At 44.6% G+C, this 72089-nt stretch overlaps 1 protein-coding gene across 1 annotated transcript; it reads left to right on the top strand.

Annotated features, from left to right (window-relative positions):
- Window positions 1-50607: 50607 nt before the first annotated feature.
- On the top strand, window positions 50608-51577 carry LOC123141659 (FCS-Like Zinc finger 2). Its single transcript, XM_044560747.1, has 2 exons — window positions 50608-50821; window positions 50953-51577. The coding sequence occupies exons 1-2, from the start codon at window positions 50679-50681 to the stop codon at window positions 51131-51133; spliced, it is 324 nt and encodes a 107-aa protein (XP_044416682.1). The 5' UTR covers window positions 50608-50678; the 3' UTR covers window positions 51134-51577.
- The last annotated feature ends 20512 nt before the right edge of the window (window positions 51578-72089 follow it).

Here is a 72089-nt window from a genome sequence, read left to right as displayed (position 1 = left end):
AGATAACCCTTGACGTGGTTTTCGGTGATTCAAAGAATTACCGTAAGGAAAAGTTGACATTTGAAGTAGTGGATTTCCACAGTGCTTATCATGCTATTTTGGGGAGGCCAGCATATGCACGATTTATGGCTCGACCATGTTACGTGTATCTCAAGTTGAAAATGCCTGGCCCCAGAGGAGTGATCACGGTCACTGTCAATCGGCAGAAGGCAGAGGAATGTTTCCAGAAGGGTTCTAAAATTGCCGATGCACAAATGGCAGCAGTTGAAATGCAAGAGTATCAGAAGAATGCAGATCCGAGTGATTTGCTGTGAGCCAAGAAGCCTGCCACAAATTCTGCATTTCAGTCGTCCGGTGAAACAAAGCCGATTCATATTCACCCGACCGATCCTAATGCTGCTCCTACTCATATCTCGACATCACTCGACAACAAATAGGAAGAAGCGCTCATCCAGTTCCTCCGTGAGAACTTGGACATCTTTGCATGGAAACCTTCTGACATGCCAGGTGTACCCAGGGGACTGGCTGAGCACCGTTTGCGAGTCAACCCGAAAGTAAAACCAGACAAGGAACATCTTCGACAGTCCGCCGTACAGAAGAGAAAGGAAATTGGTGAAGAAGTGGCTCGGCTCCTGGCAGCTGAGTTCATCCGAGAGATTTACCACTCCGAGTGGCTCGCCAATGTTGTCATGGTCCCCAAGAAGGACGACTCACTTCGCATGTGCATTGACTTCAAGCATATCAATCGGGCCTGCCCGAAAGATCATTTTCCTCTCCCCTGCATCGACCAAATCGTCGACTCGACTGCGGGGTGTGAGCGTTTGTCTTTTCTGGACGCCTATTCCGGGTATCATCAGATCCGACTATATGGACCCGATGAGATAAAAACAGCTTTCATCACTCCATTCGGGTGCTTTTGTTATATCACCATGCAATTTGGTCTCAAGAACGCTGGTGCCACATGTATGAGGATGATTCAGAAGTGTCCTCTCACTCAAATCAGTCGGAATGTGGAAGCATATATGGATGACATTGTGGTCAAGTCGCGTAAAGGTTCTGATCTGTTGACTGACCTTGCAGAAACCTTTGCCAACCTGAGAAGGTATGATATCAAGCTTAATCCGTCGAAATGCACATTCGGAGTTCCTGGTGGAAAGTTACTCGGTTTCCTCGTTTCCGAACGAGGGATCGACGCGAACCCAGAGAAAGTTGGTGCCATACTCCGGATGAAGCGCCCTGTGCGTGTGCATGATGTCCAGAAGCTTACTGGTTGCTTGGCTGCCTTGAGTCAATTCATCTCTCGCCTCGGTGAAAAGGCATTGCCTCTTTACCGACTGATGAAGAAATCTAATAAGTTCGAGTGGACTCCTGAAGCTGACGCAGCGTTTGCAAAACTCAAAACTCTGCTTTCCACCCAGTCGGTGCTTGCTGCCCCAATCAGCAAAGAGCCTTTACTGCTTTATATTGCAGCCACTGGACAAGTTGTCAGTATAGTGCTCAGGGTCGAGCGGGAAGAAGAAGGAAAATCCTATAAAGTTCAGCGCCCATTGTACTATATTTCTGAAGTCTTGACTCCATCCAAGCAAACATATCTGCATTATCAGAAGCTTGTTTATGGAATTTACATGACCACGAAGAAGGTTGCACATTATTTCTCTGATCACTCCATTACAGTCGAGTGGCAAAGTGGGCGATTGAACTCCTTCCCTTAGAGATCAAGTTTGAGGCAAAGAAAGCTATCAAGTCCCAAGCAATAGCAGATTTCCTCGCCGAGTGGGTTGAGCAGCAACAACCGACTCAGATTCACCCGGAGCATTGGACCATGTTCTTTGATGGATCCAAGATGCTGAATGGTTCCAGTGTTGGAGTGGTATTGGTATCCCCCCGAGGCGACAAGCTCAGTTATGTTCTCCAGATTCATTTTGATTCCTCCAACAATGAAGCTGAATATGAAGCACTTCTGTACGGGTTGCGTATGGCCATTTCACTCGGCGTACGTCGCCTCATGGTCTACGGTGACTCAGGTTTGGTGGTTAATCAAGTAATGAAAGAGTGGGACGTCAGAATCCCGGCTATGACTGGTTGTTGCAACGCAATAAGAAAATTGGAGAAGAAGTTTGAGGGGTTAGAGCTTCACAATATACCCCGACTGAAAAACCAAGCTGCTGATGACTTGGCAAAGATAGGTTCCAAGAGAGAGGCCATTCCCAGCAATGTATTTTTAGAACATATTCACACACCTTCAGTTCAGGAAGTTCCTTTCACTGAAGAGCCCCCACAGCCTAAGAGTGCCACAGATCCGACTGAAGTCGAAGTCCCAGCCGTGGTCGACTTGATCATGGAGGTTTTGGTCGTTACTCCCGACTGGACAGTGCCATACATTGCATACATTCTTAGGAAAGAACTCCCAGAGGATGAAGAAGAGGCTCGACAGATCGTCCGTCGATCAAAAGCCTTTACTGTGATAAGAGGACAGCTGTTAAGAGAAAGTGTAACTGGGGTCAGCCAGAAATGCATCACGCCAGAAGAAGGCCGAATGATCCTCAATGATATTCACTCGGGGACGTGTGGTCACCATGCGCCCTCTCAGACCATCATGGCCAAAGCATACCGAGCCGGATTTTACTGGCCACATGCCAATGAGATGGCGAAAGAAATAGTAGACAAATGTGAAGGCTGTCAGTTCTACTCCAACATGTCCCACAAACCCGCATCAGCCTTGAAAACCATTCCACTCGTCTGGCCATTCGCTGTCTGGGGATTAGATATGGTTGGGCCCCTGAGGACTGGCAGAAGTGGTTTCACCCATGTGCTTGTGGCAGTTGACAAGTTCACCAAATGGATTAAGGCTAAGCCCATCAAGAATCTTGAAGCCAGTACTGCTGTCAGCTTCATCAGAGAATTAACATTCAGATATGGTGTTCCGCACATACTCATCACTGACATTGGGTCGAACTTTGATTCTGATGAGTTCAGAGCCTTCGGCGCTTCCCAAGGCACTCGAGTCGATTATGCTTCAGTCGCCCATCCCCAGTCGAATGGACAAGCTGAAAGAGCAAATGGATTGATTCTCAAAGGACTGAAACCCCGGTTGATGCGTGACCTCAAGCATACAGCTAGCGCCTGGGTCGATGAACTTCCATCAGTGCTTTGGCGATTGAGGACAACTCCCAATCGGTCGACTGGCCAAACTCCATTCTTCTTAGTCTATGGGGCTGAAGCTGTACTTCCGAGTGACTTGCTTCACAATGCACCCCGAGTCGAAATTTTCTCAGAAGATGAAGCAGAACAGGCTCGGCAAGATGCAGTTGATCTCCTGGAGGAGGAAAGAGAGATGGCCCTGATCCAGTCGACCATTTCTCAGCAAGACCTGCGTCGATTCCACGCTAGAAATGCGAGGGGTCGAGCATTTCAAGAGGGAGACTTGGTTCTTCGAGTGGATCAGCAGAAACCACACAAGCTCGCTCCTGCTTGGGAAGGCCCCTTCATTCTCACCAAAGTGCTCCACAACGGAGCATACCACCTCTACAATGTCGAGCACAATAAAGACGAGCCACACGCTTGGAATGCGGAGCTGCTCCGCCCCTTTTACACTTAAGCATTCAGACCGTTGAGATGTAATAAGAAATACCTTCTAGTTTGATTATCAAAGACACAGTTTTACAGTCTCCTAAATGATTGTTGTTCCTTTCTTATATGTTCTAAATCCCCCAGTGGGTGTCTTAGATGCAAATCCGCTTCGCCTAAGTTTCAAAAAAGAAAATCCTGCCGAGTGAAGAGCAAGCCTCTCACTCGGAGGCTTAGCTGCGAATCTGTTTCGCCTAAGTTTGAAAAATCCTACCGAGTGGTGAGCAAGCCTCTCACTCGGGGGCTTAGCTGCAGTCCAGTACTCGCCTAAGTTTGAAAAATCCTACCGAGTGGTGAGCAACCCTCTCACTCGGGGGCTTAGCTGCAGTCCAGTACTCGCATAAGTTTGAAAAATCCTACCGAGTGGTGAGCAACCCTCTCACTCGGGGGCTTAGTTGCAGTCCAGTACTCGCCTAAGTTTGAAAAATCCTACCGAGTGGTGAGCAACCCTCTCACTCGGGGGCTTAGCTGCAGTCCAGTACTCGCCTAAGTTTGAAAAATCCTACCGAGTGGTGAGCAACCCTCTCACTCGGGGGCTTAGCTGCAGTCCAGTACTCTCCTAAGTTTGAAAAATCCTACCGAGTGGCGAGCAACCCTCTCACTCGGGGGCTTAGCTGCAGTCCAGTACTCGCCTAAGTTTGAAAAATCCCACCGAGTGGTGAGCAACCCTCTCACTCGGGGGCTTAGCTACAGTCCAGTACTCGCCCAAGTGTAAAACACGTTCCGAGTGAGAACCGATCTTCTCGCTCGGGGACTTGGCCACACGCTCCATCCCGATCTGCAAGGACGACGAGGTGCAGGTCGACTGCGACCTTCTCCTTAGAGCTGCGCCATAAGTACAATGTGCGCTCCACCCTGATCCGCAAGGACGATGAGGTGCAGGTCGACTGCGACCTTCTCCTCAGAGCAGCATGCTACCTCTTGAGCACTGCGTTGGTTTTCCCTTGAAGAGGAAAGGGTGATGCAGCAAAGTAGCGTAAGTATTTTCCTCAGTTTTTGAGAACCAAGGTATCAATCCAGTAGGAGGCTACGCGCGAGTCCCTCGCACCTACACAAAACAAATAAATCCTCGCAACCAACGCGATAAGGGGTTGTCAATCCCTACACGGTCACTTACGAGAGTGAGATCTGATAGATATGATAGGATAATATTTTTGGTATTTTTATGATAAAGATGCAAAGTAAAATGAAAGCAAAGTAAAAATCAAAGGAAACAACTAAGTGTTGGAAGATTAATGTGATGAAGATTAACCCGGGGGCCATAGGTTTCACTAGTGGCTTCTCTCAAGAGCATAAGTTTTTACGGTGGGTGAACAAATTACTGTTGAGCAATTGACAGAATTGAGCATAGTTATGAGAATATCTAGGTATGATCATGTATATAGGCATCACGTCCGAGACAAGTAGACCGACTCCTGCCTGCATCTACTACTATTACTCCACACACCGACCGCTATCTAGCATGCATCTAGAGTATTAAGTTCATAAGAACAGAGTAACGCCTTAAGCAAGATGACATGATGTAGAGGGATAAATTCATGCAATATGATAAAAACCCCATCTTGTTATCCTCGATGGCAACAATACAATACGTGCCTTGCTGCCCCTACTGTCACTGGGAAAGGACACCGCAAGATTGAACCCAAAGCTAAGCACTTCTCCCATTACAAGAAAGATCAATCTAGTAGGCCAAACCAAACTGATAATTCGAAGAGACTTGCAAAGATAACCAATCATACATAAAAGAATTCAGAGAAGATTCAAATATTGTTCATAGATAAACTTGATCATAAACCCACAATTCATCGGTCTCAACAAACACACCGCAAAAGAAGATTACATCGAATAGATCTCCACGAGAGAGGGGGAGAACATTGTATTGAGATCCAAAAAGAGAGAGGAAGCCATCTAGCTACTAACTATGGACCCGAAGGTCTGAGGTAAACTACTCACACTTCATCGGAGAGGCTATGGTGTTGATGTAGAAGCCCTCCGTGATGGATGCCCCCTCCGACGGAGCTCCGGAACAGGCCCCAAGATGGGATCTCGTGGGTACAGAAGGTTGCGGAGGTGGAATTAGGTTTGTTTATCCGTATCTGATCGTTTGGGGGTACGTAGGTATATATAGGAGGAAGGAGTACGTCAGTTGAGCAACGTGGGGCCCACGAGGGTGGAGGGCGCGCCTGGGGGGGTAGGCGCGCCCCCTACCTCGTGGCTTCCTGGAAGCTTCTCTTACATAGGGTCCAAGTCTCCTGGATCATGTTCGTTCCGAAAATCACGTTCCCGAAGGTTTCATTCCGTTTGGACTCCGTTTGATATTCTTTTTCTGCGAAACTCTGAAATAGGCAAAAAACAACAATTCTGGGCTGGGCCTCCGGTTAATAGGTTAGTCCCAAAAATAATATAAAAGTGAATAGTAAAGCCCAATAATATCCAAAACAGAAGATAATATAGCATGGAGCAATCAAAACTTATAGATACGTTGGAGACGTATCAAGCATCCCCAAGCTTAATTCCTACTCATCCTCGAGTAGGTAAATGATAAAAACAGAATTTTTGATGCGGAGTGCTACTAGGCATAATTTCAATGTAATTCTTCTTAATTGTGGTATGAATATTTAGATCCGAAAGATTCAAGATAAAAGTTCATATTGACATAGAAATAATAATACTTCAAGCATACTAACTAAGCAATTATGTCCTCTCAAAATAACATGGCCAAAGAAAGTTCATCCCTACAAAATCATATAGTTCATTCATGCTCCATTTTCGTCACACAAGAATGCTCTCATCATGCACAACCCCGATGACAAGCCAAGCAATTGTTTCATACTTTAGTAATGTCAACTTTTTCAATCTTCACGCAATACATGAGCGCGAGCCATGGACATAGCACTATGGGTGGAATAGAATATGATGATGGGGGTTATGTGGAGAAGACAAAAAAGGAGAAAGTGTCACATCAATGAGCTATGGAGATGTCCATCGATTGATGTTAATGCAAGGAGTAGGGATTGCCATGCAACGGATGCACTAGAGCTATAAATATATGAAAGCTCAACAAAAGAAACTAAGTGGGTGTGCATCCAACTTGCTTGCTCACGAAGACCTAGGGCACTTGGGGAGGCCCATTTTTGAAATATACAAGCCAAGTTCTATAATGAAAAATTCCCACTAGTATATGAAAGTGACAAAACAAGAGACTCTCTATCATGAAGATTATGGTGCTACTTTGAAGCACAAGTGTGGTAAAGGATAGTAACATTGTCCCTTCTCTCTTTTTTTCTCATTTTTTGGGCCTTCTCTTTTTTATGGCCTTTCTCTCTTTTTTTTATTCCTCACTTGGGACAATGCTCTAGAAAATGATGATCATTACACTTCTATTTATTTACAACTCAATGATTACAACTCGATACTAGAACAAAGTATGACTCTATATGAATGCCTCCGGCGGTGTACCGGGATATGCAATGAACCAAGAGTGACATGTATGAAAGAATTATGAATGGTGGCTTTGCCACAAATACTATGTCAACTACATGATCATGCTAAGCAATATAACAATGATGAACGTGTCATGATAAACGGAATGGTGGAAAGTTGCATGGCAATATATCTCGGAATGGCTATGGAAATGCCATAATAGGTAGGTATGGTGGCTGTTTTGAGGAAGATATAAGGAGGTTTATGTGTGAAAGAGAATATCATATCACGGGGTTTGGATGCACCGGCGAAGTTTGTACCAACTCTCAATGTGAGAAAGGGCAATGCACGGTACCGAAGAGGCTAGCAATGATGGAAAGGTGAGAGTGCGTATAATCCATGGACTCAACATTAGTCATATAGAACTCACATACTTATTGCAAGAATCTAGAAGTCATCAAAAACCAAGCACTACGCGCATGCTCCTAGGGGGATAGATTGGTTGGAAAAGACCATCGCTCGTCCCCGACCGCCACTCATAAGGAGGACAATCAAAGAACACCTCATGTTCCAAATTTTTTACATAACGTTTACTATACGTGCATGTTACGGGACTTGCAACCTTGTGACGCCCCCGATTCAATCGTACACTAATCATACATGCAAACGTGTACGATCAAGATAACGGACTCACGGGAAGATATCACAACACAACTCTAAAAATAAAATAAGTCATACAAGCATCATAATACAAGCCAGGGGCCTCGAGGGATCGAATACAAGTGCTCGATCATAGACGAGTCAGCGGAAGCAACAATATCTGAGTACAAACATAAGTAAACAAGTTTGCCTTAAGCAGGCTAGCACAAACTGGGATACAGATCGAAAGAGGCGCATGCCTCCTGCCTGGGATCCTCCTAAACTACTCCTGGTCGTCGTCAGCGGCCTGAATGTAGTAGTAGGCACCTCCGGTGTAGTAGGAGTCGTCGTCGACAGTGGCGTCTGGCTCCTGGGCTCCAACATCTGGTTGCGACAACCAGATAGAAGGGAAAGGGGGAAAAGAGGGAGAAAAGCAACCGTGAGTACTCATCCAAAGTACTCGCAAGCAAGGATCTACACTACATATGCATGGGTATATGTGTAAAGGACCATATCGATGGACTGAACTGCAGAATGCCAGAATAAGAGGGGGATAGCTAATCCTGTCGAAGACTACGCTTCTGGCCACCTCCATCTTGCAGCATGTAGAAGAGAGTAGATTGAAGTTCTCCAAGTAGCATCGCATAGCATAATCCTACCCGGCGATCCCCTCCTCGTCGCCCTGTTAGAGAGCAATCACCGGGTTGTATCTGGCACTTGGAAGGGTGTGTTTTATTAAGTATCCGGTTCTAATTGTCATAAGGTCAAGGTACAACTCCGGGTCGTCCTTTTACCGAGGGACACGGCTATTCGAATAGATAAACTTCCCTGCAGGGGTGCACCACATAACCCAACACGCTCGATCCCATTTGGCTGGACACACTTTCCTGGGTCATGCCCGGCCTCGGAAGATCAACACGTCGCATCCCCACCTAGGCACAACAGAGAGGTCAGCACGCCGGTCTAAATCTTATGGCGCAGGGGTCTGGGCCCATCGCCCATTGCACACCTGCACGTTGCGAACGCGGCCGAAAGCAGACCTAGCCTAGCAGGCGTTCCAGTCCAATCCGGCGCGCGCCGCTCAGTCGCTGATGTCACGAAGGCTTCGGCTGATACCATGACCTCGAGTGCCCATAACTGTTCCCGCGTAGTTGGTTAGTGTGTATAGACCAAATGGCCAGACTCAGATCAAATACCAAGAACTCGTTAAGCGTGTTATTTTGAAGTAACCGCGGATGCCGACCAGGGCCAGGCCCACCTCTCTCCTAGGTGGCCTCAACCTGCCCTGTTGCTCCGCCACAAGATCCACTCGCGGGTACTCCTACGAGCCGACCCGACTTTAGTCACCACAGGTATCATGTAATGTATATAAGTATATACCCGTGATCACCTCCCGAGTGATCACGGCCCGATAGTATAGCAAGGCAGATAGACAACAATGTAGGGCCACAGATGGAATACTAGCATCCTATACTAAGCATGTAGGAATGCAGGTAAAGGTAACAACAATAGTAGCAAGGACAGGCTATGCATCAGGATAGGTTTAACGGAAAGCAGTAACATGCTACACTATTCTAATGCAAGCATTATAGAGAAGAATAGGCGATATCTGGTGATCAAGGGGGGGGGCTTGCCTGGAAGCTCAGCCGAGAAGGAGGGGTCGTCAACACCGTAGTCGTACTGGGTAGCGGGGGCGTCGGTCTCGGTGTCTAGCGAGAGAAGAGGGGGAAGAAACAATAAATATAATGCAAACAAATGCATGACGATGCATGACATGACAAAGCGTGATGCTAGGCGTGCCCAATCGCGGTAGTAGGTGATACCGGCGAAGGGGGGAAACATCCGGGAAAGTATTCCCGGTGTTTCGCGTTTTCGAACAGATGAACCGGAGGGGGAAAGTTGTGAGTTCGATAGGTTAGGGATGTGTGGCGGACGAACGGGCTGCGTATTCGGATTCGTCTTGTCGTTCTGAGCAACTTTAATGTAGAAAGTATTTTCATCTGAGCTACGGTTTATTTTATATTAATTTCAAAAGATTTAAATCATTTTTAGGATTAATTTAATTATTTTAATTCAACATTATCCAGAACAGTGTTTGCTGACATCAGCCTGACGTCAGCAGTCAACAGAGGTGTTGACTGGTCAAACTGACGTGTGGGTCCAGTGGGACCCACCTGTCATACACTGTTTAGGCTTCTTAGGATTTACGTTAAACTAATTACTGTTTAATTAAACTAAGAGGTTAATTAGATTAATTAAATAGGATTAATTAACTTAATTAATTAAATAATTTTTTTTATCTAAAACGTTCTGGGCTAGGCCCACCTGTCATTGGCCCAGAGGGGCTAGCGGGCACGCGGGCATGTGAGCACTGGGCGGCTGGAGCGGGCGCTGGGCACAGCCCGGCTGACAGGGCGCTCGCCCAGTCTAGCCGCGAGGCACGGCGCAGCGAGGCGCCGGCGGGGCGATGGCGCAAGCGCCAGCGGCGAAGTGGGGGAAGGGGGAGCAGTTGGGGGCGGCGAGGAACGCCGGCCGGTGAGCAGCAACAGGAGGCGGGGGAGGCCACAGCAGGCGGACACGATGGCGGGGGCGGAGGCAGGTGGGCGCGGACTGCACGGCAAGGAGGCAGGCTACCGGGGCGCGAGCCCGACGCGTCGAGCGCGTGCGCGGCGCATGCCGATGTATTAAGCGGGGCAGAGGGGCTCCGGGGTGTCGAAGCACGGCAGCGGGCGGGCGAGGCGGTGCGGTGTGGTGGCCGTGGTGATGCTCTGGACGGCGCGCACGGGACGGTGGGCGAGCACGGCGAAGCGCGCAGGCGGGTGAGCAGGTGCGGGCGGGTAGCGGAGAGGGCTGCCGCGGCAGACGGCGCACGGCCGCGGAGCAGAAACGGCGTATGGCGCGGCGGGGGGGAAGGGGAATGGGCACGGCCACGGCGGAGCGTGCGCGCGACACGGCAGCAGAGAGTAGGGAGGGGGAAGCTCACGGGGCCGGTAGGGATTCGGGCAGCGGGGGGCGAGGTGGAGGTCGGGGACGTCGCGCGTAGAGGAAGCAGGCCGGCGATGGCGTCCGGCGAGGTCGTGCTCCGGGCGGTGACGAACGGCATCGGGCGGCGGCGTGGTTCAGTTCCAGGCGCGGCGGGGCGCACGAGCCCCGATCCAATCTGGATCGGGCGGAGGGGCGAGTCGGGGGGAGTGGGTGTCGGCGGGGTTAGGGTTTGGGTAGTGGGGGGGATATAGGGGAGTGGGGCCGGTTGGGCCGGCCTGGCTAGCAGTTCGGCCGACTGGCCCAGTGGGGCGGGAGTTCTCTCTTTTATTTTATTTTGTTTTCTGTTTTGCATTTTCTTTTATTTATTTCTCTTTTCTATTTTATTTCATTTTAATGTATTTAGGCATTTTCTAAAAAGGTGTTTGCTGCACTATAATTACCTGTGCCATTTTTGGCACTGCCTGAACATTTTTGTTTCAATGTTTGAAGACATTTGTTTGTTTGCCATATTTTTAATTGATTTTTGAATCGGTTTGAACTAACGAAAGATTAGCAACAGTAATCGTAGATGACATGGCATCATTAGCATAGGTTCACTGTATCATAATTATCCGGTCGTTTTCAATTCTCCTCCACTACAAGAAATCTCGTCCCGAGATTTAGGAGGTAGAAGGAAACAGCGCGGGGTATTCATCTGGCAGGCGATCCTCGCGTTCCCAAGTGGCTTCATCTTCAGAATGGTGCGACCACTGGACTTTGAGGAACATGATCGCCTTCTGACGTGTGCGGCATTCAGCTTGGTCGAGAATGCGGACCGGATGCTCTTTATAGGAGAGGTCCTGTTGCAATTCGAGCACTTCATGATCCACTGCTCGAATTGGGTCCTTGAAGCAACGGCGGAGCTGTGACACGTGGAACACATCGTGAACCTGAGAAAGGTTCGGCGGAAGCTCCAGTTGATATGCCACTTTTCCACGCCTTTCCAGAATAGTGAATGGGCCAATATAGCGAGGAGCTAGCTTGCCCTTGATCCCAAAGCGGTGAGCACCCTTCATTGGTGTAACTCGAAGAAAGGGCTTTTCGCCAGGTTGATAGACCATGTATTTATGTTTACGGTCATACTGACTCTTCTGATGCAACTGAGCAGTCTTGAGATTCTCGCGAATAATGCGGACTTGTTCTTCGGCATGTTGAATAATATCCGGACCAAAGAGTGGACGTTCCCCAGTTTCTGACCAGTTCAGAGGGGTTCGGCACTTTCGTCCATATAACACTTCGAAGGGAGCCATCTTCAGACTAGCTTGATAGCTATTATTATAAGAGAACTCAGCATATGGGAGAGATTCCTCCCAGTTCTTGCCGAAGGAAATAACACAAGCTCGAAGCATGTCTTCGAGAACTTGGTTGACACGCTCAACTTGCCCTTGCGACTGAGGATGAAACGCAGTACTGAATGACAGATGAGTTCCCTTAGCTTCTCGGAACTTGCCCAGAATCTTGAAGTGAATAAGCTGCCACGGTCCGAACTGATAACCAATGGAATACCGTGAAGTGAAACAATTCTGGACATGTAGAGAGTTGCAAGCTGACTAGCAGTGATCGTTTCTTTGACTGCCAGAAAATGTGCAACCTTAGAAAGCCGGTCAATGACGACAAGAATAGCATCATTACCTTTCTGCGATTTGGGAAATCCAGTGACGAAGTCCATTTCAACATGGTCCCATTTCCATTCAGGAATAGAGATAGGTTGCAGAGTTCCAGCAGGCCTTTGATGTTCTGCTTTGATACGACGGCAAACGTCACACTCAGCAACATAACGAGCAATGTCTTGCCTCATATTAGACCACCGGAGTCTCTGACGGATGTCTTGGTACATCTTTGTACTACCAGGATGGATACATAGAGGCGTATCATGAGCTTCTTTCATAACTTCCTGAGTCATATCTAGGTTTTTCTCTGCACATGGCACCACTAGGCGGCCCTTGAAGTACAAAGTGCCATCATCAACAATAGTGAAGGATGAGGGCTTTCCTTCTGCGAGGTAGCGCTTAATCTTGTGGGCTTCAGAGTCATATCCCTGTATTCTCTTGATGGAGTCCAAGAGATCTGGTTCGACAACCAGGGTATTGAGGGAACCCTGGGAAACAACACGGAGGTTCATCTTGCGAAACTCCTTAGGAGGGGGAGCGAGTGCACCCGGAGGAACAATATGGAGGTTCAGCTTTCTGAATTCTTCAACAAGCGAGGGCTGAACTTTGCGAACCTGAAGGTGGTTGCAGTAAGACTTGCGGCTCAAGGCATCAGCCATTACATTAGCCTTGCCTGGCGTATTGGAAATATCCAAGTCAAAGTCTGCAACAATCTCCATCCATTTCTTCTGACGGAGATTCAGGTCTGGCTGAGTAAACAGATACTTCAGACTTTGGTGGTCAGTGAAAATCTCGCAACGATTACCAAGAAGGTAATGTCGCCACTGCTTCAGTGCATGAATGACAGCAGCAAGTTCAAGGTCATGACCTGGGTAGTTCTCTTCGTGAGGGCGCAATTGACGGGAGGCATAAGCAATCACTTTGCGGTCTTGCATTAGGACACAGCCTAATCCTTGACGAGAAGCGTCGCAGTAAATGACGAGGTCCTTCTTAGTATCAGGTGGAGCAAGCACTGGAGCAGAAGTCAACTTGTCTTTGAGTGCCTGGAAACTTTCCTGACATTTGTCTGTCCATTGGAACTTGATGCCCTTTTGCAACAGGTTAGTCTGAGGCCTGGCAATCTTGGAGAAGTTCTCGACGAATCGACGGCAATAGCTGGTGAGTCCGAGAAAACTTCTGACTTGCATAACGTTCTTTGGAGGAGTCCAATCAAGAATAGCCTGGACTCGTTCAGGGTTGACGGCAATACCATCCTTAGAGATGACATGCCCAAGATAGGTTACTTCTGGTAGCCAGAATTCACATTTGGAGAACTCTTGGGAGGAGTCCAATCAAGAATAGCCTGGACTCGTTCAGGGTTGACGGCAATACCATCCTTAGAGATGACATGCCCAAGATAGGTTACTTCTGTTAGCCAGAATTCACATTCGGAGAACTTCGCATATAGCTGATGCTCTCGTAGCTTTTCTAGCACAAGACGAAGATGTTCAGCATGCTCTTCTTCGTTCTTGGAAAATACCAGGATATCATCCAGATAAACCACGACGAACTTGTCGAGGTAATCCATGAATATATAGTTCATCATACGAGAGAAGGTGGCTGGAGCATTGGTTAAGCCGAATGACATGACAGTGTACTCGTATGAACCATATCAAGTCACGAAGGCGGTCTTTTGGATATCCTCTTCAAGAACACGGATCTGGTGCTAACCCAACCTCAAGTCGAGTTTAGAGAACACTGATGAACCAGCCAGTTGATCATACAGATCATTGATCCGAGGAAGAGGATATTTATTCTGAATGGTAGCTTGGTTTATAGGACGGTAGTCTTGGACCAATCGGTTTGTCCCATCCTTCTTCTTGACAAAGAGAGAAGGTGCTTCCCAAGGAGAGCAACTTGGGCGAATGAAACCTTTGCGAAGAGATTTGTCGATTTCCTCCTTAAGCTCAAGGAGTTCATGCGGCGGCATCTTGTAGGGCCGCTTGGCTATAGGAGTGGTGCCTGGTTTCAAGTCGACGATGAATTCGACAGCTCTAGCAGGAGGAATCCCTGGAAGTTCTTCAGGAAAGACATCAAGGAATTCACGCACGACGGGAATGTTTTCAATGCCCTCGAGTGGTGCAGCGTTCAATGCATTCAATGCATAGAGCCTTGCCTCGGCATTCTGAACCAGACGAGCATTGTAGCTTATTATTTCATCAGAAGGGTGTAGCAGATGGACGGTCTTGGTGGCGCAAACGATAGAAGCAGTATCCGCTTTTAACCAATTCATTCCCAGAATGAGATCAATGCTACATGACTTCAGTACGATGGGAGAGACAAGAAATTCCAGTCCTTCAATTTCAACAGGAACGTCGTGACTAACCATAGAGGTTTGACATTGGCCCGCAGGGGTGTGTACCACTAGCGGAGTGTTCATCTCTTCGTCTTTAATGCCATGCATGAATGCAAATTCTGCTGATATGAATGAATGGGATGCTCCTGTATCAAATAAAACGGATGCTGGTACTGAATTTACGAGAAGAGTACCCATCACGGTAGCAGGCTAGTCTTGAGCTTCGTTGAGATCAACGTGGTTGGCATGAACACGACCATAAGACTTGGCATTGTTGTTGCGGGGCTGGTTGCTTCCATGGCCAGTTGCTGGAAGGGCCAGTTGATTCTGGTTCTGGTTGCATTCTCTAGCACGGTGTCCTGGTTGACCACACCTGAAGCACAAACCATTATTGGGAGTGGGAGCAGGAGCTCGGGGTGGTGGTGCTGGAAGTCTTGGCTGCCTAGATGGTGGAGGAGGCAGACAAGGTGCAGCATAGGTCTGCCTTGGGGCAGGTGCAGTTGGCTGGTACATGCTGTTGGGAATCCATATCTTACGCTTCTATGAGGATGGGCCCGAAGATGAGCCCGTGTCACGGTTGCGCCTGTGAGAGCTCTGGTATTCCTGCAGACCGGTTTCGACATTGATGGCCTTGTTCACCAAGGTGGCGAAATCAGTAAAGTCATGCACTAGAAGTGCGAGCTTGATGTTAGCTTGAAGGCCATCACAGAACTTCTCCTGTCTGCATGCATCAGTTGCAATGTCCTCTTCAGCATAGCGAGACAAGTCCAGAAACTCCCGCTGATAAGCTTCAATAGTTTTGTTGCCTTGGGTGAGGTTGCGGAACTCACGCTTCTTCCGGTCTATGACTCCCTGAGGAATGAAGCGGGCACGGAAAGCAGCTTGGAAGTCTGGCCAGGTGATGATTGTTCCAGCTGGCAGAGTACGCCTGTGGCTGTCCCACCATTGAGCTGCGGGTCCCTTCAGGAAGAAGGAAGCAAAGGTGACATAGCTGGCAGGGGCTACATTAGCAGACTCCATTTCATAGATGATGTCACAGAGCCAGTCATCAGCATCCAGAGGCTGAGTTGAGCTGCGGTACACAGTTGGGTTGAGGCGCATGAAATCCTGCAGAGTCATTAGGGTCGGCTGCTGGTTCAAATTGGGGCGAGGAAACTGGGCCATCATATTTTCCACGAATTGGCGGTTCAGTTCGAACTGTTGGATCATACCGGCCATGTACTCAGGCGGTGGTGGGGCATTGCCACCACTACCACGACCACCTAGTCCAACCATCCTGCTAATATATAACAGGGGTAGTTCAGCATTGAGAAATTTGCAAAGACATGAATCATTCATGATGAAACATGCATAATGAAAGGAGCACGATAGCTACTACATAGTAGTCGTCATAACTTAGAAAAGGGATCATACATAGAGTTCGGTACACAAAGCTCAGTACACAGACTAAAGACATCATAGGCAGCACGCAGGCTCACGGTGAATGCGTCTAACACTAATAAGCAAGACTACATCAGTCCCAAGAGGTACTGTGGAGGTAGGTGTAGCCTAAAAGCTGGTAGTGTCGCATCGGGAACTCCACGTCAGCAACCTGGGGTCCGCGGATACTCTGGTGCAGAACCTGACGCTCAAGTGGCAGAAGAGGACCAAGTGCGGGAGAGTAGCCTCCCACATCTGGCCAGCCGACACCCTGGGGCATCACAGTCCTGGCTGGGTAGATCGCAGAACGGGGCACCTCTCTAGATCGGAAAAAGGGGTGCAACAGCGTCAGAGCACGGTAAAGGTGCTGACGGGTGGTGTACAACTCGTGGCGAAGAGCTCGGTTAGCTCGATCCAGCCCATCAGCATGCAGAACCAGGTTTTGATGGTAGAAGGGCTCTCGGGTGACAGTGGAGTAGGCAGTAGTGTAGTATCCCTCCGCACCAACATCGGATGCGATAGCAACGTGCCTGAAAGGGGAGGTGTCCAACTCCCGATACTCTCCACGAAGACGTGTCAGAGCAGCATAAGCAGCATCATGGACAGCCATATCGATGGTCACTCCAACACCATGAGCGGTGTGCAGCACAGTAGTGGAGTCATACTCCCGAGAGTAGAGGTGGACGATGGCACGATACTGCTCCTGGTTAAAGTCCTGGTACTCCTCATAGACGGTGTACTCAGGGTGCCAGCGATAACCCAGATAGGTCATCATCTCAGCTAGCACAGCAGGTGATCCCGAGGCACCAATGGCCGTCGTGTGGCGCACGACCCGCCTCGTGGGTTCCATCTGAAAGCAAAGATGTTTCAAAGGAGTCAAATGACAGTGTGGGAATTGTTCAAAATACTATTCTAAGAAATAACTATGGCTTATCCAACTTTGGGGTGAATGTGGTCACGGGAACCTAGTGTTTGAGTTAGTAAATTCATTTAACCCGAGTAGAAGAGAGTTCAGAGTCCCAGAGTAAAGGTCGAGGAGTAAAAGATCCTAGTACCACCCAATGGCGACGTGGGCCCGTAAGACACACAACCATGTTAGTAAAAGTTTTTGCAATGTCTAGACTCGACTTCGGCCAAGGAGTGTGGAAGGGGGATTCCTACAGGTAGTCGGCTCTGATACCAACTTGTGACGCCCCCGATTCAATCGTACACTAATCATACACGCAAACGTGTACGATCAAGATCAGGGACTCACGGGAAGATATCACAACACAACTCTAAAAATAAAATAAGTCATACAAGCATCATAATACAAGCCAGGGGCCTCGAGGGCTCGAATACAAGTGCTCGATCATAGACGAGTCAGCGGAAGCAACAATATCTGAGTACAGACATAAGTAAACCTTAAGAAGGCTAGCACAAACTGGGATACAGATCGAAAGAGGCGTAGGCCTCCTGCCTGGGATCCTCCTAAACTACTCCTAGTCGTCGTCAGCGGCCTGGACGTAGTAGTAGGCACCTCCGGTGTAGTAGGAGTCGTTGTCGACGGTGGCGTTTGGCTCCTGGGCTCCAGCATCTAGTCGCGACAACCAGATAGAAGGGAAAGGGGGAAAAGAGGGAGAAAATCAACCGTGAGTACTCATCCAAAGTACTCGCAAGCAAGGATCTACACTACATATGCATGGGTATATGTGTAAAGGACCATATCGATGGACTGAACTGCAGAATGCCAGAATAAGAGGGGGATAGCTAATCCTGTCGAAGACTACGCTTCTGGCCACCTCCATCTTGCAGCATGTAGAAGAGAGTAGATTGAAGTTCTCCAAGTAGCATCGCATAGCATAATCCTACCCGGCGATCCCCTCCTCGTCGCCCTGTTAGAGAGCGATCACTGGGTTGTATCTGGCACTTGGAAGGGTGTGTTTTATTAAGTATCCGGTTCTAGTTGTCATAAGGTCAAGGTACAACTCCGGGTCATCCTTTTATCGAGGGACACGGCTATTCGAATAGATAAACTTCCCTGCAGGGGTGCACCACATAACCCAACATGCTCGATCCCATTTGGCCGGACACACTTTCCTGGGTCATGCCCGGCCTCGGAAGATCAACACGTCGCAGCCCCACCTGGGCACAACAGAGAGGTCAGCACGCCGGTCTAAATCCTATGGCGCAGGGGTCTGGGCCCATCGCCCATTGCACACCTGCACGTTGCGAACGCGGCCGGAAGCAGACCTAGCCTAGCAGGCGTTCCAGTCCAATCCGGTGCGCGCCACTCAGTCGCTGATGTCACGAAGGCTTCGGCTGATACCACAACGTCGAGTGCCCGTAATTGTTCCCGCGTAGTTGGTTAGTGCGTATAGACCAAATGGCTAGACTCAGATCAAATACCAAGCACTCGTTAAGCGTGTTATTTTGAAGTAACCGCGGACGCCGACCAGGGCCAGGCCCACCTCTCTCCTAGGTGGCCTCAACCTGCCCTGTCGCTCCGCCACAAGATCCACTCGCGGGTACTCCTACGAGCCGACCCGACTTTAGTCACCACAAGTATCATGTAAAGTATATAAGTATATACCCGTGATCACCTCCCGAGTGATCACGGCCCGATAGTATAGCAAGGCAGACGAACAAGAATGTAGGGCCACAGATGGAATACTAGCATCCTATACTAAGCATGTAGGAATGCAGGTAAAGGTAACAACGGTAGTAGCAAGGACAGGCTATGCATCAGGATAGGTTTAACGGAAAGTAGTAACGTGCTACACTACTCTAATGCAAGCAGTATAGAGAAGAATAGGCGATATATGGTGATCAAGGGGGGGCTTGCCTGGAAGCTCAGCCGAGAAGGAGGGGTCGTCAACACCGCAGTCGTACTGCGTAGCAGCAGCGTCGGTCTCGGTGTCTAGCGAGAGAAGAGGGGGAAGAAACAATAAACGCAATGCAAACAAATGCATGATGATGCATGACATGACAAAGCGTGATGCTAGGCGTGCCCAATCGCGGTAGTAGGTGATACCGGCGAAGGGGGGAAACATCCAGGAACATATTCCCGGTGTTTCGCGTTTTCGGACAAATGAACCGGAGGGGGAAAGTTGCGAGTTCGATAGGTTAGGGATGTGTGGCGGACGAACGGGCTGCGTATTCGGATTCGTCTTGTCGTTCTGAGCAACTTTCATGTAGAAAGTATTTTCATCTGAGCTACGGTTTATTTTATATTAATTTCAAAAGATTTAAATCATTTTTAGGATTAATTTAATTATTTTAATTCAACATTATCCAGAACAGTGTTTGCTGACGTCAGCATGACGTCAGCAGTCAGCAGAGGTGTTGACTGGTCAAACTGACGTGTGGGTCCAGTGGGACCCACCTGTCATACACTGTTTAGGCTTATTAGGATTTAGGTTAAACTAATTACTGTTTAATTAAACTAACATGTTAATTAGATTAACTATAGGATTAACTTAATTAATTAATTAATTTTTTATTATTATTATTTTATCTAAAACATTCTGGGCTAGGCCCACCTGTCATTGGCCCAGAGGGGCTAGCGGGCACGTGGGCATGTGGGCACTGGGCGGCTGGAGCGGGCGCTGGGCGTATCCCAGCTGACAGGGCGCTCGCCCAGTCTAGCCGCGGGGCACGGCGCAGCGAGGCGCCGGCGGGGCGACGACGCAACCGCCAGGGGCGAAGTGGGGGAAGGCGGAGCAGTTGGGGGCGGCGAAGAACGCCGGCCGGTGAGTAGCAACAGGAGGCGGGGGAGGCCACAGCAGGCGGACGCGACAGCGGGGGCGGAGGCAGGCGGGCGCGGACTGCACGGCAAGGAGGCAGGCGACCGGGGTGCGAGCCTGACGCGTCGAGCGTGTGCGCGGCGCATGCCGATATATTAAGGGGGGCAGAGGGGCTCCGGGGTGCCGAAGCACAGCAGCGGGCGGGCGAGCGGAGGGCGAGGCGGTGCGGTGTGGTGGCCGTGGTGATGCTCTGGACGGCGCGCACGGGACGGTGGGCGAGCACGGCGAAGCACGCAGGCGGGTGAGTAGGTGCGGGCGGGTAGCGGAGAGGGCTGCCGCGGTAGATGACGCACGGCCGAGGAGCAGCGGCGGCGTACGGCGCGGCGGGGGGGAGGGGAATGGCGCGGCCACGGCAGAGCATGCGCGCGACACGACAACAGAGAGTAGGGAGGGGGAAGCTCACGGGGCCGGTAGGGATTCGGGCAGCGGGGGGCAAGGTGGGGGTCGGGGACGTCGCGCGTAGAGGAAGCAGGCCGGCGATGGCGTCCGGCGAGGTCGTGCTCCGGGCGGTGACGAACGGCGTCGGGCGGCGGCGTGGTTCGGTTCCAGGCGCGGCGGGGCGCACGAGCCCCGATCCGATCTGGATCGGGGGGGAGGGGGCGAGTCGGGGGGGAGTGGGTGTCGGTGGGGTTAGGGTTTGGGTAGTGGGGGGGATATGGGGGAGCGGGGCCGGTTGGGCCGACCTGGCTAGCAGCTGGGCCGACTGGCCCAGTGGGGGGGGGGAGTTCTCTCTTTTATTTTATTTTGTTTTCTGTTTTGCATTTTCTTTTATTTATTTCTCTTTTCTATTTTATTTCATTTTAATGTATTTAGGCATTTTCTAAAAAGGTGTTTGCTGCACTATAATTACCTATGCCATTTTTGGCACTGCCCGAACATTTTTGTTTCAATGTTTGAAGACATTTGTTTGTTTGCCATATTTTTAATTGATTTTTGAATCTGTTTGAACTAACGAAAGATTAGCAACAGTAATCGCAGATGACATGGCATCATTAGCATAGGTTCACTGTATCATAATTATCCGGGCGTTACAAACCTTCAACACAAGTATTTCTCAAATTCACAGCTACTCAACTAGCACGACTTTAATATCACTTCCTTCATATCTCAAAACAATCATCAAGTATCAAACTTCTCTTAGTATTCAACACACTCATAAGAAAGTTTTTACTAATCTTGAATACCTAGCATATTAGGATTATTTAAGCAAATTACCATGCTATTTAAGACTCTCAAAATAATCTAAGTGAAGCATGAGAGATCAATAGTTTCTATAAAACAAATCCACCACCGTGCTCTAAAAGATATAAGTGAAGTACTAGAGCAAAACTATATAACTGATATAAGTGAAGCACATAGAGTATTCTAATAATTTCCGAATCATGTGTGTCTCTCTAAAAAGGTGTGTACAACAAGGATGATTGTGGTAAACTAAAAAGCAAAGACTCAAATCATACAAGACGCTCCAAGCAAAACACATATCATGTGGTGAATAAAAATATAGCTCCAAGTAAAGTTACCGATGGAAGTAGATGAAAGAGGGGATGCCTTCCGGGGCATCCCCAAGCTTTGGATTTTTGGTGTCCTTAGATTATCTTGGGGGTGCCATGGGCATCCCCAAGCTTAGGCTCTTGCCACTCCTTGTTCCATAATCCATCAAATCTTTCACCCAAAACTTGAAAACTTCACAACACAAAACTTAACAGAAAATCTCGTGAGCTCCGTTAGCGAAAGAAAACAAAAGACCACTTCAAGGTACTGTAATGAACTCATTCTTTATTTATATTGGTGTTAAACCTACTGTATTCCAACTTCTCTATGGTTTATAAACTACTTTACTAGCCATAGATTCATCAAAATAAGCAAACAACACACGAAAAACAGAATCTGTCAAAAACAGAACAGTCTGTAATAATCTGTAACTAGCGCAAACTTCTGGAACTCCAAAAAATCAGCCAAAATAGGACGACCTAGACAATTTGTTTATTGATCAGCAATTGGAATAAATATTTTATCACGTTCTGGTGATTTTTAACAATTACTTTCGTGAACAGAAAGTTTCTGGAAATTTCTGCAAGATCAAATAACTATCATCCAAGAAGATCCTATAGGTTTAACTTGGCACAAACACTAACTAAAACATAAAAACACATCTAACCAGAGGCTAGAACAAATATTTATTCCTAAACAGAAGCAAAAAGAAAAAACACTAAAAATAAAATTGGGTTGCCTCCCAACAAGCGCTATCGTTTAACGCCCCTAGCTAGGCATAAAAGCAAGAATAGATCTAGGTATTGCCATCTTTGGTAGGAAATTCTTCAATGAGACATCTATCATCCTTAGAAATTTCTTCCTTTTTAGTAATTATCAAACTTTTAGGAACAAGATCGAAAAAATCATTTGTAGCAAATGGTTCCTTAATGATAGTAAAAAGATTGGGATGAATACTTATAGATTTAAGATCCACAGTTTCCTTACTAGAGGATTCACCCTTGTTTTTAGGAACATACATAAGCTTGGCAATCTTAGTTGAAGGACTTGGAGTATTCTTTACGGAAGAAAAAGCGGTTCCCAAGTTGGTAATGATACCCTCAAGTTTACCGATTCTAGTGGAATCTTGATTTATTCTTTCCTTAACCATGGGTTCCTTCTCCTTAATATTTTTCAAAGTGACTCCTACCTTAGATCCATATTGGGTAATTTGGTTGTGGATCTTTTTATCCAGATTTTCAATTAACTCTATGGTAGCAACTTTATTTTCAATAATTTCAAGTCTTTGCATTACATGCTCCAAAGTTGACATAGTTCCATTAACCAAAAGAGGTGGTGAGCCAAATAAATCTATCATAGCATTGTAAGAGTCAAAAGTATGGCTACCCAAGAAATTCCCTCCGGTAATGGTATCAAGAATATATCTATACCAAGGATTAGCGCCTACACAAAAATTGCGGAGAAGAACGGAAGTAGATTGCTTCCTGGCGGATCTATTTTGAGCATTGCAAATTCTATACCAAGCATCTTTTAGATATTCTCCCCCCTTTGTTTAAAATTGAGAACTTCATTTTCGGGAGACAACGGAGAAGATAAAGGACTAGCCATAACGACAAGCAAACGGAAAAGAGGAGAACGAAAAAGAGAGGGCGAATAAAACGGCAAGGGTGAAGTGGGGGAGAGGAAAATGAGAGGCAAATGGAAAATAATGTAATGCGGGAGATAAGGGTTTGTGATGGGTACTTGCTATGTTGACTTTTGCGTAGACCTCCCCGGCAACGGCACCAGAAATCCTTCTTGCTACCTCTTGAGCACTGCGTTAGTTTTCCCTTGAAGAGAAAAGGGTGATGCAGCAAAGTAGCGTAAGTATTTCCCTCAGTTTTGAGAACCAAGGTATCAATCCAGTAGGAGGCTCCGCGCGAGTCCCTCGCACCTACACAAAACAAATAAATCCTCGCAACCAACGCAATAAGGGGTTGTCAATCCCTACACGGTCACTTACGAGAGTGAGATCTGATAGATATGATAGGATAATATTTTTGGTATTTTTATGATAAAGATGCAAAGTAAAATGAAAGCAAAGTAAAAAGCAAAGGAAATAACTAAGTTTTTGAAGATTAATGTGATGAAGATAGACCCAGGGGCCATAGGTTTCACTAGTGGCTTATCTCAAGAGCATAAGTTTTTTACGGTGGGTGAACAAATTACTGTTGAGCAATTGACAGAATTGAGCATAGTTATGAGAATATCTAGGTATGATCATGTATATAGGCATCACGTCCGAGACAAGTAGACCGACTCCTGCATGCATCTACTACTATTACTCCACACATCGACCGCTATCCAGCATGCATCTAGAGTATTAAGTTCATAAGAACAGAGTAACACCTTAAGCAAGATGACATGATGTAGAGGGATAAATTCGTGCAATATGATAAAAACTCCATCTTGTTATCCTCGATGGCAACAATACAATACGTGCCTTGCTGCCCCTACTGTCACTGGGAAAGGACACCGCAAGATTGAACCCAAAGCTAAGCACTTCTCCCATTACAAGAAAGATCAATCTAGTAGGCCAAACCAAACTGATAATTCGAAGAGACTTGCAAAGATAACCAATCATACATAAAAGAATTCAGAGAAGATTCAAATATTGTTCATAGATAAACTTGATCATAAACCCACAATTCATCGGTCTCAACAAACACACCGCAAAAGAAGATTACATCGAATAGATCTCCACGAGAGAGGGGGAGAACATTGTATTGAGATCCAAAAAGAGAGAGGAAGCCATCTAGCTACTAACTATGGACCCGAAGGTCTGAGGTAAACTACTCACACTTCATCGGAGAGGCTATGGTGTTGATGTAGAAGCCCTCCGTGATGGATGCCCCCTCCGGCGGAGCTCCGGAACAGGCCCCAAGATGGGATCTCGTGGGTTCATAAGGTTGCGGCGGTGGAATTAGGTTTTTGGCTCCGTATCTGATCGTTTGGGGGTACGTAGGTATATATAGGAGGAAGGAGTACGTCGGTGGAGCAACATGGGGCCCACGAGGGTGGAGGGCGCGCCCCCTACCTCGTGGCTTCCTGGAAGCTTCTCTTACATAGGGTCCAAGTCTCCTGGATCATGTTCGTTCCGAAAATCACGTTCCCGAAGGTTTCATTCCGTTTGGACTCCGTTTGATATTCTTTTTCTGTGAAACTCTGAAATAGGCAAAAAACAGCAATTCTGGACTGGGCCTCCGGTTAATAGGTTAGTCCCAAAAATAATATAAAAGTGAATAATAAAGCCCAATAATATCCAAAATAGAAGATAATATAGCATGGAGCAATCAAAAATTATAGATACGTTGGAGACGTATCACTGCGCCATAAGTACAATATGCGCTCCATCCTGATCCGCAGGGATGACGAGGTGCAGGTCAACTGCGACCTTCTCCTCAGAGCTGCATCACAAGTACAAAGACTATTCCGAGTGAAGAGCAAGTTCCACTCGAAGACAAACACAAGCATATTCAGAGATAAACCAAGTTCAGATAAATCCTAAGGTTCCGGACCACGGATTAAAGTACTCGGGCATCAAGCCCGAAGGAGTTTTAGCAATTACAAAATCACTCGGCATTCCGAGGCAAATTTAAGGCGAGGCATAAAGTTTGTTCACTCCGCAGGAGGAGGGCTAGCAGGCTCGACGAACTCTTCCCGGTCGATTCCATCAGCAATCCGAGTGGCAGCAGCAATGAAGGTTTCCATGAAAGATCGGAAGTCGTGCCTTTTGGTATTGGCAACCTTGATCGTTGCCAACTTCACTTCTCGGGCTTCCTTGCAGTGGACACGAACCAGGGACAGAGCCACATCAGCACCGCTTTGAGCAGAAGACTTCTTCCATTCCTGCACTTGACCAGGAACCTCATTAAGTTGAGTCATCAGAGGCTCGAGGTCATTTTGGAGCGTCGCCCTTGGCCAGAGTGCTATGTCGATTCGCGACACCGCGACTTTCAGTCGAGCAAGGTAGTCGACAACACCAGCGACACGGGATTCCAGTCGGAGCACGTTCATGGCAGCTTCGTCCTTCACAGGAGAGAGGATGGGTCCAAGCTTGTCTCAACTCGCCCAGTTTCTTCCTCGAAGTTCTGGCAAAATTCTGCACACACAATGCAACGATGAGTCAATGGTTATATATTGAGTCGACAGCAACAAGCCAGTCAGACAAAGGAAAGCACCTTCAAGCATGATGAACAGCTTCTTGGCAAGCCCTCCCAGATAGTTCTCCAGATCATCCCGCTTGCGAGCAATGCCTTCCATCTTTTCGGTCAGATTGCTCTTGTCCTTCTTCAGACGAGTCGCCTCCTTGTTGGCTTCATCAAGAGCAGTTTTCAGCTCTGCATTCTCTTCCTCCAGTTTGCCGACTGAAGCTAGCTTCTGGTCAGCGAGTGCAGTTTTCTCTTCGGCTGCTTTCTGCGTGGCTGCAAGGTCCAGATCCTTCTGCGCCAGAGCTTGGTTCAGCGTTTCTGAAAGAAATAACGCTCGGTTCAGAAAAAGCAAATAACACCCAGTTCAGGAACAAGTTAGTCGACAAGTTTTTCGTACTAACAGCTTCATCCTTGGCCTTCTGCAAGTTTGTCTTGGCTAGCTCCAGATCGAGATTGAGCTGAATCTGCTTCTGCTCCAGGTCAGCAAAACGAGCTCCAAGTTCGCAGGTTGGCTACTTCAGAGCAATAGAGTGATAAATTCAAGAAATTCTAAGACTACTGCCGAATCAAACATCCAACAGTAGTCTCGGGGACTACACCCAGTGGGTGCACTTAGCGTGCCCCCACTGGTCCAGTTTCCACTCGACATGGTTTGTCCAGGCCGAGTGTAAAAAAAGGAAAAAAAGAAAGAAAAGAAGAAGGTTGTTCTCAGACCATAGTCGACTGCCCGCAGCCGACTACGGTCTCGGGGACTACACCCAGTGGGTGCACTTAGCGTGCCCCCACTGGTTCAAGTTCCACTCGACATGGTCCGTCCAGCCCGAGTGAGAAAATTCCGATCTCAGACCACAGTCGGCTGCCCGCAGTCAACCATGGTCTCGCGGACTACACCCCGTGGGTGCACTCAGCGTGCCCCCACTAGTTCAAAGACTCAATCGACACAACTTAGTCGACTCAAGATACAAATTTACTCAGTGGCAAGTCAAAACACCCAGTGGGTGTACAAATGCAAAACGCAGATTGATGGAAAGATCCCTCGAGGAAAGTCTTCAGGTAGCATATCCTAACAGAACAAGCGACAAGCTAAAAGAATCAGTCGGTGATAACCCTACCTGGACGTTGCTCTGGAGAGCTGAGCTGGCATCGTAAGCAGCTTGGCTGGCTTCCCAGACCACCTTCATCTGCTCCATCATGATGCCCGCTTGGCGTATAGCCTCCTTGGCAGCACCCACTTGGTCCTCTGGGACGTGATGTGCAGTAACGAGTGAAGGTGGATCGGCTGGAGTCTGCGCAGCCGATGCTGAGGGCTGGGCACTCAACAATGGTACAGCGAAAGTCACAGAAGTCCGATTGGCATCGTCGGCCTCCTCGATTACCGGTTCCATCACCGGCGTCGACTCAGGCGCTTTGCCAGTTGACGTCTTCCTGTTTCTTCTCCCCGTAGGCCTCAGCGGCACGTCCTCGTCGTCGTCTGGAAGGTCAATGACATTGGGAGGAGCTGCAAAAAGAATCAATCACCAGAATTCAGTCGACCCACAAAGCGGCCGAGAAAGTAAATACAAGATTACGAGAGTCATACCCGGGTTAGAGGTGACTGCATCTTCCATTTCCTCGTCTTCATGTCTGTAAGCAGAAGTCCCAGAGGTAGCAGCACTGAAAATCTCAAGATTCAGTCGGTCAAGTTTGCCGAAATATGCCGACCAAAGTTCAAATCATGCCAAACCAAGAAATCAAGTCCAACTATTACCCGGAAGCAATGGGAATGGCCACTTTGATCTTGGGCAAGGCCTTCTGCGGTTTTGACGGCGTAGCTTTTGATTGCTTCGAGGCCTTCTCAGTCGGCGCTGGGGAGGACGTCCGAGGGCGCTTTGAGGTCTGTCTAGTCTGCGCAGTCGCTTTGCCGCGGATACTTGCCGGGTCGTGAGCTTGTTTGGATCGCCTTTCGGTGCGAGGGGGTGAGTCGACTTCTTCACCGTCATCAGAGTCGTCGCTTTCGTCGTCTTCTCCCCCATCGGAGTGCCACTCGCCGCTCTCGCCTCCGCTCGCCTCCCCTTCTGGATCCTGCTCCTGCTCTCCGTTGGGCATCGAGTACATCTCAGTGAGGGCCTGAAAGATAGCAAGTGGAACAAAAGTCAGTCGGTTGGCAACAAGCAATTACATGATAGATCAAGAAAACACTCGGAAATTTAGGGTTGGACCTTGTCTGGTTCATACGAGTTGTCGAGTGAAGGGATCCTCCTGGACCCTCTGGGGTTATCCTTGTTACCAGTGATGCCCCTCAGCCACTGCTCCACCGTGTCCTCGTCGACTTCCTCTGGGTGGATCCAAGTGGTATCATCGATGCCCGAATACATCCACATCGGATGGTCACGAGCTTGAAGCGGCTGAATGCGTCGTCTGAGGAAGACCTCCAGTAGATCCATGCCAGTCACGCCATCACGAACGAGCTGGACCACTCGCTCGACCAGCACCTTCACCTCCTCTTTCTCCGCCGGAGTCACTTTCAAGGCAGAAGGTTTCTCGACTCGAGCCATGGAAAAGGGGGGAAGCCCGGTCGACTGGCCTGGAGTCTGACTGACTCGGGAAGAATCATGGCTGGGAAAGTACTCTTACCTCTCATTTGGATCCCAATACCCCCGCACATATGGATCACATGCGTCTCTCATCACTCGGATTGGCCTTTTTGACCGACTGAGAACGACAGGTGAAAATGTGTTTGAAGAGACCCCAGTGTGGTCGACAACCCAAGAAATTCTCGCACATGGACACGAATGCAGTGAGGTACACGATGGTGTTGGGGGAAAAGTGATGAAGTTGTGCTCCAAAGAAGTTCAAAAAGCCTCGGAAGAAAGGACGGGGAGGCAAAGAAAAACCACGGTCGACATGGGTGGCGAGGAGAACACACTCACCCTCCTGAGGTCACGGCTCGGTCTCATCCTCCGGGAGCCGCTCTGATCTGTGGGGAATCAGTCCCCCCTCAACCAGATCATCGTTGTCGTCTTGCCGGATCGTCGACCGAATCCAATCGCCCTGGATCCAGCCGCGCGGCAAGCCGGATCTCGACGAAGATCCGCCCCGGCTGGTCTTCTTCCCCTTCGTCTTAGCCGTCGCCTTTTTCACGCGCTCCAAGGCCGCCGTCTTCTCCTTTCCCATTGCAGCGAATGGAGCTCGAGCAGGGCGGCGCCGTTGAGAGCAGAAGTGGATGCGGTGGAGAAACGGGAGAGAAAGGGGGGAAACGAGGCGCACTGTGCAGAAAACCCCAGCCGCGACGCCTTATGTAAGGTCTTCTCGAGAGTGGCTGACTTGTGGGTCCAAGCAATCCCGTCAAATCCCGCAGCAGTCGCGCGCGCAGTACGTGGCGAAAAAGGTGGCGCAGGGATCGAGGCGCCCCTGCCTAATCTTCTCCGATTACCGCGGGCTCCTCCGCCCAGCGCGCTTCCCAACAATTCGAATCCCACAAGATCCGCGAGCAGTAGAGCAACCTGTCAGACTGAAGATTTTTTCCATATCAACACTCGAAGCTTTTCAGTAAAAGTTCACTCGACAAACTAAGAATGGATCAAGGCGACTGAAAAAGAAGTTGAAGTCACCATGTTGTTCATTGATCCCAGCAAAACGCTTCGGAAGCGCGAAAATTGAGTCGGAAGTATTTTCAACTCCTTCTCCACTCGAACCCTGAACCATTCGGGGGCTAATGATGAAGCTATGTACCTAGGGTAGGGTCGTAGGCCTGACCTAGACACCCTCCCCTAGGACATCACCCTAAAGTCAGAAGCATTCAAGGGATAACATCATCCACTCGACCAGAAGCATTTCACTCGAAAGATTCAATGTCACTCGACGGACAGAAGATCTAAAGCCACTCTGCACAGCAACGGTCGGACAATTACTCTGTAGACTTAATGGTCATTTATGTCACTTTATTATTGGCGTTACCAGAAATGCCCCATCTTTATGTACCTTAAACCCTGTGTAACTGAGGGCGAGAGGGGCCTGGCGGACTCTATATAAGCCACCCCCCTCCTCAGGGACAAGGGTTCGCACCCCTTGTAACTCCACACACATATAATCCAGTCGACCGCCTCCGGGCACCGAGACGTAGGGCTATTACTTCCACCGTGAAGGGCCTGAACTCGTAAAACTTGTGTGTACAACTTCGCCATAGCTGGGATCTTGCCTCCTCATACCTACCCCTCATTCTACTGTCAGCCTTAGAACCACGACACCAGCCATGCGACATCCAGTTGTCACACTGTCGGAGCATTGCCACCGCCTCGGCTACTATAGCGCCCATTTTTTTGTAGTTTAAAAAAACATGAGAAATAATATTTTAAAAAGTGTGAACATTTTTTTTTGCAAAACATGAACATTGTTTTGCAAAAAGTGAACATTATATTTGAAACTATGAATAACTTTTCCAAATTTTGAACTTTTTCGAGAACACAACATTTTTTGAAAAGTAAACATATTTTAAAAAAGGCGTTATTTTTTGAAATGCAAACATTTTTTCAAATTTGCTAACACTTTTTGAAAATGCAAACATTTCATTGAATTTGAACATTCTCTCAAATTTATAATGTTTTTTTACAATTTTTGAACTTTTCTGAAAAATGGAAACATTTTTTCAAGCTTGAGAACATTTTTCAAAATCGTCAACACTTTTTTATTAAAATTTGTGAACTTAAAACACAAACAAAATGAAAGAAAGAATCAGATAAAATACCAAAAATAGAAATATGATGGTAAAGAAAACAAGTTTAGGAACCTTCTACAAGATTCCTAAGATCAGATGTTATCTATCTACAAATGAGCTGACTCATCTCAATTCGGCCGGTCGCTCCCATGTAGGAAGCAGCGACAATTTGCCGCAGTATGCGTCGGACAGGATTTGCCCTTCTTGTGGTAAACCCTATTGGACGCTCGCTACGTCAATTAGTTGTTGTTTCGCATAGAAGTCGAGCGGACGAAGGTAAGATTGGAGGACCCATGATACATGTTGTTAGTTCAAAACATCCTAGTTTTGGGATATTCTAGAAGGTTCTCTACCGAATTTGGAAACCTTCCAGAAGTTCCTGCATTTTGGATTCTTCTATTTTCCTTTTGTAGGGTTATTTTGATTTTCTCTTTTCTTTTATATATTCTGCCGAAAAAGCTTCAAAATTTGGAAATATGTTCTTCTTTTCAATTTATTTTCCTGTGTCCAAAAAATGTTCAAAGAAATGTCTGATTTCTTACAAGTTGTTTTATTTTTTAATGTTCACATTTTCAAACATTATTAGTAAATTTATTAAACATTCCCAAATTTTCAAAAACATTTCATCTTTTAAGGAAAATTTGCATTTTTTAAAAAAATTGTTCACAATTTTGAAAAAAACATTCGATTGTTTTGAAAGATATTTGTATGTTTGGAAAAGTAATTAGTATTTCAAAAATGTTTACCGCATTCACATTTTTAATAATATATTCACAATTTCACAAAATTTTCAAATTTTGGGGAAATTTCTGCATTTTCAAAAAATGTCCACTTATTTAAAAAACATTTGTGATTTAAGAAAATATCTCAATTTTTGAACAAACATTCGTATTTTTTTAAATGATCACACTTTTTAAAAAAAATTGTGTTTTTTAAATAAACATGAATTAAAATGAAAAATACTAATAAAAAGGCTGTTATAATAGCCTAGTCTCTAGAGGAGCTGAGTCGATACAGTGTGCCAATGAGCCGACCTAGGCGTTCCCCTGTTCGGTCGGCCGACATTTTTTGCGGCACTTAATGTGTCAAATCTGAGGTTCCCCTGAGGTTCCCATAGGAGAGACAAATCTGAGGTTCATCTGTGCCGTGCTAATCTTGTCTGGACTGAGCTAGGCCTGAAGGAAGTCATATGTGATGCATTGCTCATTGATCGTTGATACGTCTCCAACGTATCTATAATTTTTTATTACTCCATGCTATATTATCTACAGTTTTGGACATTATTGGGCTTTATTATCCATTTTTATATTATTTTTGGGACTAACCTATTAACCGGAGGCCCAGCCCAGAATTGCTGTTTTTGCCTATTTCAGAGTTTCGCAGAAAAGGAATATCAAACGGAGTCCAAACGGAATGAAACCTTCGGGAACGTGATTTTTAGGAAGAATATGATCCAGAAGACTTGGACCCTACGTCAAGAAACAAAAGAGGAGGCCACGAGATAGGGGGCGCGCCCACCCTCCCAGGGCGTGCCCTCCACCCTCGTGGGCCCCCTGTTGCTCCACCGACGTACTCCTTCCTCCTATATATATATATCTACGTACCCCCAAACGATCAGATACGGAGCCAAAAACCTAATTCCACCGCCGCAACCTTCTGTACCCACGAGATCCCATCTTGGGGCCTGTTCCGGAGCACGCCGGAGGGGGCATCCATCACAGAGGGCTTCTACATCAACACCATAGCATCTCTGATGAAGTGTGAGTAGTTTACCTCAGACCTTCGGGTCCATAGTTAGTAGCTAGATGGCTTCTTCTCTCTTTTTGGATCTCAATACAATGTTCTCCCCCTCTCTCGTGGAGATCTATTCGATGTAATCTTCTTTTTGCGGTGTGTTTGTTGAGACTAATGAATTGTGGGTTTATGATCAAGATTATCTATGAACAATATTTGAATCTTCTCTGAATTCTTCTATGTATGATTGGTTATCTTTGCAAGTCTCTTCGAATTATCAGTTTGGTTTGGCCTACTAGATTGATCTTTCTTGCAATGGGAGAAGTGCTTAGCTTTGGGTTCAATCTTGCGGTGTCGTTTCCCAGTGACAGTAGGGGCAGCAAGGCACGTATTGTATTGTTGCCATTGAGGATAACAAGATGAGTTTTTGTATCATATTGCATGAATTTATCCCTCTACATCATGTCATCTTGCTTAAGGCGTTACTCTGTTTTCATGAACTTAATACTCTAGATGCATGCTGGATAGCGGTCGATGAGTGGAGTAATAGTAGTAGATGCACGCAGGAGTCGGTCTACTTGTCTCGGACGTGATGCCTATATACATGATCATACCTAGATATTCTCATAACTATGCTCAATTCTGCCAATTGCTCAACAGTAATTTGTTCACCCACCGTAAAAAACTTATGCTCTTGAGATAAGCCACTAGTGAAACCTATGGCCCCCGGGTCTATCTTATCACATTAATCTTCAAAAACTTAGTTATTTCCTTTGTTTTTTACTTTGCTTTCATTTTACTTTGCATCTTTATCATAAAAATACCAAAAATATTATCCTATCATATCTATCAGATCTCACTCTCGTAAGTGACCGTGAAGGGATTGACAACCCCTTATCGCGTTGGTTGCGAGGAGTTATTTGTTTTGTGTAGGTACGAGGGACTCGCGCATAGCCTCCTACTGGATTGATACCTTGGTTCTCAAAAACTGAGGGAAATACTTACGCTACTTTGCTGCATCACCCTTTCCTCTTCAAGGAAAACCAACGCAGTGCTCAAGAGGTAGCAAGAAGATTTCTGGCACCGTTGCCGGGGAGTCTACGCAAAAGTCAACATACCAAGTACCCATCACAAATCCCTTATCTCCCGCATTACATTATTTGCCATTTGTCTCTCGTTTTCCTCTCCCCCACTTCACCCTTGCCGTTTTATTCGCCCTCTCTTTTTCGTTTGCCTCTTTTTCGCTTGCTTTTTGTTTGCTCGTGTGTTGGATTGCTTGTCTGTCACGATGGCTCTAACTAGATTTGGTGATCTTCACCTTAAAAGGTTAGAAGAGATCGAAAGCAACGTCAGGAGTTTTATGGTTCTGCAATTTGAGCATAATACTTTCTTCAGAAACGAGCTTAAGGAACAAAAAAGCTTTATGAGTTATATGAATAAAGAGCTCAATGATATGTCTAAAGAATTTGATGGTTTGAGATCCCAAATTGCTCTTCTTGAAAATTTGATAGCTGAAATATCGGATAAGCAGGCTACCTTAGTTAATAAGATGGCCGCTAAACCGGATTACTATGAAAATAAAGATGAAGATCTAAAAGTTATTGATGTGTCCCCTATTAAATCTTTGTTTTGCAATATGAATCTTGATAATGATGGGACTGAATATGATCCACCTTTACCTAGAAGGCGTTCCAAAAATTCGGAGTTTTTAGATCTTGATGCTAAAATTGATAAAAGTGGGATTGAAGAAATCAAAACCCTAGATGTTAATAAACCCACTATTTTAGATTTCAAGGAATTTAATTATGAAAATTGCTCTTTGATTGATTGTATTTCCTTGTTGCAATCCGTGCTAAATTCTCCTCATGCTTATAGTCAAAATAAAGCGTTTACTAAACATATCGTTGATGCCTTGATGCAATCTTATGAAGAAAAGCTTGAGTTGGAAGTTTCTATCCCTAGAAAACTTTATGATGAGTGGGAACCTACTATTAAAATTAAGATTAAGGATCATGAGTTCTACGCTTTATGTGATTTGGGTGCTAGTGTTTCCACTATTCCCAAAACTTTGTGTGATTTGCTAGATTTCCGTGATTTTGATGATTGCTCTCTAAACTTGCACCTTGCGGATTCCACTATTAAGAAACCTATGGGAAGAATTAATTGTTGGGGATCGTAGCAGAATTTTAAAATTTCCTACGCATCACCAAAATCCATGTATGGAGTATACTAGCAACGAGGGGAAAGGAGTGCATCTACATACCCTTGTAGATCGCGAGCGGAAGCGTTCCAATGAACGAGGTTGATGGAGTCGTACTCGCCGTGATCCAAATCACCGATGACCGAGTGCCGAACGGACGGCACCTCCGCGTTCAACACACGTACGGAGCAGCGACGTCTCCTCCTTCTTGATCCAGCAAGGGGGAAGGAGAGGTTGATGGAGATCCAGCAGCACGACGGCGTGGTGGTGGATGTAGCGAGATCTCGGCAGGGCTTCGCCAAGCTTCTGCGAGAGGGAGAGGTGTTGCAGGGGAGGAGGGAGGCGCCAAAGGCTGTGTTCTTGCTGCCCTCCCTCCCCCCTTTATATACTCCCCCTGGGAGGGGGCGCCGGCCAAGAACCCATCTATGGGGGGGCGGCCAAGGGGGGGAACTTCCCCCCCAAGTCAAGTGGGGCGCCCCCCACCCTAGGGTTTCCAACCCTAGGCGCAGGGGGGAGGCCCATGGGGGGTGCCCCAGCCCACTAAGGGCTGGTTCCCTTCCCACTTCAGCCCATGGGGCCCTCCGGGATAGGTGGCCCCACCTGGTGGACCCCCGGGACCCTTCCGGTGGTCCCGGTACAATACCGATAACCCCTGAAACTTTCCCGGTGGCCAAAACTGGACTTCCTATATATAATTTTTCACCTCCGGACCATTCCGGAACTCCTCGTGACGTCCGGGATCTCATCCGGGACTCCGAACAACTTTCGGGTTTCCGCATACTATATCTCTACAACCCTAGCGTCACCGAACCTTAAGTGTGTAGACCCTACGGGTTCGGGAGACATGCAGACATGACCGAGACGCCTCTCTGGTCAATAACCAACAGCGGGATCTGGATACCCATGTTGGCTCCCACATGTTCCACGATGATCTCATCGGATGAACCACGATGTCGAGGATTCAATCAATCCCGTATACAATTCCCTTTGTCAATCGGTATGTTACTTGCCCGAGATTCGATCGTCGGTATCCCAATACCTTGTTCAATCTCGTTACCGGCAAGTCTCTTTACTCGTACCGCAATGCATGATCCCCTGACTAACTCCTTAGTCACATTGAGCTCATTATGATGATGCACTACCGAGTGGGCCCAGAGATACGTCTCCGTCATACGGAGTGACAAATCCCAGTCTCGATCCGTGCCAACCCAACAGACACTTTCGGAGATACCCGTAGTGTACCTTTATAGTCACCCAGTTACGTTGTGACGTTTGGCACACCCAAAGTACTCCTACGGTATCCGGGAGTTGCACGATCTCATGGTCTAAGGAGAAGATACTTGACATTGGAAAAGCTCTAGCAAACGAACTACACGATCTTTGAGCTATGCTTAGGATTGGGTCTTGTCCATGACATCATTCTCCTAATGATGTGATCCCGTTATCAATGACATCCAATGTCCATAGTCAAGAAACCATGACTATCTGTTGATCAACGAGCTAGTCAACTAGAGGCTTACTAGGGACACGTTGTGGTCTATGTATTCACACATGTATTACGATTTCCGGATAACACAATTATAGCATGAACAATAGACAATCATCATGAACGAACAAATATAATAATAACCATTTATTATTGCCTCTAGGGCATATTTCCAACATTAATGATGTTCTTATTGTTGCAAATAAGAACTATGTGCCCGTAGATTTTATCGTTCTTGATATAGATTGCAATCCTTCATGTCCTATTATTCTTGGTAGACCTTTCGTTAGAACGATTGGTGCAATTATTGATATGAAGGAAGGGAATATTAGATTCCAATTTCCATTAAAGAAGGGCATGGAACACTTCCCTAGGAAGAAAATAAAATTACCATATGAATCTATCATGAGAGCCACTTATGGATTGCCTACCAAAGATGGCAATACCTAGATCTATCCTTGCTTTTATGCCTAGCTAGTGGCGTTAAACGATAGCGCTTGTTGGGAGGCAACCCAATTTTATTTTTTTAGTTTTTTTTCTTTTGCTTCTGTTTAGGAATAAATCTTTGTTCTAGCCTCTTGTTAGATGTGTTTTTATGTTTTAATTAGTGTTTGTGCCAAGTTAAACCTATAGGATCTTCTTGGATGATAGTTATTTGATCTTGCTGTAATTTCCAGAAACTTTCTGTTCACGAAAACAATTGCTAAAAATCACCAGAACGTGATAAAATACTGATTCAAATTGCTGCTGATCAATAAACAAATTTCCTAGCTCGTCCTATTTTGGCTGATGTTTTGGAGTTCCAGAAGTTTGCGTTAGTTACAGATTACTACAGACTGTTCCGTTTTTGACAGATTCTGTTTTTCGTGTGTTGTTTGCTTATTTTGATGAATCTATGGCTAGTAAAATAGTTTATAAACCATAGAGAAGTTGGAATAAAGTAGGTTTAACACCAATATAAATAAAGAATAAGTTCATTACAGTACCTTGAAGTGGTCTTCTGTTTTCCTTCGCTAACGGAGCTCACGAGATTACTGTTGAGTTTTGTGTTGTGAAGTTTTCAAGTTTTGGGTGAATTTTTTTGATGGATTATGGAACAAGGAGTGGTAAGAGCCTAAGCTTGGGGATGCCCATGGCACCCCCAAGATAATCTAAGGACACCATAAAGCCAAAGCTTGGGGATGCCCCGGAAGGCATCCCCTCTTTCGTCTACTTCCATCGGTAACTTTACTTGGAGCTATATTTTTATTCACCACATGATATGTGTTTTGCTTGGAGCGTCTTGTATGATATGAGTCTTTGTCTTTTAGTTTAACACAATCATCCTTGCTGTACACACCTTTTGAGAGAGCCATACATGATTTGGAATTTGTTAGAATACTTTATGTGCTTCGCTTATATCTTTTGAGTTATATAGTTTTGCTCTAGTACTTTACTTATATCTTTTAGAGCACGGTAGTGGATTTGTTTTATAGAAACTATTAATCTCTCATGCTTCACTTAGATTATTTTGAGAGTCTTAAATAGCATGATAATTTGCTTAAATAATCCTAATATGCTTGGTATTCAAGAATAGTAAAAACTTTCTTATGAGTGTGTTGAATACTATGAGAAGTTTGATGCTTGATAATTGTTTTGAGATATGAAGATGGTGATATTAGAGTCATGCTAGTTGAGTAGTTGTGAATTTGAGAAATACTTGTGTTAAAGTTTGTGATTCCCGTAGCATGCACGTATGGTGAACCGTTATGTTATGAAGTCGGAGCATGATTTATTTATTGATTGTCTTCCTTATGAGTGGCGGTCGGGGACGAGCGATGGTCTTTTCCTACCAATCTATCCCCCTAGGAGCATGCGCGTAATACTTTGATTTCATAACTTGTAGATTTTTGCAATAAGTATATGAGTTCTTTATGACTAATGTTGAGTCCTTGGATTATACGCACTTTTCTTCCTTCCACCATTGCTAGCCTCTCTAATACCGCGCACTTTTCGCCGGTATCATACACCCACCATAAACCTTCCTCAAAACAGCCACCATACCTACCTATCATGGCATTTCCATAGCCATTCTGAGATATATTGCCATGCAACTTTCCACCGTTCTGTTTATTATGACACGCTCCATCATTGTCATATTGCTTAGCATGATCATGTAGTTGACATCGTATTTGTGGCAAAGCCACCATTCATAATTCTTTCATACATGTCACTCTTGATTCATTGCATATCCCGGTACACCGCCGGAGGCATTCATATAGAGTCATATTTTGTTCTAAGTATCGAGTTGTAATTGTTGAGTTGTAAGAAAATAAAAGTGTGATGATCTTCATTTTTAGAGCATTGTCCCAAGTGAGGAAAGGGACGATGGAGACTATGATTCCCCCACAAGTCGGGATGAGACTCCGGACGAAAAAGAAAGAAAGAAAAGAGGCCATAAAAAAGAGAAAAGGCCCAAATAAAAAAAATAAAAAAATGAGAGAAAAAAAGAGAAGGGACAATGTTACTATCCTTTTACCACACTTGTGCTTCAAAGTAGCACCATGATCTTCATGATAGAGAGTCTCTCATTTTGTCACTTTCATATACTGGTGGGAATTTTTCATTATAGAACTTGGCTTGTATATTCCAATGATGGGCTTCCTCAAAATGCCCTAGGTCTTCGTGAGCAAGCGAGTTGGATGCACACCCACTTAGTTTCTTTTGTTGAGCTTTCATATGCCTATAGCTCTAGTGCATCCGTTGCATGGCAATCCCTACTCACTCACATTGATATCTATTGATGGGCATCTCCATAGCCTGTTGATACGCCTAGTTGATGTGAGACTATCTTCTCCCTTTTTTGTCTTCTCCACAACCACCATGGCTCACGCTCATGTATTGCGTGAATATTGAAAAAGTTTGAGAATGTCAAAAGTATGAAACAATTGCTTGGCTTGTCATCGCGGTTGTACATGATTTAAATACTTTGTGTGGTGAAGATAGAGCATAGCCAGACTATATGATTTTGTAGGGATAACTTTCTTTGGCCATGTTATTTTGAAAAGACATGATTGCTTTGTTAGTATGCTTGAAGTATTATTATTTTGATGTCAATATTAAACTTTTGTCTTGAATCTTTCGGATCTGAATATTCATACCACAATTAAGAAGAATTACATTAAAATTATGCCAAGTAGCATTCCGCATCAAAAATTCTGTTTTTGTCATTTACCTACTCGAGGACGAGCAGGAATTAAGCTTGGGGATGCCTGATACGTCTCCAACGTATCTATAATTTTTGATTGCTCCATGCTATATTATCTACTGTTTTGGACTTATTGGGCTTTATTATCCACTTTTATATTATTTTTGGGACTAACCTATTAACCGGAAGCCCAGCCCAGAATTGCTGTTTTTTGCCTATTTCAGAGTTTCGCAGAAAAGGAATATCAAACGGAGTCCAAACGGAATGAAACCTTCGGAAACGTGATTTTTAGGAAGAATATGGTCCAGGAGACTTGGACCCTACGTCAAGAAACAAAAGAGGAGGCCACGAGGTAGGGGGGCGCCCACCCCCCCCCCCCAGGGCGCCCCCTCCACCCTCGTGGGCCCCCTGTTGCTCCACCGACGTACTCCTTCCTCCTATATATACCTACGTACCCCCAAACGATCAAATACGGAGCCAAAAACCTAATTCCACCGCCGCAACTTTCTGTACCCACGAGATCCCATCTTGGGGCCTGTTCCGGAGCTCCGCCGGAGGGGGCATCCATCACGGAGGGCTTCTACATCAACACCATAGCCTCTCCGATGAAGTGTGAGTAGTTTACCTCAGACCTTCAGGTCCATATTTAGTAGCTAGATGGCTTCTTCTCTCTTTTTGGATCTCAATACAATGTTCTCCCCCTCTCTCGTGGAGATCTACTCGATGTAATCTTCTTTTTGCGGTGTGTTTGTTGAGACCGATGAATTGTGGGTTTATGATCAAGATTATCTATGAACAATATTTGAATCTTCTCTGAATTATTTTATGTATGATTAGTTATCTTTGCAAGTCTCTTCGAATTATCAGTTTGGTTTGGCCTACTAGATTGATCTTTCTTGCAATGAGAGAAGTGCTTAGCTTTGGGTTCAATCTTGTGGTGTCCTTTCCCAGTGACAGTAGGGGCAGCAAGGCACGTATTGTATTGTTGCCATCGAGGATAACAAGATGGGTTTTTTATCATATTGCATGAATTTATCCCTCTACATCATGTCATCTTGCTTAAGGCGTTACTCTGTTTTCATGAACTTAATACTCTAGATGCATGATGGATAGCGGTCGATGAGTGGAGTAATAGTAGTAGATGCAGGCAGGAGTCGGTCTACTTGTCTCCGACGTGATGCATATATACATGATCATACCTAGATATTCTCATAACTATGCTCAATTCTGTCAATTGCTCAACAGTAATTCGTTCACCCATCGTAAAATATTTATGTTATTGAGAGAAGCCACTAGTGAAACCTATGGCCCCCGGGTCTATCTTCATCATATTAATCTCCCAACATTTAGTTATTTCCTTTGCTTTTTTACTTTGCTTTTATTTTAATTTGCATCTTTATCACAAAAATACCAAAAAAATTATCCTATCATATCTATCAGATCTCACTCTCGTAAGTGACCGTGAAGGGATTGACAACCCCTTATCGCGTTGGTTGCGAGGAGTTATTTGTTTTGTGTAGGTACGAGGGACTCGCGCGTAGCCTCCTACTCGATTGATACCTTGGTTCTCAAAAACTGAGGGAAATACTTACGCTACTTTGCTGCATCACCCTTTCCTCTTCAAGGAAAAACCAACGCAGTGCTCAAGAGGTAGCAATCGTTTGGGAGCAAAGGTACCGGAGTCTCTCCTATGTGATAGTAAGTTTCAACGAAACTATATGGACCAGATTGATATACCAGAGATGATAGCATCTACTTGCTGGTATGTATGGTGGAAAAGAAGGGAGTTAGTACGAGGAGAACAAAGTGCAAACACCGGTGCGTACTGCGATGACTGTTCATGCCCTATCTATGAACTTTGTTACTGCAACAAGTAAATCATCCCCGGCCACTCGTCCCTGCAAATGGAAGAAGCCCCTATCGGAGTTTCATGATCTTAATGTGGATGCTTCTTTTTCGGATGATGATAGCACGGGTTCTTGTGGAATGGTGATTAGAGATCATAGCGGAGGCTTTATCGTTGCAGCAACGACACAGATGAATCAGGTCGCTGATGTGGTATTCGTAGAGGCAGAAGCTATGCGTCAAGGATTATTATTCAGCCGTGGCATTGGATGTCACAAGGTTCTGATCAATCTGATAGTATTATCGCTGTGGACACACTAAATATGAATGAAGGGTATTTACTTGTGGTGGCACCTATTCTTGATGAATGTCGTAACTTGCAAAAAGAGTTCGGGAAGGTCACTATAGAGCATTGTATGAGAGAATCAAACATGGTTGCCCATGAGCTCGCTAGTTTTGGGAGAGGTAATCCATCGTCAGTGTGGCCGGATACACCTCCTAGTTTCTTGCGTTTTTATTTAGCAAACAATGTAAGTGTGATTTAAATTAATAAAGCTAGCCATGATGGCCTTTAAAAAAATACGAGGTCCCCCTTCTCACCCATTTCAAAGAATATTTTTTTATATAATCCCTGCCAAGGAATATCGTGCTAACCAATATATACAAGGTCATTTCCTCCATCGATCATACTAAACCCATTATTTTGCAGAAGTTCATATGGTTAGGTTTAATAAACAAATGAATTGATCAACCCTACCTTAATATACACTCGCGAGATGCCACATTTGGGGAGCTCCAGTATCTCGCTTGACGCGAGGTGGAAACTAGTGTGCCTCAAGCGAGCGTTCTGTTGGGCCGGCCCAAGTAGCTTCCAAGAGGTTAGTTCATTTTTCTTCTCTATTTTCTATTTGTTCATTTTATTGTTCACAATTATGGAAATATTCTAAATACATATATTCCAAAAATTAATTTTACAAAAACATAAAAATTTAAATATTGAAAATGTTAAAGCAGTGTAAAATTTTGTAGCTCCATTCTTAAAACGTTGAAATCATGCAAAAAAAAAACAATGATTGTGCCATTTTAAAAATGTTTGCACATTTGAAAATAATTTATGTGACCGCGAAAAAATTTAATTGTTTTTTATTCCAGACCACTAAAAAATGTACATTACATTCTAAAAATATGTTCACGCATTTCAAAAATATGTTCGTGACAATTGATTTTTATAAAATGTCAGTGTAGTTGAAATAAATGTTACTTATAATACAAAAAATGTTACTTATAATTAAAAAATCAACTCTATTTCCAAACTTTAGTTAACACATAAACAAAATAAATGTTCAAGAATCATTATTTATGAAATTTTTAAACATGTATTAAAAAATTCATATGTATATGAAAAATTTAAATGTGTAAGAAAATATTTGAACATAAATATATATTAAAATTTTAATAATAATATTTAAAATGTTAGAGTGAATAATAACTGTTCCTGATATATAACAATACAAAAATGCACAATATGTATGAAATAATTTGACATGTGTTGAAAAACGAAAATAAAATGTTAGAAGGTAAAACTTGAAGAAAACTGGTGAGAAACACAGAAACCAAAACTCAAAAAAAGTTCATTTAAATTTGGCATAGAAAACAATTGGAAATCAAATAGAAAGATAAAATAAAACAGAAAAGGGGGGAAAAAGAAAATCTGAGAAAGCCAAAAAAACCTGCTAAAGAAACTCAGAAAACCGCAAGAAAAACCAATGAAGACCAACACAGAGAAAAAAACACACGCCTAGAAACCACTCTTGCAGGAACCCATATTGGGCCACATTTGTCCGGTACCCAAGCGCTCTGGTTCACATATCCGAAAATGAACGGGAAGGTTCAGACTAGTTGACCAAATCACACAAAGAAAACCGTAGGGATCCGAGTGCACGTACACGAAATTACTCCTCTGACGTCTGAACACAAGCAAATGATTCCTTCTGCAACCGTTTATCCTTTCAGGAAACGCACGGAACAGTCAGCTTGACCACACGGTCAGTCATCGCCTCGAACAGACACGACATGTCATCTTCAGTCACTCAGTCTCTTGCATCCTCAGAGACGGTTAACATCGGTCAAGAAGACCTCCTAGCAGTGTCAAGCAAGCAGCAACAACTTGGCAGATACGCCGTGGGTGGATCCACTGAAAATGTAGGGGTTCATCAACCCACATACAAAAATCTGAATAAAACAAAAATGATCTAGCTATCTCATGTGTTGTCACATTTGCTTTCCTAGGGCATAACTCATAGGAAACATCGTCAGAGGCACTTGCATGCAGTCATGGAAAATTGCCGAACTTGCGGTCGCAGAAAACCCTCCTGAGATAAGAGTCGATATTACCTGCTCATTGTCAATTTTTCTTCCTCCTTCTCATATAATTAAGCGATAAAGCACTGATTGATATCACAGATTGTTTGAGCGACTGGACCTCCTCTCCATGTGTTGCTTGCCTTCTCTCACACAAAATATACCAAAGCGGTATTTAGAACTAGCTCTCGTCTGCGAACTTCTTGGCATAAGGGCGCTGGATGGTCGTATTTTAAAAGCTCCTCCAACACAATGGCACCAGATCTGTCGGCACACAAAGCCACTTCTACCTTTTCTTTTACTCCTATTTCCTTCCAAATTTGCCTTGCTCTAGTACAAGTAAAAAGCATACGCTTCAAATCTTCATATCCCACCCCAGTATGCACAAAGGGCATTGACCCGAATCAACAACATGTCTACGTGCTAATATACCCACACACGAGATCGACTCTTTCATCTCACTGGCTTAGTGATGTTGAGAACCAGCCAGAACCTGAGCCAGACTAGACTTTCTACCCTTTTTGTAACGCTGTATTGTAAGAACTATTTGTTTTACTTTTCTCCTGCTTAATATATAGGCAGTGACCTGCCAGTTCCTCAAAAAAGATCGATTCTTTCAGTGCTCTGCAGCCAAAAACTTTCACTTTTGGTGCCACAGCAGATGTTCATAAATTTCTCCGAACCTCCATGTCTCCTGCCCGTCCTATGTCCTGATCATTGGCATAACTTCTTTTAAACTTATGATTCCACTCGCCATAGTAGTCCGATTTTACTAAAAATATGCCTGCTTTTGAATCGCGCAACAAAATCCTCACGATCATCCACTAGCGAAATTGACAATATGGATTCAACATCAATCGGCCAAAAAAAAATCCATAACGAGCTCTTCATCCCATTGACTCGAGACTGGATTTATTAGAGCACAAACTTTTTGCACCAAGTTCCTACCTTGTGGAGTTAAAACTCGTAGATCAGGATGTGCTACTAACCAGTTATCACTCCATATCAATACTACATTAATATATCACTCGCGAGATGCCACATTAGGGGAGGTCATGTATCTCCCTTGACGCAAGTTGGAATAGTGTTTAGTTGGGCTGGCCCAAGTAGCTTCCTGCAGGTTATTTGTTTTCTTTATTTTTTTATTCGTTCGTTTTAATGTTCACAATTATAACGATATTCTAAAGACAAATATAACGAAACTTAATTTTACAATAAAATAAAAAAGTGAATCTGGAAAATGTTAATGCATCGTCAATTTTTCTAGCTCAATTGTGATATTATGGGAAAAAATATTTTGTGCCATTTTTAAAAAAATCGTGCATTCTAAAAAAAATATGTGTGAAATTTTATAATTTTTTAATATAATGTTCAAAAATATTCATGCAATTAAAAAATTATTCCATACCATTGAAAAAATGTATATTACATTTTAAAAAATGTTCATCAGTTTCAAACATATATTTGAGGCAATTGTTTTGTGTACAATGTAGAAAATGTTAGTGTAGTTTAAAAAATGTTTCTTATAATTCAAACAAATATTTCAATTATATTTCCAAACTTTCTTTAACACATTATCAAAATAAATGTTCAAAAAATGTTAAACATGTATAAAAAATATTTCAGATGTATAGGAAAAATTTAATTGTGCATGAAAAATATTTAAACACAAAAAGATAGTAAATTTTGAATAATTCAACAACAACAAGAACAACAACAACAATAACAAGAACAACAACAACAAAGCCTTTAGTCCCAAACAAGTTGGGGTAGGCTAGAGGTGAAACCCATAAGATCCCGCGACCAACTCATGCCTCTGGCACATGGATAGCAAGCTTCCACGCATGCCTGTTCATAGCTAGTTCTTTGGTGATACTCCAATCCTTCAGGTCTCTCTTAACGGACTCTTCTCATGTCAAATTCGGTCTATCCCGACCTCTCTTGACATTCTCCGCACGCTTTAGCCGTCCGCTATGCACTGGAGCTTCTGGAAGCCTGCGCTGAATATGCCCAAACCATTTCAGACGATGTTGGACAAGCTTCTTTTCAATTGGTGCTACCCCAACTCTATCTCGTATATCATCATTCCGGGCTCTATCCTTCCTCGTGTGGCCACACATCCATCTCAACATACGCATCTCCGCCACACCTAACTGTTGAACATGTCGCCTTTTAGTCGGCCAACACTCAGCGCCATACAACATTGCGGATCGAACAACCATCCTGTAGAACTTGCCTTTTAGCTTTTGTGGCATTCTCTTGTCACAGAGAATGCCAGAAGCCCAGGTAAAGAAGAAGGGTTGTGATAGGCTTGACGATCCAACGTAAAAACTCAGCCACTCTTATGAAGATGAAACCCAAAAATAATGATATGTAGAAATGTTAGAGTGTATAATAAATGTTCCTGATATTACAATATGTGTGAAATAATTTGACATGTGTTAAAAAGGAATAAAAATGTTAAATGATAAAAGAAAACCTATGCGAAATACAGAAACCGCAACTTAAAAGAAACCCATTGAAATTCGGCATAGAAAACAGTTGAAAACCAAATAGAAAGAAAAAAAATAAAAAATTCCGAGAAAACAAAAAAATCTGCTAAAGAAACATAGAAAACCGAGAAAGCTGCAAAAAATACCGATGAAGACCGACACAGAAAAAAAAGCACGCCTAAAACCTACTCTCTCTGTCCTATATTATAAGAGCGCTTTTTAACATTACACTAATATCAAAAACATTTTATATTATGAGACAGAAGAAGTACATACTTCCGCAGGAACGCATATCGGGGTGATCGAATAAAGCCTCAAAGCGAATCTCCTTGAGGCGAGACAGAAAGTAGCGTCACAGTAGACGGCACCACATTTGTCTGGTTCCCCAAGCTCTCTGGTTCGCGTGCCATGCCAGGGCTCATACTCCTATATTGGGGGGGGGGGGGGGGTGGGAACCCAGGAGGTTCAGACTAGGTGAACAAATCACACAAAGAAATCATAGGGATCTGAGTGCACGTACACGAAATTACTCCTCAGAGAGCAGCTTCAATGCGCCGACCCATTTCATTCGCCCATCTCCGTTTGGGTCGTCGCGAACAAAAACACCAACCCAATGCGCCGACCCATTTCTAAAAACCATCCGCTCCGCGTTCGCGCGGATCCATTTCATGGCCAAAATTGCGCCTGGAACGCGTCGGCGCGAACGTGAAGCAGATGCGCCGGGCGTCCCCTTGGTGTCCGCTGCGGCCTGCATGTCGGCCTCCCAACTACCGCCCGCGGTCATATTTATGACGACTACCAACACCGGGCCCGCCTGGCAGTGTGTAGAAGGGCCGCGTGCCCGTCCTTTTTAATGGACGTGTGCGGCGGGGCCGGACTCATCCACAACCCCCGTCCACTTCTAGCCACATTTGCTCCCTCGTCGGTGACCAGGAAACCCTAGCTAGCTCGCAGCAAAACCCTAGCCACCCAGCCATGGGACTCCTCAATGGGAAGGGAGGGAAGAAGGGGAGGTTTAGCGCCGGAGCGAGCTCTTCCCGCGGGCGCTCTGCATCGTCGCCGCCGGCTAGGCGTGGCACGCCACCGCGGGAGCGGGAGCGGCTCTACATCCCAATCCACCAGGTGCGGCGGCACTGGTAGTACCATCAGCCCTTGCCGTATCCAGATGTGAACTTGCCGCACGGCTGACACCTGGACCCGCAGCGCATCCCCATCCCGGAGGCGCTGCGGTCCGCGCGGGCGCACACCGAGGAGGTTCGCCGGCGGCGCAAGCTCCTCATGCCGGAGCAGCGCGCCATGCGTGACTACGCGCCAGACTCCCCCAACTGAGAGCGCGCCGCGTCGGTGTCCACGTCAACCACAACCTTCCACCGCCGCCCTTGCGGGTAGAGCCGGAGGAAGAGGAGGCAGGGGCGGAGTACTAAGCCGCCCTCGAGGAGGCCTTGCAGCACATGTTGGAGGCGAGCCGGATCGAGGAGGACGCCCATTGGGATGGGCTAGAGCAAGCCCTAGCTTTGCCGCCACCGCCGCCGGCGCCGCCCCTCGACGAGCCCAAGGCTAAGCCGGAGCGTGAGCCAACTCCCACGCGCAAGCAGTCACCGCCGCCGGCCCCCACTTGACCGGAGGAGTCCTATTCGTGGACCGGCCAGCTCTGTGAGTGGGTGAGCGCGCCTCCCTGCTACTTCGCCTCCACGCTAGAAGAAGAGGTGGCCCACCTTGAGCGCTGGAAGGCGCATTGGCTCGCCAAGGAGGGGGCCGCCGGCGAGCGGCAGCTGCGATATGAGCATATGCTGCGTCGCGACGAGGAGACTCTGCGACTTGAAGAGGAGGAGGAGGAGGAGCACGCCCGCCTTGCCGCTATGCCACCGCCGCCGCAGACGCCGGAAGAGGCTGCCCTGGAGGCCTATCACGCCGCGTTCGGGTGGGCTGGGCCTCCCCCGTCTTTATTGACCTCATCGGCGGCGGCGACGATGACGGGAAGGGTAAGGGCAAGGCGGTCTACTATGGCAGCGTGCGAGCGTTTATTAGAGTTTTTTTTTAATTTTCTAGTTACGTTTAAGTGGACTTTGGCCGGCGTTTGACCGGTCATTTATGTTTTATTATGTTTAATTTGTCAGCTTTGGCCTCATCGGCATAGATGGGTCGGCCTCCCGTTAGGCGAACCTGCCAACCCAAATGAAAAAAGGACGTGGCTGTTCGTCTGTCCGATCCAAACGGACGAAAAGTGGACAAAATGTGTATTTGTTTGGGTCGTCGCGTTGGAGTTGTTCTTTTTTTTAGAAATGGAGGAGAACCCTCGGCCTCTGCATCTGGACGATGCATGCAACCACTTTATTAATTATTCACACAAGACCTTACAAAGTCATACAACAATAAGACTAAAGCCACCGTTTATGCAACATCTGTCGCTACTCCTATCCAATTGATGAAGGGATGTTGATAGTCTGGGCCTAATACCGAACAGACCTCGCAGCCAAACCTACCATCTAAGACCTGAGGTCCCAACCAGGCCACCTGCCGGGTATGGGGCACCTACCAGTCCGGCGCACTCCTCAACCAGGACGCCTGCCGGGTATGAGGCCGCCGCAGCCACCTGCCACCAATCCATCTTCAGTGCTGTACTGCTGCATCAACCTTGTTCGGTCTAACTGCCGTCGACGCCACCACGACGCCAGACAACGCCACCTCCCTGCGCGAGTTCATCTCCGCGCATCGGACTCTGAATCTCCACAGCGCCACGCCGCCAAGATCCGCCGCCATCAATGTATAAGATGGAGTACCACTCCACCAAAGAAGCCGTCCTCTGTTTCCCGAGCCCGTGTGTACCTCCATGAATGACGCCCCCAAGGGGGAAACAACACCAGAGCGCCGCCATCATCCGATCAACTGATCTAGGGTTTTCCCCGGAGGTAGCAGAGAGTGACCTTGAACTTATCCACGGCGATGCCTTCAAGAAGGGAACGACACAGACAGCGCCGCCACCGCCGGCCTTTGCAGTAGTCAAAAGCAAGTTTTCACTCGGATCTGTTCGAAGAAATTTCATCTCTCGTGCACGGGCCGCCGCGTCCTGCGACGTCCCCGGGAGCGGGATCCCAAGATCCGCCGCCAGAAGGACCCACCACCCGACCATCATCCCTGAAAGGGGCGACGCCACCACCGTGCTCGGATCCGGCATCACGGCGACGTCTTCGGCCGCCCCCAATTAGATCGGTGAAGGAGGATAGCCAACGCGAGCACCCACCATCGCATAGGACCGCCGGACGGCGCCCGAGCCCGACCACCCGAAGGAGAACCCATCTGGGGCGGGAAACCCCAGATCCGCCGCCGCCAGCCCCCGCAGCGCTGCCGGGATCCCATCGGGCCGCCGCCCGAGCGCGCCAACTCCGCCTCCATGCTGTACGCCCCGGGACGCCGATGCATCTCAGCCAGAGAATCCCCTCATGAAGAGAGGAGGAAGGCCCGCCGTCCACCGTCCGCCGGGCAAGCTTCGCTCACCGGCCCCCTTCGGCGGCGGCGGGGAAGAAGGGGAGGAGGGCGGTCGAGGGCGGCGGCGGTTGGGGCGCCCGAGTCGCCCCCCTGAGGCGACGCGAGCGAGCGTTGGAGTTGTTCTGACGTCTGGACACAAGCAAATGATTCCTTCTGCAATCGTTTATTCCTTCCAGGACAACGCCTCGAACAGTCAGCTTGACCTCAGGGCCAGTCATCGCCTCGAACAGAACTGATATGTCATCGTCAGTCACTCAGTCTCCTGCACCCTCAAAGACGGTCAACACCTGGTCAAGATGCCCCCCTGGCCGGGTCAAGCAAGGCAGATACCCCGCGTTCGCGCCGTGGGTGGATCCACAGAAAAACTGTCCGTCTGCTCCCCCGGCGACGCCTCCCATGCACGCGCGACGGCGAGACGCGGGGTGGACGCACGACGCGAGCAAAAAGTACAACCAACGCGTGCGTGCGTCGCCATCGGTACTGCCACCCCCTCCCTGCTCCGTGTGCACGGTTTCCTCTCCCTTTCTCGTCTCTTTCTCTGTCGACCTCTCGAGCAAAGAGAGCGGGCAGGCATCGGTGCAGGCTCTAGAAGGCTAGGTAGGGGGCAGGCAAATAATAACCATATTCTTTTCCCGGAGCAAGCGGTGCGTTCCACCTCGTCGTGCTTGGCCTATGCTAATTGTAATGCCAGTGACAAATCTTTCACCGTTCGCCCGCTAATAAACTACCCCGCCGGGAAACCATGCCGCGGCATTTTTCTACTAACTATTCAATGGGTACGTGCAATGCATGTTAATTTAAAAGTATATTAAATGCATGCGGATATTAAGTAGGATATTATTTGTGTGTTATTATGTGATTAGCATTATATTTGTTATGAAATTAACTGCACGCTAAATGTGTTGAGCGCTCGACATTGAAGCAGTCTAGGTCATTGGATTGACATGATTTGATGACCGAGATTAATTGAATCTGCCCCTTTAGGCCTCTTTATATTGGTATAGATAAACAAGGGGCGAGGGTGAGCTCCTGGCTGCGCTGTGTTAGAAGCCAAAGGTTTTTATTATTATTATTAGAACAAAAAGGCCAAGGTTCAAAGTATATTCAGTGCTGTGCTGCCAATTTGTATTTACGCTCTAATCTGGGGTGTCGTAGTCTCGCGCGCTCAACACGTGGCCACACGGCAACGGTGCAACTGGCCAATAAATCCGGTTTGAAAAAGAAAAAGAAAAGAATCGGACGTCCATTTTCTTACCAATATTCCGGCGAGTCCGGCAGCATTGCACCGGCAGGAACGAGGCGCGAGTTGAGGGTTGAGACCGATACGCAGAGTAAGCAAACAAAAACCGGCGCGCTGCAGGCAGGGTTTCTTGTTGGCCCTGGCCCTAGCCGCGCCGCTACGGCCATTTTCGCCCTGCGTCGTGTACAAGAATAGAAGCCATGATGGTTCCTGGAAATCCAGCCGTGTTTTCTCTTCTCCCGCGTCCTGCACCATAGCTGAGCAACCACATATTTTCCTCGAGCGATCTCCCTCCCCCCTTATAAGAAGAAAAGGCTCCTTCACTTCAGTCTAGACCTAGACCTCAGCACCGAAATCAAGCAAAGACCTGTTAAGTTAAACCAACCTGCAAAACCCCAGGTTGTAGCTGAGATGCCGTCGTCGTCTGCCTCCGCTTCGTCTCTCTTCGCCATTGTGCCCCTCGACGGCGGTGGCGCGACGAGCCGCCACGCCATGGACGCCTGCTACCTCTGCGGGAAGCCGCTCTCCAGAGATTTCGACGTCTTCATGTACAGGTAGTTTAACTTTACGGGTCTGTTTGCGCCTTTAATTAGCTGCTGCTGCTCTCAGATCGCCAATATATGTACACACTGTATAGTAGTGCTATTCTGATCCCGCGATCCGTTTTCCTCACTACGAACCACAGAGGGGACACGCCATTCTGCAGCGAGGAGTGCAGGGCTGTGCAGATCGATACCGACGAGGTACGCGAGAGGATTAACACCAAGATCCTGAAGGAACGTGCTGCGAGAAACGAGCAGCGCCGCGGGGTGGCTGCCTCCGAGCCCAACATCACCCGCGCGGGAAATGTGCCGGTTGCAAGCTAAGCTGTGCGCTCAAGGAAGCAGTGCATTCGCCCCTCCTTCATCAGAAATAATAGGGGCACGGGATATATAATAGCCATCCGATCCGATGGAGAAACTCTTCTGTTTGAAGACTATCTTCCGGTTGAGATGAGCAAGCAAGCTGGGGTTTCTTTCGCTTATTAGGTGCTCGCACTTCGCGTGTATAGACGAGCTATAAAATGCACAAGAAAATTACTGTGCGTGTGAGCGTCGATAACTTCCTCTACCTCAGGTGAGGATATGAGGTGCAACAATGCATGTTTTGGAAAATAATGGAAACTTCCTGGTTATGTTAGTTTCCAAGTTGTGGACATAGCAGCGGAGTCTGAGTACTAGGTGTTTGGGTCCTTGCGTGTCTGAATGAACACATGTGTTGTATGGCTCCAATGCATAAGAGGTCTATAATAAAGAGAAGAAAAAACAAGGCACGAGAGGTGTCATGGGCAAAAGTTCTTGATTGATCCAGTGCGTGGGTTAAATGTAACTTTCTCCCCAAAAAATCTCTACAATCAGCCTTACAAAGTTTGACAACCTCACTGAGTTAATTAAGGGAGCTTCTCTTTCCTCCTCCACAAGAAAACGTCCCAAGCTTTCCTCTTTCTCTCGCCGGCGCCGTCGCTGGTCCGCCCCGTCTTCGATGGCCTTTGGGCAATGGAGGTGCAGAGGACCTCGCCCCCCCCACCGGCGGGAGGGACCCTGTTCTTGCTCTTATTAGGATCAGTGTCTTGGTTGGGGCTGTGTGGCGACGACGATGTCCCTCGGTAGGAATAGTGTCTCCCACGTTCTATCCCTGCCCCGATGATGCGTATAGCGTCGTCGGATGGCGTATGAAGGTGTGTATCCGTCGGATCTCGTGAGATTCAATCGATGCTGCTCTTCGATGGATCTATTTGGATCCGTTCTTTGTTCGTCTTGGTTTGGGTGTTTACAGGTTTAATGCTTCCGATCTAAGACTTTCTTCATCGACGATGGTTGTTGCTCTAGTGCGTTAGTTCTATAGGGCCTTAGCAAGATGACTTCCCGACTGTCTACTACAACAAGGTTTGCCTGGCTCCAGCGAGGGAGGGGCCGATGACGGCGGCACGCCTTCGGCTCGCTCCAGTGCTTGTAGTTGTCGCTAGGTTGTCCACGGACCTGGTTATAATTTTTACTACCTGTGGTGTTCTTTGTACTACCATGATTGAAGATGAATAGATTGAAAGTATCTCGCGCAAAAAACCCCCTCACCAAGGCCTGATCCCAGCCATATCGTGGTACGCCTACTATTCCTACCATAAGCGGCTATTGAATGGCTTATAAGATTTTGAGTTCGTCGAATGTGAGTGATACAAGAATATTGTTGTTCCATGAGAAGTTTGATCTCACAAACAATAAAGCTATGATGTGATCTGTGTAGATTTCCCTTCACTAGATTAAGATCCTCCTCAACAACGACAGAACGATGACTCCATTGTAATGCAAGCGAGAGTCCCATCTTAATTGCAGATAGTCAGATTAAAGCACATCATGCACTATATGAAAAGACACATCCGTGATAATACTTGTTCGCATAAAAGGTCCCTTTGTTGTCATCGATGTGCATCCATGATAGATTTATGATAAAATCAAGAATCTCATACATGTGTTGTTGTAGATCACTTCTACAACAAATGTCATTTTTTGTCAGGGAAGTAGGCTCTTTCATGACAGAAAATACGCGTGATGAAAGCGGTTTTTGTCGCGAGTGGCTGGCTCAACCGGGACACCACCGACACATTGCAGCCACCATAATGGATCGCCGCTAAGCTAACAGGTGTGGGTATTGGATATGATACCTGTGAGCAACGTGGCATACACCTGATCTTCAACATGTCACTTTTTATTGGACCATGATAACCAATTGTTGGCTATTCATTAGAACAAGTGTCACCCGCCCAGTGGCCCATAGAAAGCTTTGCCAAGATGACACGTGTCAACTAACCAATTGAAGGTCCAGTGAGCTAAAAAAGGCCATCATAGTCGAAAGCTGGGTTAAGGCTCTGGTCCTATCCCATGGACCCGTTAATCGCGTACTGGGGAGTGCTCGATTGACAAGTCGTGAGGATTTGGTCCATTACCAGCCCGTGGGCCTTTCGTCTTGATTTCGGCCCATTCACACTGTTTTGGTGTGTATTGAGACTTATGGTTATTTTGGCCCGTGTATGGCCCACAATTTCCGTCGGTCTGTCTCCAACCCACGGTTCTTTTCGGCCCATTTACAATTGTTTCCTCTTAACTAGGAAGGTGTTGGGCCCCAATTGCAAGTGTTTGTAGGAAGAAATAAATTTTCCTTCAAAGTAGATGACTTTAAGGTTTATCGAACAAGTAGGAGTTTACTAAGTACCCAATGATAAGTACCTGAACACATAAATGCAAAACTAAATTGGCCCCCAATGAAACTATCGTATGGAAGATTGATTGCAATAGAAAATTGAAAGCAAGAATTGTAAAGAGATTGTTGATCAAGGTTGGAAGAAATAGGTAGAAAAATGGAGCAGGATCCATAGGTTGGGGACGCGGTCGATGGAAGAAGTTGGTTTGGGGATGCTACTTGTGAGCTGCGTTGGGATTTCCTCGAAGAGGAGAGGATGATGCATTATAGTAGAGATAAGTATTTTCCTCAGTTAAGAACCAGGTTATCAATCCAGTAGGAGAACCACGCAACACCTCGTTAGCAGTACCTACACACAAGATAACAAATCCTTGCACCCAACGTGAACAAGGGGTTGTCAGTTCCTCGGCAGTTACTTGCAAGATTAAATTGTATGGTGATAGATAGAGAGATAGATCTAATGAAAATACAAAATAAAATAAATAAAGAAAAATTGAAGCAAGGTATTTTTGGTTTTAATATATGATAAAAAGTAGACCCTGGGGCCATAGTTTTCAGGGGAGGCTTCTCTCTTAAAAATAGCATACAGTGGGTACACAAATTACTGTGAGGCAATTGATAGAAAAGCAAATAATTATGATGATATCCAAGGCAATGATCATGTATATAGGCATCACGTCCGAGACAAGTAGACCGAAACGATTCTGCATCTACTACTTTTACTTCACACACGACCGCTATTTAGCATGCATCTAGAGTATTAACTTCATAAAGAACAGAGTAACGCCTTAAGCAAGATGACATGATGTATACAAAATAAACTCACGTATGAATAGACCCTATCTTTTTATCCTTAATGGCAATGATACAATACGTGTCGTGTCCCCTTCTGTCATTAGGATTGAGCACCGCAAGATTGAACCCATTACAAAGCACCTCACCCATTCCAAGATAAATCTATCTAGTTGGCCAAACCAAATCAATAGATCGGACATAAATATGAAGCTATAACAATCATGGATAAAAGAGCTCAGAGAAAACTCAAATAATATTCATGGATAGATCTGATCATAAACTCACAATTCATCGGATCCTAACAAACACACCGCAAAAAGTCATTACATCAAATAGATCTCCAAGAACATCAAGGAGAACATTGTATTGAAGATCAATGAGAGAGAAGAAGCCATCTAGCCACTAGCTATGGACACGCAGGTCTGTGGTAAACTACTCACGCATCATTAGAAGGGCAGCAAGGTTGATGTAGAGCCCCTCCGTGATCAATTGCCCCTCCGGCAGAGTACCAAAGAAGGCCTCCAGATGGGATCTCATGGGAACAGAAACTTGCGGGGGCGAAAAAAGTATTTCGAGTGGATCTATGATGTCAGGGGAATATTTGATAATTTATAGAGGTGGAATTTGGGTTGGAGGTTCTGCGAGGGGCGCACAAGCCTGGGGGGTGATACGTCTCCAACGTATCTATAATTTTTTATTGTTCCATGCTATTACATTATCTGTTTTGGATGTTTAATGGGCTTTAATATGCACTTTTATATTATTTTTGGGACTAACCTATTAACCGAAGGCCCATTGCAAATTGCTGTTTTTTGCCTTTTTCAGTGTTTCGCAGAAAAGGAATATCAAACGGAATCCAAATGGAACGAAACCTTCGCGAGGATCTTTCTTGGAGAAAACGCAACCCAGGAAACTTGGAGTGGAAGTCAAGGAAGCAGCGATGAAGCCACGAGGCAGGAGGGCGAGCCCAGGGGTAGGGGCGCCCCCACCCTCGTGGGCCCCTCGCAGCTCCACCGACCTACTTCTTTTGCCTATATATACTCTTATACCCTGAAAACATCCAGGGGAGCCACGAAACCACTTTTCCACCGCCGCAACCTTCTGTACCCATGAGATCCCATCTTGGGGCCTTTTCCGGCGCTCCGCCGGAGGGGTAATCGATCATGGAGGGCTTCTACATCAACACCATAGCCTCTCCGATGATGTGTGAGTAGTTTACCACAGACCTTCGGGTCCATAGTTATTAACTAGATGGCTTCTTCTCTCTCTTTGGATCTCAATACAAAGTTCTCCTCGATCTTCTTGGAGGTCTATTCGATGTAATAATTTTTGCGGTGTGTTTGTCGAGATCCGATAAATTGTGGGTTTATGATCAAGATTATTGATGAACAATATTTGATTCTTCTCTGAATTCTTTTATGCATGATTTGATATCTTTGCAAGTCTATTCGAATTATTAGTTTGGTTTGGCCTACTAGATTGATCTTTCTTGCAATGGGAGAAGTGCTTAGCTTTTGGTTCAATGTTGCGGTGCCCTTTCCAAGTGACAGTAGGGGCAGCAAGGCACGCATTGTATTGTTGCCATCGAGGATAAAAAGATGGGGTTTATATCATATTGCTTGAGTTTATCCCTCTACATCATGTCATCTTGCCTAATGCGTTACTCTGTTCTTATGAACTTAATACTCTAGATGCATGCTGGGTAGCGGTCGATGTGTGGAGTAATAGTAGTAGATGCAGAATCGTTTCGGTCTACTTGACACGGACGTGATGCCTATGTTCATGATCATGCCTCGATATTGTCATAACTATGCGCTTTTCTATCAATTGCTCGGCAGTAATTTGTTCACCCACCGTAAAATTTGCTATCATGAGAGAAGCCACTAGTGAAACCTATGGCCCCTGGGGTCTACTTTACATCATATTATTTTCCCATCAACTAGTTATTTCTATCGCCGTTTATTTTGCAATCTTTACTTCCCAATCTATACAACAAAAATACCAAAAATATTTATCTTATTATCTCAATCAGATCTCACTTTTGCAAGTGGTCGTGAAGGGATTGACAACCCCTTTATCGCATTGGTTGCAAGGTTCTTGATTGGCATGCTCAAGATGTAGCAAGAAGGATTTTTGGCGCTGTTGCCGGGGAGATCTACGCACAAGTCAAGACATACCAAGTACCCATCACAAACTCTTCTCCCTCGCATTACAATATTTGCCATTTGCCTCTCGTTTTCCTCTCCCCCACTTCACCTTTGCCATTTTATTCGCCCTCTTCCGATCGTCTATTTTCGCTTGCTTCTTCTGTGCTTGTGTGTTGAATTGTTTGTCACGATGGCACAAGACAATACTAAATTATGTGATTTTTCCAATACCAACAACAATGATTTTATTAGCACTCCGATTGCTCCTATTTCCGATGCTGAATCTTGTGAAATTAATGCTGCTTTGTTGAATCTTGTCATGAAAGATCAATTTTCTGGCCTTCCTAGTGAAGATGCCGCTACCCATCTAAACAACTTCGTTGATTTGTGTGATACGCAAAAGAAGAAAGATGTGGATAATGATATTGTTTAATTGAAGCTATTTCCATTTTCGCTTAGAGATCGTGCTAAAACTTGGTTCTCTTCTTTGCCTAAAAATAGTATTGATTATTGGAATAAGTGCAAAGATGCTTTTATCTCTAAGTATTTTCCTCCCGCTAAGATCATCTCTCTTAGAAACGATATTATGAATTTTAAGCAACTTGATCATGAAAATGTTGCACAAGCTTGGGAGAGGATGAAATTAATGATACGTAATTGCCCTACACATGGTTTGAATTTATGGATGATTATACAATTTTTTTATGCTGGATTGAATTTTGCTTCTAGAAATCTGTTAGATTCGGCCGCGGGAGGCACTTTTATGGAAATCACTTTAGGAGAAGCTACTAAACTCCTAGATAATATTATGGTTAATTATTCTCAATGGCACACCGAAAGATTTACTAGTAAAAAGGTTCATGCGATTGAAGAGATTAATGTTTTGAGTGGAAAGATGGATGAACTTATGAAATTGTTTGCTAATAAGAGTGTTTCTTCTGATCCTAATGATATGCCTTTGTGCACTTTGATTGAGAATAATAATGAATCTATGGATGCGAATTTTGTTGGTAGGAACAATTTTGGTAACAACGCGTATAGAGGAAACTTTAATTCTAGGCCGTTCCCTAGTAATTCCTCTAATAATTATGGTAATTCCTACAACAACTCTTATGGAAAATTTAATAAGATGCCCTCTGATTTTGAGACTAGTGTTAAAGAATTTATGAATTCGCAAAAGAATTTCAATGCTTTGCTTGAAGAAAAATTGCCTAAGATTGATGAGTTGGCTAGGAACGTGGATATAATTTCTCTTGATGTTGATTCTTTGAAACTTAGATCTATTCCACCTAAGCATGATATCAATGAGTCTCTCAAAGCCATGAGAATTTCCATTGATGAGTGCAAATAAAGAACCGCTAGGATGCGTGCTAAAAAAGACTGCTTTGTGAAAGCGTGTTCTTCTAGTTTTCATGATAATAATGATGAAGATCTAAAAGTGATTGATATGTCTCCTATTAAATCTTTGTTTTCCAATATGAATCTTGATAAATATGGGATTGGAGATGATTCAACTTTAGTTAAAAGGCGTCCCAATGATTCGGAGTTTTTAGATCTTGATGCAAAAATTGGTAAAAGTGGGATTGAAGAGGTCAAAACTTTACATAGCAATGAACCCACTATTTTGGATTTCAAGGAATTTAATTATGATAATTGCTCTTTGATAGATTGTATTTCCTTGTTGCAATCCGTGTTAAATTCTCCGCATGGTTATGATCAAAATAAAGCTTTTACCAAACACATCGTTGATGCTCTAATGCAATCTTATGAAGAAAAACTTGAATTAGAAGTCTCTATCCCTAGAAAACTTTATGATGAGTGGGAACCTACTATTAAAATTAAGATTAAAGATCATGAATGCTATGCTTTGTGTGATTTGGGTGCTAGTGTTTCCACGATTCCAAAAACTTTGTGCGATGTGTTAGGTTTCCGTGAATTTGATGATTGTTCTTTAAATTTGCATCTTGCGGATTCCACCATTAAGAAACCTATGGGAAGGATTAATGATGTTCTTATTGTTGCAAATAGGAATTATGTGCCCGTAGATTTCATTGTTCTTGATATAGATTGCAATCCTACATGTCCTATTATTCTTGGTAGACCTTTCCTTAGAACGATTGGTGCAATTATTGATATGAAAGAAGGAAATATTAGATTCCAATTTCCATTAAGGAAAGGCATGGAACACTTTCCTAGAAGAAAATTAAATTACCTTATGAATCTATTATGAGAGCCACTTATGGATTGCATACCAAAGATGGCAATACTTAGATCTATTCTTGTTTTTATGCCTAGCTAGGGGCGTTAAACGATAGCGCTTGTTGGGAGGCAACCCAATTTTATTTTTGTTCCTTGGTTTTTGTTCCTGTTTAGTAATAAATAATTCATCTAGCCTCTGGTTAGATGTGGTTTTATGTTTTAATTAGTGTTTGTGCCAAGTAAAACCTATAGGATCTTCTTGGATGATAATTATTTGATCTTGCTGAAAAAGACAGAAACTTTCTGCTCACGAAAACAATTGTTAAAAATCACCAGAGAATGATAAAATACTTATTCCAATTGCATTAGATCAATAAACAAATTATCTAGATCTCCTATTTTTCATATTTTTCTGAGTTACACAAGTATGCGTTTGATACAGATTACTACAGACTGTTATGTTTTTCACAGATTCTGTTTTTCGTGTGTTGTTTGCTTATTTTAATGAATCTATGGCTAGTATCGGGGGGTATGAACCATAGAGAAGTTGGAATACAGTAGGTTTAACACTAATATAAATAAATAATGAGTTCATTACAGTACCTTAAAGTGGTGGTTTATTTTCTTACACTAACGGAGCTCATGAGATTTTCTGTTGAGTTCTGTGTTGTGAAGTTTTCAAGTTTTTGGGTAAAGATTTGATGGATTTTGGAATAAGGAGTGGAAAGAGCCTAAGCTTGGGGATGACCAAGGAACCCCAAGGTAAAATTCAAGGAAAACCAAAAGCCTAAGCTTGGGGATGCCCCGGAAGGCATCCCCTCTTTCGTCTTCGTCTATCGGTAACTTAACTTGAGGCTATATTTTTATTCACCACATGATATGTGTTTTGCTTGGAGCGTCTTGTATGATTTGAGTCTTTGATTTTAATTTTACCAAAATCATCCTTGCCATCCACACCTTTTGGAGAGACACACATGAATCAGAATTTATTAGAATACTCTATGTGCTTCACTTATATCTTTTGAGCTAGATAATTTTGCTCTAGTGCTTCACTTCTATCTTTTTAGAGCACGGTGGTGGTTTTATTTTATAGAAATTATTGATCTCTCATGCTTCACTTATATTATTTTGAGAGTCCTTTAGAACAGCATGGTAATTTTCTTTGGCTATAAAATTAGTCCTAATATGATAGGCATCCAAGATGGGTATAATAAAAACTTCCATATAGAGTGCATTGAATACTACGAGAAGTTTGATACTTGATGATTGTTTTGAGATATGAAGATGGTAATATTAGAGTCGTGCTAGTTGAGTAATTGTGAATTTGAGAAATACTTGTGTTGGAGTTTGCAAGTCCCGTAGCATGCACGTATGGTAACCGTTGTGTAACAAATTTGAAGCATGAGGTGTTCTTTGATTGTCATCCTTATGAGTGGCGGTCGGGGACGAGTGATGGTCTTTTCCTACCAATCTATCCCCCTGAGAGCATGCGCGTAGTGCTTGGTTTTTGATGACTTGTAGATTTTTGCAATAAGTATGTGAGCTCTTTATGACTAATGTTGAGTCCATGGATTATACACACTCTCACCCTTCCATCATTGCTAGCATCTTCGGTACCGTGCATTGCCCTTTCTCACCATGAGAGTTGGTGCAAACTTCGCCAGTGCATCCAAACCCCGTGATATGATACGCTCTATCACACATGTCAATATTAAACTTTTATCTTGAATCTTTCGGATCTGAACATTCATGCCACAATAAAGAGAATTACATTGAAAATTATGTTAGGTAGCATTCCACATCAAAAATTCTGTTTTTATCATTTACCTACTAGAGGACGAGCAGGAATTAAGCTTGGGGATGCTTGATACGTCTCCAACGTATCTATAATTTTTGATTGTTCCATGCTATTATATTATCTGTTTTGGATGTTTAATGGGCTTTAATATGCACTTTTACATTATTTTTGGGACTAACCTATTAACCGAAGGCCCAGTGCAAATTGCTGTTTTTTTTGCCTATTTCAGTGTTTCGTAGAAAAGGAATATCAAACGGAACGAAACCTTCGTGAGGATCTTTCTTGGAACAAACGTAACTCAGGAGACTTGGAGTGGAAGTCAAGGAAGCAGCGAGGAAGCCACGAGGAAGGAGGGTGCGCCCAAGAGGGGTAGGCGCGCCCCCCACCCTCGTGGGCCCCTCGCAGCTCCACCAACCTACTTCTTTCGCCTATATATACTCTTATACCCTGAAAACATCCAGGGAGCCACGAAACCACTTTTCCACCGCCGCAACCTTCTGTACCCGTGAGATCCCATCTTTGGGCCTTTTCCGGCGCTCCGCCGGAGGGTGAATCGATCATGGAGGGCTTCTACATCAACACCATAGCCTCTTTGATGATGTGTGAGTAGTTTACCACAGATCTTCGGGTCCATAGTTATTAGCTAGATGGCTTCTTCTCTCTTTGGATCTCAATACAAAGTTCTCCTCGATCTTCTTGGAGATCTATTCTATGTAATACTTTTTGCGGTGTGTTTGTTGAGATCCGATGAATTGTGGGTATATGATCAAGATTATCTATGAACAATATTTGATTCTTCTCTGAATTCTTTTATGCATGATTTGATATCTTTGCAAGTCTCTTCGAATTATCAGTTTGGTTTGGCCTACTAGATTGATCTTTCTTGCAATGGGAGAAGTGCTTAGCTTTGCGTTCAATCTTGCGGTGTCCTTTCCCAGTGACAGTAGGGGCAGCAAGGCATGTATTGTATTGTTGCCATCGAGGATAAAAAGATGGGGTTTATATCATATTGCTTGAGTTTATCCCTCTACATCATGTCATCTTGCCTAATGCGTTACTCTGTTCTTATGAACTTAATACTCTAGATGCATGCTGGGTAGCGGTCGATGTGTGGAGTAATAGTAGTAGATGCAGAATCGTTTCGGTCTACTTGACATGGACATGATGCCTATGTTCATGATCATGCCTAGATATTCTCATAACTATGCGCTTTTCTATCAATTGCTCGGCAGTAATTTGTTCACCTGCCGTAAAATTTGCTATCATGAGAGAAGCCACTAGTGAAACCTATGGCCCCCGGGTGTACTTTACATCATATTATTTCCCAATCAACTAGTTATTTCTATCGCCGTTTATTTTGCAATCTTTACTTTCCAATCTATACAACAAAAATACCAAAAATATTTATCTTATTATCTCTATCAGATCTCACTTTTGCAAGTGGCCGTGAAGGGATTGACAAACCCTTTATCGCGTTGGTTGCAAGGTTCTTGATTTTTTGTGCAGGTACTAGGCGACTTGCGTGTAGTCTCCTACTGGATTGATACCTTGGTTCTCAAAAACTAAGGGAAATACTTACACTCCTTTGCTGCATCACCCTTTCCTCTTCAAGGGAAAACCAACGCATGCTCAAGAGATAGCAGGGGGCGCGCCTCCCGAGCTTGTCGCTCCCTCGTGGCTTGTCTGGCCTTCTCCTGAACCTTCTAGGTTCTCTTCTGGTATAGAAAAATTAATTCAAAGTTTTTTCTCCGTTTGGACTCTATTTGATATTGATTTCCTGAAAAGTCAAAAACAGGCAAACAACAACTGGCACTGGACACTAAGTTAATAGGTTAGTCCCAAAAAATGATATATAATTGCATATAATGGCATATAAAACATCCAAGATTGATACTATAATAGCATGGAACAATAAAAATTATGGATACGTTGAAGACGTATTAAGTATCCCCAAGCTCAATTCCTGCTCGTCCTCGAGTAGGTAAATGATAAAAACAGAATTTGTGATGTGGAATTCTACCTATCATATTCATCACATAATCATTTCTTTTATAGCATGGATATTGGACTTGAGTGATTCAAAGCAATAGTCCATAGTTCGACATGAAAACATAAATACTCAAGCATACCAACAAGCAACCATGTCTTTCGAAATATCAACGCTAAAGAAAGTTATCCCTAGCCATTATGCTCAGTCATCGATCCATTCATGAAACACACTCAATATTAGCTACACCCAATCCACAAGTATGACAATAGTGACATCTTGTTGATGCTTTATACGAGGAGATAAAAGTAAATAGATAGGCCTTTCGCAGAGGGAAGCAGAGATTTGCAGAGGTGCCAGAGATCAAAGTTTAAAATAGAGAGAAAAAATTATTTTGAGAGGCATGCTTTTCCTGTCAACGAAAACGACCGAGAATTCCCAATATCTTCCATGCTAAACACATTATAGGTGGTTCCCAAACAGAAAATAAAGTTTATTTCCTTTCTACCATTCTTTCACAATCAATGGCTAGCCGTATCCACGGGTGCCTTCCATACCAACACTTTCCAAGGAATTTATTATTTATATTATTTATTTATTTTATTTTTCATTTCGGGACTGGGCATCCCTATTACCTTGCCACTTTGACAAGTGAATAACACTCATCGTGAGAATAACACGCCTAGCATGGAAAATATTGGCCACCCCTTGCCGCTTCATGAGTGGTACGGACATAAAACAGATTTTTTGAATGGTTAGAGTTGGCACATGCAAATTTACTTGGAATGGCATGGAAATACCGCATATAGGTAGGTATGATGGACTCACTTGGCACAACTTTGGGCTTAAGGAATTGGATGCACAAGCAGCATTTCTGCTTAGTAAAAATGAAGGATAGAAAATAGATGTAGAAGCAACCAACCAAAAAATGAAAACGGTCATAAACATGCATTGAACATAACTAACACTGAATAATGCACCACAAATAGGATGTAACTTTGTTGCATAATTATTGACTTTACGTGCATGCATAGATAATCACAAACCTTAACACCAATATTCTTACTAAAGCACAATTACTCACTAGCATAACTCACATATTATCATCCACATATCGCAAAATTATTGCAAGGAATCACACTTATCATACCCAATGATCTATATGAAAGTTTTTATTATATCCTTCTTGAATATTCATCACTTTGGGACCAAATTCACATCTTGTGCAAATTACCATTACTATTATCAACTCTCAAAAATATATAAGTGAAGTATGAGAGTTCATCTATTTCTTCAAAATATAATCACCGCCGTGCTAAAAAAAGATATATAAGTGAAGCATTAGAGCAACTGCCTAGCTCAAAAGATATAAGTGAAGCACATAGAGTATTCTAAAAAATCATGAAAAAATTGTGTCCCTCTCAAAAAGGTGTGTCCCACAAAGATCATTGTGAAAAACTAAAAAGTAGACAAAGCAAAGACTCATATAATAGACGACGCTGCAAGCAAAACTCATATCATGTGACGAATAAAAATGTAGCTCCAAAAATTACCGATAGTTGGTAGAAGAAAGAGGGGATGCCTTCTGGGGCATCCCCAAGCTTAGTTGCTTGGGAGTCCTTGAATATTACGTTGTGGGTGCCTCGGGCATCCCCAAGCTTAGGCTCTTGCCACTCCTTATTACTTCATCCATCATGATCTCACCCAAAACTTGAAAACTTCAATCACACAAAACATAACAAAACCTTCGTGAGATCCGATCCTTAGTATAACAAAGCAAATCACTACTTTAGGTACTGTTGCAAACCCATTCATATTCTATTTTTGCATTATACCTATTGTATTCTAACTTCTCCATGACTTATACCCCCCGATACAATCCATAGTTCCATCAAAACAAGCAAAACAATGCATAAAAAACAAAACATTATGTAGCAATTGAAACAATGACCATACTTCTTTAACTCGAACAGTTCTGAAAAATTGGGAAAACTTGGTAAATTTGTATATCAATCATGCGTAAAAAATTCAGAATTTTATCATGCTCCAGCAAATTTTAACAATTCTGCTACTAGACGCAAAAGTTTCTGTTTTTGGACAGAATCAAAGCAACTATCATCCAAATCATCCCAAAGGCTTTACTTGGCACAAACACTAATTAAAATACAAAAAACACAATCATAATAGTAGCATAATTGTATGCACACAAGAAAACAGAAAAAGAAACAAGAAAAATAAGATAACTATTGGGTTGCCTCTCAACTAGCACTATTGTTTTACGCCCCTAGCTAGGCATAATGCATAGTTTCAAATGTTGTCATGTTTCTTATCCTTTCCCAACGATGTGTTCTCACCAGGAAGCTTTTCAAAGATAATATGAACACACATCATCCATGGAAATTTTAGCATTACTAAGTTGACCATCTTCGAATCCCTCTTGATTCCCTTTTACATTCCAAGAATACTGTTTATTAATCTATTAAAAACTTGTTGGATTATTTTTAAAGGACGGACCTTCTTTTTGGTACTCTCATCAAAAGTATGATCATCGTGAAATAAATGTCTCAACAAGTAATCACGATTGTATAAAAATCTCATCTATCACTGGTTTTTCACAATTCATATCGTAAAAATCAAAGATCTCTCTAGCTTGTCGCACTATGTAAACAAATTCATTCATGAGGACAAGGGTAGCTATCTTCTTAGCTCCAGGATTTTTAATAACTGGCAACTCATAAAACAATCATTGCAAGGTAGGATGGGTATGGATAAATCTTCTCTCAAGTTTAAGAACAAGTGTAGAAATAGCTTCGACATAATTTTTGGTTCTTTCAAGTATAGGAGCATCATCACAAGCCAAGGTTCCAATGCTATTAAAGAATTCTTGGATAACACTTTTTCCTATAACATTCCCTTTTCCCATCACAAAAGTTTTAGCATCAAGATTGCTGGGAATTTCAATTTTAGGAGTTTTGACATCCTCACATTCCGCCATGCCAAAATCACCCATGATAGAAGCTTCAAGCAAATAAACAAGAAAACATGCAAAAAGGCAAAAAGGAAAATACTTTTGTAATTTTTGTGAAAACATTTTAGAAGTGGGAGAGATGAAAACGAGAGGCAAATGACAAATAATGTAAAGGCAAGGAGATGAAATTTTATGCGAAGGTACTTGATAGATGTTGATGATGTCTCCCCGGCAACGGCGCCAGAAATTCTTCGCGCTACTTGTGAGCTGCGCTGGATTTCCTCGAAGAGGAGAGGATGATGCAGTATAGTAGAGATAAGTATTTCCCTCATTTAATAACCAAGGTTATCAATCCAGTAGCAGAACCACGCAACACCACGTTAGCAGTACCTACACACAATATAACAACTCCTTGCACCCAATGCGAACAAGGGGTTGTCAATCCCTCGACAGGTACTTGCAAGATTAAATTGTATGGTGTTAGATAGATAGACCGAACAAAAATACAAAATAAATAAATAAATAAAAATTGCAGCAAGGTATTTTTGGTTTTAATACATGATAAAAAGTAGACCCGGGGGCCATAGTTTTCACTAGAGGATTCTCTCTTGAAAATAGCATACGGTGGGTAAAAAATTACTGTTAGGCAATTGATAGAAAAGCAAATAATTATGACGATATCCGAGGCAATGATCATGTATATAGGCATCACGTCCAAGACAAGTAGACTGACTCCTGCCTGCATCTTCTACTATTACTCCACACACCGATCGTTATCCAAAATGCATCTGGAGTATTAAGTTCATAAAGAACGGAGTAACGCCTTAAGAAAGATGACATGCTGTAGCCAAAGTAAACTCACATATGAATAAACCCCATCTTTTTGCCCTTAATGGCAATGATACAATATGTGTCGTGTCCCCTTCTGTCACTAGGATTGAGCATCGCAAGATTGAACCCATTACAAAGCACCTCTCCCATTGCAAGATAAATGAATCTAGTTGGCCAAACCAAATCAATAGATCGGAGATAAATAAGAAGCTATAACAATCCTGCATAAAAGAGTTCAGACAAAAGTCAAATAATATTCATGGATAGATGTTATCATAAACTCACAATTCATCGGATCCCAACAAACACACGACAAAAAGTCATTACATGAAATAGATCTCCAAGAACATCAATATGAACATTGTATTGAAGATCAAAGAGAGAGAAGAAGCCATCTAGCTAGATGGACCCATAGGTCTGTGGTAAACTACTCACACATCATCGGAAGGGCATCAAGGTTAATGTAGAGCCCCTCCGTGATCAATTCCCCCTCCAGCAGAGTACAGGAGAAGGCATCCAAAAGGACCTCGTGGAAAGAGAAACTTGCGGCGGCGTAAAAAGTATTTCGGGTGGATCTCTGATGTCAGGGGAATATTTGAGAATTTGTAGAGGTGGAATTAGGGTTGGAGGTGCCACGAGAGGCCGACAAGCCCCCCGGAGCTTGTCGCTCCCTTGTGGCTCGTTTGGCCTTCTCTCGAACCTTGTAGGGTCTCTTCTGGTCCAGAAAAAATTAATCCAAAGTTTTTTCTCTGTTTGGACTTTGTTTGGTATTGATTTCCTAAAAAGCCAAAACAGGAAAAAGAACAACAACTGGCACTGGGCACAAAGTTAATAGGTTAGTCCCAAAAAAGATATATAATTGCATATAATGGCATATAAAACATCCATGATTGATACTATAATAGCATGAAACAATCAAAAAATATAGATACATTAGAGACGTATGATACGTCTCCAACGTATCTATAATTTATGAAGTATTCATGACATGTTTACAACAATTCTATATGGTTTTGGTATGATTTGAATGGAACTAATCCGGACTGACGTTATTTTCAGCAGAACTACCGTGGTGTTGTTTTTTGTGCAGAAATCAAAGTTCTGCAAATGAGTTGAAACTTCTTGACGACTTTTTGGGAACAAAAGAGGCACTAGAAACTTCGCGGGGGGGGGGGGGCAGAAGGTGAAGGAGGTGGCCACCATGCACCAGGGCCTGCCAGGGGCCTTTCCCGTGTCCTAGTGGGTGGTGGGCCCCTCGTGGCCCATCCCAGCATGAAACCGATGCCAAAAAATCCTATAAATACAGAAACCCTAGAAATAATCCTAGATCAAAAGTTCCGCCACCGCAAGCTTCTGTTGCCACAAAAAACCAATCTGGACCTTGTTCCGGCACTCTGCCGGAGAGGGAAATCATCACCGGTGGCCATCTTCATCATCCCGGTGGCCACCATGATGAGGAGGGAGTAGTCCATCCTCGGGGCTGTGGGTTTGTACCAGTAGCTATGTGTTTAATCTCTCTCTCTCTCTCTCGTGTTCTTGATTTGGCACGGTCTTGATGTATCGCTAGCTTTCTTAATATAGTTGGATCATATGGTATTTCTCCCTCTCTATCTTGTTGTGATGAATTGAGTTTTCCCTTTTAGATTTTGATATTATCGGATTGAATACTTTTGTGGATTTGAGAGCTCTTGATGTCTTGCTATGAATACCCGTGGTGACAATGGGGTATCATATTTATTCACTTGATATGTTTTGGCACTCAACTCGCGGATTCCCGAGGTGACATTGGGGTAATCTATGCATGGGGTTTGATGCATGTTTCGTCCTTGTTTCTACAGTAGAAATCTTGGGGCACTCTTTCAGGTTCTCTGTGTTGGATTGAGTATTATGAATATGAAATTAATTGATGCATATCGTATAATCAACTCACAGATACTTGCGGTGACATTGGAGTATCTAGGTGACATTAGAGTTGGTTGATGTGTATCATATGGTGTTATTCTAGTACGAACTCTTAGATAGATCGATCGGAAAGGATAACTTGGTGTTATCTTAGTACGAACTCTTGGATACATCGACCGGAAAGGATAACTTTGAGGTGATTTCATACCCTAGAAACAATTTTTTCTTATGTTCTCTGCTAGATAAGAACTTTGTAGTGATTCTTCATCGCACGTTGAGGGATGGTTATATGATCCAATTATATTAGCATTGTTGAGAGATTGCACTAGCAAAAAGTACAGACCCTAGGCCTCATTTTCAAGTATTGCAATACCGTTTGTGCTCACTTTTGTTACTTGCTACCTTGCTATTTTTTATTGTTACTATTACAAAAGTCAATGCATGCGGGACACGTGGCGAAGTGTGTGCGGAACGGGGGGCGAGTGGGGTGGCAGTTTCCGCTCCGTGATCTTGGGGCGAAGAGAATCCGCGGGCCACGATCCAAGTTCTTCCACGACGCCGCGCACAACGCGCGGGGAAACCGGAAACTGGCCCGAAATCAAGACTAATGAAGCAGCAAAGAAAACCTCGAGGGGCCAACCCCTTCAGCAACCTTGCCTGTGCACTTATTAGGCCCTACCCCGACGATGCTCAGCGGCGCGTTCGGGGCAGGCCTGGGGGCTTCTGTCAGTGCAACAAACCCTGGGTCTGTTACCCAACTATCACTGGTGCGCGTCGGTCCTAAACAAACGGTTTAAAACCCCTTTCCGCGATGGCATTTGGAACCGTCGCCAAGTGAGTGTGGGTGATAGGGGGGTCCTTACCACACGACCCAGAAACCGTCGGGGATAGGGCTCCTACAATACTCCTACTCATTTCTACTCGCATTGCCATCGCAGTCGGTATTCTGTGGTGCTACGTTTACGATGCGCGGCCCATCACAAACGGTTCACTATTATAGAACGTGTATGATGCGCGGCCCATCACAAACGGTTCACCGTTAAGAAGATTAGCTAATTGTCGTACCAGTGTCGGACAGGATTACGAAACGTCGAACCGTCGTAACATCGTCGTACACGACAACTATCGCACACACTATTCTTTGGTGCAACGTTTACGATGCATACTTCATCAGAAACAGTTCATGGTTGCGAATCGTGTACGATAAGGCAACTAACACAAACATTTAGTTTGCCCGCACCATTTGTGATATTGTTTGACATCGCACACGCTTTGCAAACGACAACTGTGTGCATGCTTGCACACGTTTCCTCTCTGTGAACCATCTCGGATTATGGTGCATATCGCAAACGTTTGTGTTTTACCAACCGTGTGTGCCGTAACAACCTGGAGAGCGTAATTGCACCGTAATTTAATTGCTACTTTTCCAAATTGTACCGGATTTGGATTTGAATTTGAATGTATGCTACAGCTTTATTCATATCCATCAGGTTCAAACAACCAATGCATTATTCGATTCATAGGTACATATGTTCAAGAATTACATAAGAACCAAATAAAGAATGATGAACCACAGTTGTATACTTGTACTATTAAAGACGGTAAAGAAAGAGGCGAAATATATTCTGGTTGCTGAACAAGGTGAAGCGGAATGCCCATATTGTGCCCTCCTCCATGCAGAAGGCACGCACGACTCTAGTCCAACCCCTTGTGATGGCCGACCGCCCATCCTTCACGGTCTTCATGAAAACATCTAGATAATCATCGTGTTCTGGTAGAAATACTTTAACCTTTGCATGCCCACCAATCATGTAGTTTGAGAGGTAATCTTGAGTAAACTGCTTTGGCAACCACTGCAAAGGAATAAGATTTCAGACATTGTCATCTAACACAACTCATTATGGGCAGTAAAAAGAAGGCTGCAGAGTTCTTACTTACCATCCTGCAGTTCGCTGTTGTCTTGGATAAAGTGTAAACAAATAGTTTAATTGCCATCTTTGGACCCATTTTACTAACAATCTTTATCAGCTTCCTCACTTGATGCTGGTTCATCGATATCTCATTGCCCCATACGCAGAAAGGGTCGAAACGCGGATCTTTACCAATGACATATGTACCTAAAAGCACCAAGTTAATATTAGAAGCTAAACAGCAATGGCACAATGATGTAGTACAACACTCTTTTATAATATGTCTATATACATCCGTATGTGGTAGTCCATTTGAAATCTCTAAAAAGACAAATATTTAGGAACGGAGGGAGTATCTTATAACATCCAATATACTCACATATTAGATGAATTAACATCTTATATTATGGGCCGGAAGGAGTTTAGTTCGTTCTTAAAAATTATCTGCTGCTGTATCCACGGGTTACAGTTAGTTTGAGCTAGTTCGGGCTCAAATAGCCCTAAAGTATATCTAAACATGAGGGCTAGTTTGAGCTAGTTGCATCTATAACCCACCCAAAAAAACTAGTATCCAACCCAAGAGGTGCTAATTGGAGCTAGTTCTCCTAGTGCATTTATTGTCAATCTAACCCTGCCATCCAAACAACTCTTTGGATGGAGTTAGTTCAGGGTTAGTAATGAGCTAGAAAATAACTCTAACCTCTAGCTAAGTTGAGTATCCAAACAAGGCTGTGTTGTTGTTGTTGCTGCTGCTGCTCTTCTACGTATATCTAGACATCATTAGAACATTAATGTAACACTCTTCCTTGTTGCTATGTAGCCTAGGATTGCATATTTAGACATTAAGTACAGTGCATGTTGCTATGTAGCCTCAGATATATTACATATGGCCCTAGTTAACCTAAGGAAAAATGGGTTGCAGATATATTCAGTTAAAAGTCCGATTCACCAATTAGTCCCTTATCAGCCGCCGGCCTATATGGTACCAGCTACGGATATCCTGAACAGTGAGCAGATATAAGCCATGGGATGAAACTAACCTCGATGGAAAACAGCAGTCGTTCCCAAAATTGTCCTGTGTAGGTACATCAAGAAGCATGTTAAGCACAACAGGCTAAACATCAACCAAAATTACACATGGCAGACAAAATAATCTCCAAAAGATAGCTTCAGTGTGCAGGTTTAAGCACGCTAGTAAAGCAAAACAAGTGGAAAGGTGTGCTAACTGCAACAGGCCTAACATTTAACAACAAGCAAACATGGTCATTCAAACTGGTATTGTGCCGGTCTAAGTACACTGGTTATGGTTAAATAAAAATGGAAAGGCGTGTTAACTACAAGATGCAGCAACCAAATGTAGTCATTCATAGTGGTATTGTTGAAACTGGTACTGATGAAATTGAACTGCACAGTTCATACTTGCACATATAGAACATCACGTTGTGAATAACTGGAATAAACAAGGCATACTACGAACAACCAAAGATAGCATTTGAAACTGAACATATGCTAACTACAAACAACCGAACAATCAAAAAACTTTAAAAGAGGCATATGCTAGCTATAACAGGCTTAACAGCAAGCAAATATATGCATTCCTATCGGTATGTTTAAAACTGGATTGATGAAATGTACTGCACAGTAAATAATTGCACATATAGAGCATCACATTGTGAACAACTGAAATAAACAAATCATGGGTTTCCTCACTTGTCACAGATGGGCTCGTTCCCGTGGGAAGAGCACGGACCCTGGATGCGCTCCATGTTGCCGCAGATGGGCTCCTTCCCCTTGGAAGAGCACGGCTATAGGGTGCCCTCCCTGATGTTGTAGACGGGCGCTTTCCCCTTGGAAGAGCAGATGGGCTCTTTCCCCTTGGAAGAGCCGGAGAGGGTGCCCTCCTCGTGGTCGCCGTCGATGAGGTCTGACTTGGAAGCTGTGGATCCCAAGCCAGCGTCGCAGAACGTGTCCTTCAGAAATGACAAAAGGGGCTCGATGGCGATGTAGAATGGCAAATTGTTGACAGCAAGCCAGAGGAGATCAGTGGCGGG

Source organism: Triticum aestivum, chromosome 6D, assembly GCF_018294505.1.
Source record: "Triticum aestivum cultivar Chinese Spring chromosome 6D, IWGSC CS RefSeq v2.1, whole genome shotgun sequence".
Classification (NCBI taxonomy): Eukaryota; Viridiplantae; Streptophyta; class Magnoliopsida; order Poales; family Poaceae; genus Triticum; species Triticum aestivum.
This window is presented reverse-complemented; position numbering and strand designations above follow the sequence as displayed.

Bases quoted from the DNA above. Each gene is read 5' to 3' on its own strand.
- LOC123141659 (XM_044560747.1), top strand. From the start codon at position 50,679: ATGCCGTCGTCGTCTGCCTCCGCTTCGTCTCTCTTCGCCATTGTGCCC. The intron at 50,822-50,952 runs GTAGTTTAACTT...TACGAACCACAG, and splicing joins TTCGACGTCTTCATGTACAG to AGGGGACACGCCATTCTGCA.